Source organism: Triturus cristatus, chromosome 10 (assembly GCF_964204655.1).
Source record: "Triturus cristatus chromosome 10, aTriCri1.1, whole genome shotgun sequence".
NCBI lineage: Eukaryota > Metazoa > Chordata > Amphibia > Caudata > Salamandridae > Triturus > Triturus cristatus.
The window spans coordinates 564,943,880-565,015,968 of NC_140593.1; positions in this window are offsets into that span (position 1 = coordinate 564,943,880).

Below are 72,089 nucleotides of genomic sequence, written 5' to 3' on the forward strand. Positions count from 1 at the left end.
CATAACCTAAAAGAACTCAAGTGAGAAGGGTACGCTGTCACTTGGCTGCTAAAGAGATCGTTCTATCTACGTCCTCATATAGGTGCTAGAGTTGTGTAGAGAGTGGTAGCAAATGAGGCATAGGATTTAGAGAAGTGTGCTAGGTTGAAATTAAAATGGAGAATAGAATTTTTAGGGAACGTTGAATTTTCAAAATATTACAGACACTATTGTACTAAGTATGAACGCTTTTTGAAAATAATTTTATTTCGTAGTGTTGTCTTTACTTTGGAAATATTCAAGTTCTAATAATGGACTAACGGTGCACTTTTCCATTTGCAGGTTATATTGAATGGCCAGCAGAGGCAGTGTTGCTGAGGAGAATCTCTGAGTTGCTGAGACAAAAAAAAAAGAAATCCAATTCTTCAGCCTTCTCCATGCCTCTATCAATTTATATGGTAAATCAAACTCGCGTTTAATCGTTTTGCTCTCATTAAAAGTAGTTCATAGCATCTGATGGCTCTCAGGACCTTTTAGTGGGGTCTTCTGCATAAATATATCTTTTTAAGATGGTAGCAATATTGATTAACTGATAGGGATGTGCTAAAATGAAGAGGTTAGAATCGGTTTCTCATAGTTTTTATTATTTCCACTAACTGTAGCATAAACCTTCCTCCCTTAACTTATCAGATCACTGAATTGCTATTGGTGTACCATAACCTAAAAGAACTCCAGTGAGAAGGGTACGCTGTCACTTGGCTGCTAAAGAGATCTTTCTATCTACGTCCTCATATAGGTGCTAGAGTTGTGTAGAGAGTGTTAGCAAATGAGGCATAGGATTTAGAGAAGTGTGCTAGGTTGAAATTAAAATGGAGAATAGAATTTTTAGTGAACGTTGAATTTTCACAATATTACAGACACTATTGTACTAAGTATGAACGCTTTATGAAAATAATTTTATTTCGTAGTGTTGTCTTTACTTTGGAAATATTCAAGTTCTAATAATGGACTAACTGTGGACTTTTCCATTTGCAGGTTATATTGAATGGCCAGCAGAGGCAGTGTTGCAGAGGAGAATCTCTCTGAGTTGCTGAGACAAAAAAAAAAGAAATCCAATTCTTCAGCCTTCTCCATGCCTCTATCAATTTATATGGTAAATCAAACTCGCGTTTAATCGTTTTGCTCTCATTAAAAGTAGTTCATAGCATCTGATGGCTCTCAGGACCTTTTAGTGGGGTCTTCTGCATAAATAGAACTTTTTAAGATGGTAGCAATATTGATTAACTGATAGGGATGTGCTAAAATGAAGAGGTTAGAATCGGTTTCTCATAGTTTTTATTATTTCCACTAACTGTAGCATAAACCTTTCTCCCTTAACTTATCAGATCACTGAATTGCTATTGGTGTACCATAACCTAAAAGAACTCAAGTGAGAAGGGTACGCTGTCACTTGGCTGCTAAAGAGATCTTTCTATCTACGTCCTCATATAGGTGCTAGAGTTGTGTAGAGAGTGTTAGCAAATGAGGCATAGGATTTAGAGAAGTGTGCTAGGTTGAAATTAAAATGGAGAATAGAATTTTTAGTGAACGTTGAATTTTCACAATATTACAGACACTATTGTACTAAGTATGAACGCTTTATGAAAATAATTTTATTTCGTAGTGTTGTCTTTTCTTTGGAAATATTCAAGTTCTAATAATGGACTAACTGTGGACTTTTCCATCTGCAGGTTATATTGAATGGCCAGCAGAGTCAGTGTTGCAGAGGAGAATCTCTCTGCGTTGCTGAGACAAAAAAAAAGAAATCCAATTCTTCAGCCTTCTCCATGCCTCTATCAATTTATATGGTAAATCAAACTCGCGTTTAATCGTTTTGCTCACATTAAAAGTAGTTCATAGCATCTGATGGCTCTCAGGACCTTTTAGTGGGGTCTTCTGCATAAATATAACTTTTTAAGATGGTAGCAATATTGATTAACTGATAGGGATGTGCTAAAATGAAGAGGTTAGAATCTGTTTCTCATAGTTTTTATTATTTTCACTAACTGTAGCATAAACCTTCCTCCCTTAACTTATCAGATCACTGAATTGCTATTGGTGTACCATAACCTAAAAGAACTCCAGTGAGAAGTGTACGCTGTCACTTGGCTGCTAAAGAGATCTTTCTATCTACGTTTTCATATAGGTGCTAGAGTTGTGTAGAGAGTGGTAGCAAATGAGGCATAGGATTTAGAGAAGTGTGCTAGGTTGAAATTCAAATGGAGAATAGAATTTAGTGAACGTTGAATTTTCAAAATATTACAGACACTATTGTACTAAGTATGAACGCTTTATGAAAATAATTTTATTTCGTAGTGTTGTCTTTACTTTGGAAATATTCAAGTTCTAATAATGGACTAACGGTGGACTTTTCCATTTGCAGGTTATATTGAATGGCCAGCAGAGGCAGTGTTGCAGAGGAGAATCTCTCTGCGTTGCTGAGACAAAAAAGAAATCCAATTCTTCAGCCTTCTCCATGCCTCTATCAATTTATATGGTAAATCAAACTCGCGTTTAATCGTTTTGCTCTCATTAAAAGTAGTTCATAGCATCTGATGGCTCTCAGGACCTTTTAGTGGGGTCTTCTGCATAAATAGAACTTTTTAAGATGGTAGCAATATTGATTAACTGATAGGGATGTGCTAAAATGAAGAGGTTAGAATCGGTTTCTCATAGTTTTTATTATTTCCACTAACTGTAGCATAAACCTTCCTCCCTTAACTTATCAGATCACTGAATTGCTATTGGTGTACCATAACCTAAAAGAACTCCAGTGAGAAGTGTACGCTGTCACTTGGCTGCTAAAGAGATCTTTCTATCTACGTTTTCATATAGGTGCTAGAGTTGTGTAGAGAGTGGTAGCAAATGAGGCATAGGATTTAGAGAAGTGTGCTAGGTTGAAATTCAAATGGAGAATAGAATTTAGTGAACGTTGAATTTTCAAAATATTACAGACACTATTGTACTAAGTATGAACGCTTTATGAAAATAATTTTATTTCGTAGTGTTGTCTTTACTTTGGAAATATTCAAGTTCTAATAATGGACTAACGGTGGACTTTTCCATTTGCAGGTTATATTGAATGGCCAGCAGAGGCAGTGTTGCAGAGGAGAATCTCTCTGAGTTGCTGAGACAAAAAAAAAAGAAATCCAATTCTTCAGCCTTCTCCATGCCTCTATCAATTTATATGGTAAATCAAACTCGCGTTTAATCGTTTTGCTCTCATTAAAAGTAGTTCATAGCATCTGATGGCTCTCAGGACCTTTTAGTGGGGTCTTCTGCATAAATAGAACTTTTTAAGATGGTAGCAATATTGATTAACTGATAGGGATGTGCTAAAATGAAGAGGTTAGAATCGGTTTCTCATAGTTTTTATTATTTCCACTAACTGTAGCATAAACCTTCCTCCCTTAACTTATCAGATCACTGAATTGCTATTGGTGTACCATAACCTAAAAGAACTCAAGTGAGAAGGGTACGCTGTCACTTGGCTGCTAAAGAGATCTTTCTATCTACGTCCTCATATAGGTGCTAGAGTTGTGTAGAGAGTGTTAGCAAATGAGGCATAGGATTTAGAGAAGTGTGCTAGGTTGAAATTAAAATGGAGAATAGAATTTTTAGTGAACGTTGAATTTTCACAATATTACAGACACTATTGTACTAAGTATGAACGCTTTATGAAAATAATTTTATTTCGTAGTGTTGTCTTTACTTTGGAAATATTCAAGTTCTAATAATGGACTAACGGTGGACTTTTCCATTTGCAGGTTATATTGAATGGCCAGCAGAGGCAGTGTTGCAGAGGAGAATCTCTCTGCGTTGCTGAGACAAAAGAAAAAAGAAATCCAATTCTTCAGCCTTCTCCATGCCTCTATCAATTTATCTGGTAAGTCAAACTCGCGTTTAATCGTTTTGCTCTCATTAAAAGTAGTTCATAGCATCTGATGGCTCTCAGGACCTTTTAGTGGGGTCTTCTGCATAAATATATCTTTTTAAGATGGTAGCAATATTGATTAACTGATAGGGATGTGCTAAAATGAAGAGGTTAGAATCTGTTTCTCATAGTTTTTATTATTTTCACTAACTGTAGCATAAACCTTCCTCCCTTAACTTATCAGATCACTGAATTGCTATTGGTGTACCATAACCTAAAAGAACTCCAGTGAGAAGTGTACGCTGTCACTTGGCTGCTAAAGAGATCTTTCTATCTACGTTTTCATATAGGTGCTAGAGTTGTGTAGAGAGTGGTAGCAAATGAGGCATAGGATTTAGAGAAGTGTGCTAGGTTGAAATTCAAATGGAGAATAGAATTTTTAGTGAACGTTGAATTTTCACAATATTACAGACACTATTGTACTAAGTATGAACGCTTTATGAAAATAATTTTATTTCGTAGTTTTGTCTTTTCTTTGGAAATATTCAAGTTCTAATAATGGACTAAGGGTGGACTTTTCCATCTGCAGGTTATATTGATTGGCCAGCAGAGGCAGTGTTGCAGAGGAGAATCTCTCTGCGTTGCTGAGACAAAAAAAAAAGAAATCCAATTCTTCAGCCTTCTCCATGCCTCTATCAATTTATATGGTAAGTCAAACTCGCGTTTAATCGTTTTGCTCATTAAAAGTAGTTCATAGCATCTGATGGCTCTCAGGACCTTTTAGTGGGGTCTTCTGCATAAATATAACTTTTTAAGATGGTAGCAATATTGATCAACTGATAGGGATGTGCTAAAATGAAGAGGTTAGAATCTGTTTCTCATAGTTTTCATTATTTCCACTAACTGTAGCATAAACCTTCCTCCCTTAACTTATCAGATCACTGAATTGCTATTGGTGTACCATAACCTAAAAGAACTCCAGTGAGAAGGGTACGCTGTCACTTGGCTGCTAAAGAGATCTTTCTATCTACGTCCTCATATAGGTGCTAGAGTTGTGTAGAGAGTGGTAGCAAATGAGGCATAGGATTTAGAGAAGTGTGCTAGGTTGAAATTAAAATGGAGAATAGAAATTTTAGTGAACGTTGAATTTTCACAATATTACAGACACTATTGTACTAAGTATGAACGCTTTATGAAAATAATTTCATTTGGTAGTGTTGTCTTTACTTTGGAAATATTCAAGTTCTAATAATGGACTAACTGTGGACTTTTCCATCTGCAGGTTATATTGAATGGCCAGCAGAGGCAGTGTTGCAGAGGAGAATCTCTCTGCGTTGCTGAGACAAAAGAAAAAAGAAATCCAATTCTTCAGCCTTCTCCATGCCTCTATCAATTTATCTGGTAAGTCAAACTCGCGTTTAATCGTTTTGCTCTCATTAAAAGTAGTTCATAGCATCTGATGGCTCTCAGGACCTTTTAGTGGGGTCTTCTGCATAAATATAACTTTTTAAGATGGTAGCAATATTGATTAACTGATAGGGATGTGCTAAAATGAAGAGGTTAGAATCTGTTTCTCATAGTTTTTATTATTTTCACTAACTGTAGCATAAACCTTCCTCCCTTAACTTATCAGATCACTGAATTGCTATTGGTGTACCATAACCTAAAAGAACTCCAGTGAGAAGTGTACGCTGTCACTTGGCTGCTAAAGAGATCTTTCTATCTACGTTTTCATATAGGTGCTAGAGTTGTGTAGAGAGTGGTAGCAAATGAGGCATAGGATTTAGAGAAGTGTGCTAGGTTGAAATTCAAATGGAGAATAGAATTTAGTGAACGTTGAATTTTCAAAATATTACAGACACTATTGTACTAAGTATGAACGCTTTATGAAAATAATTTTATTTCGTAGTGTTGTCTTTACTTTGGAAATATTCAAGTTCTAATAATGGACTAACGGTGGACTTTTCCATTTGCAGGTTATATTGAATGGCCAGCAGAGGCAGTGTTGCAGAGGAGAATCTCTCTGAGTTGCTGAGACAAAAAAAAAAGAAATCCAATTCTTCAGCCTTCTCCATGCCTCTATCAATTTATATGGTAAATCAAACTCGCGTTTAATCGTTTTGCTCTCATTAAAAGTAGTTCATAGCATCTGATGGCTCTCAGGACCTTTTAGTGGGGTCTTCTGCATAAATAGAACTTTTTAAGATGGTAGCAATATTGATTAACTGATAGGGATGTGCTAAAATGAAGAGGTTAGAATCGGTTTCTCATAGTTTTTATTATTTCCACTAACTGTAGCATAAACCTTCCTCCCTTAACTTATCAGATCACTGAATTGCTATTGGTGTACCATAACCTAAAAGAACTCAAGTGAGAAGGGTACGCTGTCACTTGGCTGCTAAAGAGATCTTTCTATCTACGTCCTCATATAGGTGCTAGAGTTGTGTAGAGAGTGTTAGCAAATGAGGCATAGGATTTAGAGAAGTGTGCTAGGTTGAAATTAAAATGGAGAATAGAATTTTTAGTGAACGTTGAATTTTCACAATATTACAGACACTATTGTACTAAGTATGAACGCTTTATGAAAATAATTTTATTTCGTAGTGTTGTCTTTACTTTGGAAATATTCAAGTTCTAATAATGGACTAACGGTGGACTTTTCCATTTGCAGGTTATATTGAATGGCCAGCAGAGGCAGTGTTGCAGAGGAGAATCTCTCTGCGTTGCTGAGACAAAAGAAAAAAGAAATCCAATTCTTCAGCCTTCTCCATGCCTCTATCAATTTATCTGGTAAGTCAAACTCGCGTTTAATCGTTTTGCTCTCATTAAAAGTAGTTCATAGCATCTGATGGCTCTCAGGACCTTTTAGTGGGGTCTTCTGCATAAATATATCTTTTTAAGATGGTAGCAATATTGATTAACTGATAGGGATGTGCTAAAATGAAGAGGTTAGAATCTGTTTCTCATAGTTTTTATTATTTTCACTAACTGTAGCATAAACCTTCCTCCCTTAACTTATCAGATCACTGAATTGCTATTGGTGTACCATAACCTAAAAGAACTCCAGTGAGAAGTGTACGCTGTCACTTGGCTGCTAAAGAGATCTTTCTATCTACGTTTTCATATAGGTGCTAGAGTTGTGTAGAGAGTGGTAGCAAATGAGGCATAGGATTTAGAGAAGTGTGCTAGGTTGAAATTCAAATGGAGAATAGAATTTTTAGTGAACGTTGAATTTTCAAAATATTACAGACACTATTGTACTAAGTATGAACGCTTTATGAAAATAATTTTATTTCGTAGTGTTGTCTTTACTTTGGAAATATTCAAGTTCTAATAATGGACTAACGGTGCACTTTTCCATTTGCAGGTTATATTGAATGGCCAGCAGAGGCAGTGTTGCAGAGGAGAATCTCTCTGAGTTGCTGAGACAAAAAAAAAAGAAATCCAATTCTTCAGCCTTCTCCATGCCTCTATCAATTTATATGGTAAATCAAACTCGCGTTTAATCGTTTTGCTCTCATTAAAAGTAGTTCATAGCATCTGATGGCTCTCAGGACCTTTTAGTGGGGTCTTCTGCATAAATAGAACTTTTTAAGATGGTAGCAATATTGATTAACTGATAGGGATGTGCTAAAATGAAGAGGTTAGAATCGGTTTCTCATAGTTTTTATTATTTCCACTAACTGTAGCATAAACCTTCCTCCCTTAACTTATCAGATCACTGAATTGCTATTGGTGTACCATAACCTAAAAGAACTCAAGTGAGAAGGGTACGCTGTCACTTGGCTGCTAAAGAGATCTTTCTATCTACGTCCTCATATAGGTGCTAGAGTTGTGTAGAGAGTGTTAGCAAATGAGGCATAGGATTTAGAGAAGTGTGCTAGGTTGAAATTAAAATGGAGAATAGAATTTTTAGTGAACGTTGAATTTTCACAATATTACAGACACTATTGTACTAAGTATGAACGCTTTATGAAAATAATTTTATTTCGTAGTGTTGTCTTTTCTTTGGAAATATTCAAGTTCTAATAATGGACTAAATGTGGACTTTTCCATCTGCAGGTTATATTGAATGGCCAGCAGAGTCAGTGTTGCAGAGGAGAATCTCTCTGCGTTGCTGAGACAAAAAAAAAGAAATCCAATTCTTCAGCCTTCTCCATGCCTCTATCAATTTATATGGTAAATCAAACTCGCGTTTAATCGTTTTGCTCACATTAAAAGTAGTTCATAGCATCTGATGGCTCTCAGGACCTTTTAGTGGGGTCTTCTGCATAAATATAACTTTTTAAGATGGTAGCAATATTGATTAACTGATAGGGATGTGCTAAAATGAAGAGGTTAGAATCTGTTTCTCATAGTTTTTATTATTTCCACTAACTGTAGCATAAACCTTCCTCCCTTAACTTATCAGATCACTGAATTGCTATTGGTGTACCATAACCTAAAAGAACTCAAGTGAGAAGGGTACGCTGTCACTTGGCTGCTAAAGAGATCGTTCTATCTACGTCCTCATATAGGTGCTAGAGTTGTGTAGAGAGTGGTAGCAAATGAGGCATAGGATTTAGAGAAGTGTGCTAGGTTGAAATTAAAATGGAGAATAGAATTTTTAGGGAACGTTGAATTTTCAAAATATTACAGACACTATTGTACTAAGTATGAACGCTTTATGAAAATAATTTTATTTCGTAGTGTTGTCTTTTCTTTGGAAATATTCAAGTTCTAATAATGGACTAACTGTGGACTTTTCCATCTGCAGGTTATATTGAATGGCCAGCAGAGTCAGTGTTGCAGAGGAGAATCTCTCTGCGTTGCTGAGACAAAAGAAAAAAGAAATCCAATTCTTCAGCCTTCTCCATGCCTCTATCAATTTATCTGGTAAGTCAAACTCGCGTTTAATCGTTTTGCTCTCATTAAAAGTAGTTCATAGCATCTGATGGCTCTCAGGACCTTTTAGTGGGGTCTTCTGCATAAATATATCTTTTTAAGATGGTAGCAATATTGATTAACTGATAGGGATGTGCTAAAATGAAGAGGTTAGAATCTGTTTCTCATAGTTTTTATTATTTTCACTAACTGTAGCATAAACCTTCCTCCCTTAACTTATCAGATCACTGAATTGCTATTGGTGTACCATAACCTAAAAGAACTCCAGTGAGAAGTGTACGCTGTCACTTGGCTGCTAAAGAGATCTTTCTATCTACGTTTTCATATAGGTGCTAGAGTTGTGTAGAGAGTGGTAGCAAATGAGGCATAGGATTTAGAGAAGTGTGCTAGGTTGAAATTCAAATGGAGAATAGAATTTTTAGTGAACGTTGAATTTTCAAAATATTACAGACACTATTGTACTAAGTATGAACGCTTTATGAAAATAATTTTATTTCGTAGTGTTGTCTTTACTTTGGAAATATTCAAGTTCTAATAATGGACTAACGGTGCACTTTTCCATTTGCAGGTTATATTGAATGGCCAGCAGAGGCAGTGTTGCAGAGGAGAATCTCTCTGAGTTGCTGAGACAAAAAAAAAAGAAATCCAATTCTTCAGCCTTCTCCATGCCTCTATCAATTTATATGGTAAATCAAACTCGCGTTTAATCGTTTTGCTCTCATTAAAAGTAGTTCATAGCATCTGATGGCTCTCAGGACCTTTTAGTGGGGTCTTCTGCATAAATAGAACTTTTTAAGATGGTAGCAATATTGATTAACTGATAGGGATGTGCTAAAATGAAGAGGTTAGAATCGGTTTCTCATAGTTTTTATTATTTCCACTAACTGTAGCATAAACCTTCCTCCCTTAACTTATCAGATCACTGAATTGCTATTGGTGTACCATAACCTAAAAGAACTCAAGTGAGAAGGGTACGCTGTCACTTGGCTGCTAAAGAGATCTTTCTATCTACGTCCTCATATAGGTGCTAGAGTTGTGTAGAGAGTGTTAGCAAATGAGGCATAGGATTTAGAGAAGTGTGCTAGGTTGAAATTAAAATGGAGAATAGAATTTTTAGTGAACGTTGAATTTTCACAATATTACAGACACTATTGTACTAAGTATGAACGCTTTATGAAAATAATTTTATTTCGTAGTGTTGTCTTTTCTTTGGAAATATTCAAGTTCTAATAATGGACTAACTGTGGACTTTTCCATCTGCAGGTTATATTGAATGGCCAGCAGAGTCAGTGTTGCAGAGGAGAATCTCTCTGCGTTGCTGAGACAAAAAAAAAGAAATCCAATTCTTCAGCCTTCTCCATGCCTCTATCAATTTATATGGGAATTCAAACTCGCGTTTAATCGTTTTGCTCACATTAAAAGTAGTTCATAGCATCTGATGGCTCTCAGGACCTTTTAGTGGGGTCTTCTGCATAAATATAACTTTTTAAGATGGTAGCAATATTGATTAACTGATAGGGATGTGCTAAAATGAAGAGGTTAGAATCTGTTTCTCATAGTTTTTATTATTTCCACTAACTGTAGCATAAACCTTCCTCCCTTAACTTATCAGATCACTGAATTGCTATTGGTGTACCATAACCTAAAAGAACTCAAGTGAGAAGGGTACGCTGTCACTTGGCTGCTAAAGAGATCGTTCTATCTACGTCCTCATATAGGTGCTAGAGTTGTGTAGAGAGTGGTAGCAAATGAGGCATAGGATTTAGAGAAGTGTGCTAGGTTGAAATTAAAATGGAGAATAGAATTTTTAGGGAACGTTGAATTTTCAAAATATTACAGACACTATTGTACTAAGTATGAACGCTTTATGAAAATAATTTTATTTCGTAGTGTTGTCTTTTCTTTGGAAATATTCAAGTTCTAATAATGGACTAACTGTGGACTTTTCCATCTGCAGGTTATATTGAATGGCCAGCAGAGTCAGTGTTGCAGAGGAGAATCTCTCTGCGTTGCTGAGACAAAAAAAAAGAAATCCAATTCTTCAGCCTTCTCCATGCCTCTATCAATTTATATGGTAAATCAAACTCGCGTTTAATCGTTTTGCTCTCATTAAAAGTAGTTCATAGCATCTGATGGCTCTCAGGACCTTTTAGTGGGGTCTTCTGCATAAATAGAACTTTTTAAGATGGTAGCAATATTGATTAACTGATAGGGATGTGCTAAAATGAAGAGGTTAGAATCGGTTTCTCATAGTTTTTATTATTTCCACTAACTGTAGCATAAACCTTCCTCCCTTAACTTATCAGATCACTGAATTGCTATTGGTGTACCATAACCTAAAAGAACTCAAGTGAGAAGGGTACGCTGTCACTTGGCTGCTAAAGAGATCTTTCTATCTACATCCTCATATAGGTGCTAGAGTTGTGTAGAGAGTGTTAGCAAATGAGGCATAGGATTTAGAGAAGTGTGCTAGGTTGAAATTAAAATGGAGAATAGAATTTTTAGTGAACGTTGAATTTTCACAATATTACAGACACTATTGTACTAAGTATGAACGCTTTATGAAAATAATTTTATTTCGTAGTGTTGTCTTTTCTTTGGAAATATTCAAGTTCTAATAATGGACTAACTGTGGACTTTTCCATCTGCAGGTTATATTGAATGGCCAGCAGAGTCAGTGTTGCAGAGGAGAATCTCTCTGCGTTGCTGAGACAAAAAAAAAGAAATCCAATTCTTCAGCCTTCTCCATGCCTCTATCAATTTATATGGTAAATCAAACTCGCGTTTAATCGTTTTGCTCACATTAAAAGTAGTTCATAGCATCTGATGGCTCTCAGGACCTTTTAGTGGGGTCTTCTGCATAAATATAACTTTTTAAGATGGTAGCAATATTGATTAACTGATAGGGATGTGCTAAAATGAAGAGGTTAGAATCTGTTTCTCATAGTTTTTATTATTTCCACTAACTGTAGCATAAACCTTCCTCCCTTAACTTATCAGATCACTGAATTGCTATTGGTGTACCATAACCTAAAAGAACTCAAGTGAGAAGGGTACGCTGTCACTTGGCTGCTAAAGAGATCGTTCTATCTACGTCCTCATATAGGTGCTAGAGTTGTGTAGAGAGTGGTAGCAAATGAGGCATAGGATTTAGAGAAGTGTGATAGGTTGAAATTAAAATGGAGAATAGAATTTTTAGGGAACGTTGAATTTTCAAAATATTACAGACACTATTGTACTAAGTATGAACGCTTTTTGAAAATAATTTTATTTCGTAGTGTTGTCTTTACTTTGGAAATATTCAAGTTCTAATAATGGACTAACGGTGCACTTTTCCATTTGCAGGTTATATTGAATGGCCAGCAGAGGCAGTGTTGCTGAGGAGAATCTCTGAGTTGCTGAGACAAAAAAAAAAGAAATCCAATTCTTCAGCCTTCTCCATGCCTCTATCAATTTATATGGTAAATCAAACTCGCGTTTAATCGTTTTGCTCTCATTAAAAGTAGTTCATAGCATCTGATGGCTCTCAGGACCTTTTAGTGGGGTCTTCTGCATAAATAGAACTTTTTAAGATGGTAGCAATATTGATTAACTGATAGGGATGTGCTAAAATGAAGAGGTTAGAATCGGTTTCTCATAGTTTTTATTATTTCCACTAACTGTAGCATAAACCTTCCTCCCTTAACTTATCAGATCACTGAATTGCTATTGGTGTACCATAACCTAAAAGAACTCAAGTGAGAAGGGTACGCTGTCACTTGGCTGCTAAAGAGATCTTTCTATCTACGTCCTCATATAGGTGCTAGAGTTGTGTAGAGAGTGTTAGCAAATGAGGCATAGGATTTAGAGAAGTGTGCTAGGTTGAAATTAAAATGGAGAATAGAATTTTTAGTGAACGTTGAATTTTCACAATATTACAGACACTATTGTACTAAGTATGAACGCTTTATGAAAATAATTTTATTTCGTAGTGTTGTCTTTTCTTTGGAAATATTCAAGTTCTAATAATGGACTAACTGTGGACTTTTCCATCTGCAGGTTATATTGAATGGCCAGCAGAGTCAGTGTTGCAGAGGAGAATCTCTCTGCGTTGCTGAGACAAAAAAAAAGAAATCCAATTCTTCAGCCTTCTCCATGCCTCTATCAATTTATATGGTAAATCAAACTCGCGTTTAATCGTTTTGCTCACATTAAAAGTAGTTCATAGCATCTGATGGCTCTCAGGACCTTTTAGTGGGGTCTTCTGCATAAATATAACTTTTTAAGATGGTAGCAATATTGATTAACTGATAGGGATGTGCTAAAATGAAGAGGTTAGAATCTGTTTCTCATAGTTTTTATTATTTCCACTAACTGTAGCATAAACCTTCCTCCCTTAACTTATCAGATCACTGAATTGCTATTGGTGTACCATAACCTAAAAGAACTCAAGTGAGAAGGGTACGCTGTCACTTGGCTGCTAAAGAGATCGTTCTATCTACGTCCTCATATAGGTGCTAGAGTTGTGTAGAGAGTGGTAGCAAATGAGGCATAGGATTTAGAGAAGTGTGCTAGGTTGAAATTAAAATGGAGAATAGAATTTTTAGGGAACGTTGAATTTTCAAAATATTACAGACACTATTGTACTAAGTATGAACGCTTTATGAAAATAATTTTATTTCGTAGTGTTGTCTTTACTTTGGAAATATTCAAGTTCTAATAATGGACTAACGGTGGACTTTTCCATTTGCAGGTTATATTGAATGGCCAGCAGAGGCAGTGTTGCAGAGGAGAATCTCTCTGCGTTGCTGAGACAAAAGAAAAAAGAAATCCAATTCTTCAGCCTTCTCCATGCCTCTATCAATTTATCTGGTAAGTCAAACTCGCGTTTAATCGTTTTGCTCTCATTAAAAGTAGTTCATAGCATCTGATGGCTCTCAGGACCTTTTAGTGGGGTCTTCTGCATAAATATAACTTTTTAAGATGGTAGCAATATTGATTAACTGATAGGGATGTGCTAAAATGAAGAGGTTAGAATCTGTTTCTCATAGTTTTTATTATTTTCACTAACTGTAGCATAAACCTTCCTCCCTTAACTTATCAGATCACTGAATTGCTATTGGTGTACCATAACCTAAAAGAACTCCAGTGAGAAGTGTACGCTGTCACTTGGCTGCTAAAGAGATCTTTCTATCTACGTTTTCATATAGGTGCTAGAGTTGTGTAGAGAGTGGTAGCAAATGAGGCATAGGATTTAGAGAAGTGTGCTAGGTTGAAATTCAAATGGAGAATAGAATTTAGTGAACGTTGAATTTTCAAAATATTACAGACACTATTGTACTAAGTATGAACGCTTTATGAAAATAATTTTATTTCGTAGTGTTGTCTTTACTTTGGAAATATTCAAGTTCTAATAATGGACTAACTGTGGACTTTTCCATCTGCAGGTTATATTGAATGGCCAGCAGAGTCAGTGTTGCAGAGGAGAATCTCTCTGCGTTGCTGAGACAAAAAAAAAGAAATCCAATTCTTCAGCCTTCTCCATGCCTCTATCAATTTATATGGTAAATCAAACTCGCGTTTAATCGTTTTGCTCACATTAAAAGTAGTTCATAGCATCTGATGGCTCTCAGGACCTTTTAGTGGGGTCTTCTGCATAAATATAACTTTTTAAGATGGTAGCAATATTGATTAACTGATAGGGATGTGCTAAAATGAAGAGGTTAGAATCTGTTTCTCATAGTTTTTATTATTTCCACTAACTGTAGCATAAACCTTCCTCCCTTAACTTATCAGATCACTGAATTGCTATTGGTGTACCATAACCTAAAAGAACTCAAGTGAGAAGGGTACGCTGTCACTTGGCTGCTAAAGAGATCGTTCTATCTACGTCCTCATATAGGTGCTGGAGTTGTGTAGAGAGTGGTAGCAAATGAGGCATAGGATTTAGAGAAGTGTGCTAGGTTGAAATTAAAATGGAGAATAGAATTTTTAGTGAACGTTGAATTTTCACAATATTACAGACACTATTGTACTAAGTATGAACGCTTTATGAAAATAATTTTATTTCGTAGTGTTGTCTTTACTTTGGAAATATTCAAGTTCTAATAATGGACTAACGGTGCACTTTTCCATTTGCAGGTTATATTGAATGGCCAGCAGAGGCAGTGTTGCAGAGGAGAATCTCTCTGAGTTGCTGAGACAAAAAAAAAAGAAATCCAATTCTTCAGCCTTCTCCATGCCTCTATCAATTTATATGGTAAATCAAACTCGCGTTTAATCGTTTTGCTCTCATTAAAAGTAGTTCATAGCATCTGATGGCTCTCAGGACCTTTTAGTGGGGTCTTCTGCATAAATAGAACTTTTTAAGATGGTAGCAATATTGATTAACTGATAGGGATGTGCTAAAATGAAGAGGTTAGAATCGGTTTCTCATAGTTTTTATTATTTCCACTAACTGTAGCATAAACCTTCCTCCCTTAACTTATCAGATCACTGAATTGCTATTGGTGTACCATAACCTAAAAGAACTCAAGTGAGAAGGGTACGCTGTCACTTGGCTGCTAAAGAGATCTTTCTATCTACGTCCTCATATAGGTGCTAGAGTTGTGTAGAGAGTGTTAGCAAATGAGGCATAGGATTTAGAGAAGTGTGCTAGGTTGAAATTAAAATGGAGAATAGAATTTTTAGTGAACGTTGAATTTTCACAATATTACAGACACTATTGTACTAAGTATGAACGCTTTATGAAAATAATTTTATTTCGTAGTGTTGTCTTTTCTTTGGAAATATTCAAGTTCTAATAATGGACTAACTGTGGACTTTTCCATCTGCAGGTTATATTGAATGGCCAGCAGAGGCAGTGTTGCAGAGGAGAATCTCTCTGCGTTGCTGAGACAAAAGAAAAAAGAAATCCAATTCTTCAGCCTTCTCCATGCCTCTATCAATTTATCTGGTAAGTCAAACTCGCGTTTAATCGTTTTGCTCTCATTAAAAGTAGTTCATAGCATCTGATGGCTCTCAGGACCTTTTAGTGGGGTCTTCTGCATAAATATAACTTTTTAAGATGGTAGCAATATTGATTAACTGATAGGGATGTGCTAAAATGAAGAGGTTAGAATCTGTTTCTCATAGTTTTTATTATTTTCACTAACTGTAGCATAAACCTTCCTCCCTTAACTTATCAGATCACTGAATTGCTATTGGTGTACCATAACCTAAAAGAACTCCAGTGAGAAGTGTACGCTGTCACTTGGCTGCTAAAGAGATCTTTCTATCTACGTTTTCATATAGGTGCTAGAGTTGTGTAGAGAGTGGTAGCAAATGAGGCATAGGATTTAGAGAAGTGTGCTAGGTTGAAATTCAAATGGAGAATAGAATTTAGTGAACGTTGAATTTTCAAAATATTACAGACACTATTGTACTAAGTATGAACGCTTTATGAAAATAATTTTATTTCGTAGTGTTGTCTTTACTTTGGAAATATTCAAGTTCTAATAATGGACTAACTGTGGACTTTTCCATCTGCAGGTTATATTGAATGGCCAGCAGAGTCAGTGTTGCAGAGGAGAATCTCTCTGCGTTGCTGAGACAAAAAAAAAGAAATCCAATTCTTCAGCCTTCTCCATGCCTCTATCAATTTATATGGTAAATCAAACTCGCGTTTAATCGTTTTGCTCACATTAAAAGTAGTTCATAGCATCTGATGGCTCTCAGGACCTTTTAGTGGGGTCTTCTGCATAAATATAACTTTTTAAGATGGTAGCAATATTGATTAACTGATAGGGATGTGCTAAAATGAAGAGGTTAGAATCTGTTTCTCATAGTTTTTATTATTTCCACTAACTGTAGCATAAACCTTCCTCCCTTAACTTATCAGATCACTGAATTGCTATTGGTGTACCATAACCTAAAAGAACTCAAGTGAGAAGGGTACGCTGTCACTTGGCTGCTAAAGAGATCGTTCTATCTACGTCCTCATATAGGTGCTAGAGTTGTGTAGAGAGTGGTAGCAAATGAGGCATAGGATTTAGAGAAGTGTGCTAGGTTGAAATTAAAATGGAGAATAGAAATTTTAGTGAACGTTGAATTTTCACAATATTACAGACACTATTGTACTAAGTATGAACGCTTTATGAAAATAATTTTATTTCGTAGTGTTGTCTTTACTTTGGAAATATTCAAGTTCTAATAATGGACTAAGGGTGGACTTTTCCATCTGCAGGTTATATTGAATGGCCAGCAGAGGCAGTGTTGCAGAGGAGAATCTCTCTGAGTTGCTGAGACAAAAAAAAAAGAAATCCAATTCTTCAGCCTTCTCCATGCCTCTATCAATTTATATGGTAAGTCAAACTCGCGTTTAATCGTTTTGCTCTCATTAAAAGTAGTTCATAGCATCTGATGGCTCTCAGGACCTTTTAGTGGGGTCTTCTGCATAAATATAACTTTTTAAGATGGTAGCAATATTGATTAACTGATAGGGATGTGCTAAAATGAAGGTTAGAATCTGTTTCTCATAGTTTTTATTATTTCCACTAACTGTAGCATAAACCTTCCTCCCTTAACTTATCAGATCACTGAATTGCTATTGGTGTACCATAACCTAAAAGAACTCCAGTGAGAAGGGTACGCTGTCACTTGGCTGCTAAAGAGATCTTTCTATCTACGTCCTCCTATAGGTGCTAGAGTTGTGTAGAGAGTGGTAGCAAATGAGGCATAGGATTTAGAGAAGTGTGCTAGGTTGAAATTAAAATGGAGAATAGAATTTTTAGTGAACGTTGAATTTTCACAATATTACAGACACTATTGTACTAAGTATGAACGCTTTATGAAAATAATTTTATTTCGTAGTGTTGTCTTTACTTTGGAAATATTCAAGTTCTAATAATGGACTAACGGTGGACTTTTCCATTTGCAGGTTATATTGAATGGCCAGCAGAGGCAGTGTTGCAGAGGAGAATCTCTCTGCGTTGCTGAGACAAAAAAAAAAGAAATCCAATTCTTCAGCCTTCTCCATGCCTCTATCAATTTATATGGTAAATCAAACTCGCGTTTAATCGTTTTGCTCTCATTAAAAGTAGTTCATAGCTTCTGATGGCTCTCAGGACCTTTTAGTGGTGTCTTCTGCATAAATAGAACTTTTTAAGATGGTAGCAATATTGATTAACTGATAGGGATGTGCTAAAATGAAGAGGTTAGAATCGGTTTCTCATAGTTTTTATTATTTCCACTAACTGTAGCATAAACCTTCCTCCCTTAACTTATCAGATCACTGAATTGCTATTGGTGTACCATAACCTAAAAGAACTCAAGTGAGAAGGGTACGCTGTCACTTGGCTGCTAAAGAGATCTTTCTATCTACGTCCTCGTATAGGTGCTAGAGTTGTGTAGAGAGTGTTAGCAAATGAGGCATAGGATTTAGAGAAGTGTGCTAGGTTGAAATTAAAATGGAGAATAGAATTTTTAGTGAACGTTGAATTTTCACAATATTACAGACACTATTGTACTAAGTATGAACGCTTTATGAAAATAATTTTATTTCGTAGTGTTGTCTTTTCTTTGGAAATATTCAAGTTCTAATAATGGACTAACTGTGGACTTTTCCATCTGCAGGTTATATTGAATGGCCAGCAGAGGCAGTGTTGCAGAGGAGAATCTCTCTGCGTTGCTGAGACAAAAGAAAAAAGAAATCCAATTCTTCAGCCTTCTCCATGCCTCTATCAATTTATATGGTAAATCAAACTCGCGTTTAATCGTTTTGCTCACATTAAAAGTAGTTCATAACTTCTGATGGCTCTCAGGACCTTTTAGTGGGGTCTTCTGCATAAATATAACTTTTTAAGATGGTAGAAATATTGATTAACTGATAGGGATGTGCTAAAATGAAGAGGTTAGAATCTGTTTCTCATAGTTTTTATTTCCACTAACTGTAGCATAAACCTTCCTCCCTTAACTTATCAGATCACTGAATTGCTATTGGTGTACCATAACCTAAAAGAACTACAGTGAGAAGGGTATGCTGTCACTTGGCTGCTAAAGAGATCGTTCTATCTACGTCCTCATATAGGTGCTAGAGTTGTGTAGAGAGTGGTAGCAAATGAGGCATAGGATTTAGAGAAGTGTGCTAGGTTGAAATTAAAATGGAGAATAGAAATTTTAGTGAACGTTGAATTTTCACAATATTACAGACACTATTGTACTAAGTATGAACGCTTTATGAAAATAATTTTATTTCGTAGTGTTGTCTTTACTTTGGAAATATTCAAGTTCTAATAATGGACTAAGGGTGGACTTTTCCATCTGCAGGTTATATTGATTGGCCAGCAGAGGCAGTGTTGCAGAGGAGAATCTCTCTGCGTTGCTGAGACAAAAAAAAAAGAAATCCAATTCTTCAGCCTTCTCCATGCCTCTATCAATTTATATGGTAAGTCAAACTCGCGTTTAATCGTTTTGCTCTCATTAAAAGTAGTTCATAGCATCTGATGGCTCTCAGGACCTTTTAGTGGGGTCTTCTGCATAAATATAACTTTTTAAGATGGTAGCAATATTGATTAACTGATAGGGATGTGCTAAAATGAAGGTTAGAATCTGTTTCTCATAGTTTTTATTATTTCCACTAACTGTAGCATAAACCTTCCTCCCTTAACTTATCAGATCACTGAATTGCTATTGGTGTACCATAACCTAAAAGAACTCCAGTGAGAAGGGTACGCTGTCACTTGGCTGCTAAAGAGATCTTTCTATCTACGTCCTCGTATAGGTGCTAGAGTTGTGTAGAGAGTGTTAGCAAATGAGGCATAGGATTTAGAGAAGTGTGCTAGGTTGAAATTAAAATGGAGAATAGAATTTTTAGTGAACGTTGAATTTTCACAATATTACAGACACTATTGTACTAAGTATGAACGCTTTATGAAAATAATTTTATTTCGTAGTGTTGTCTTTTCTTTGGAAATATTCAAGTTCTAATAATGGACTAACTGTGGACTTTTCCATCTGCAGGTTATATTGAATGGCCAGCAGAGGCAGTGTTGCAGAGGAGAATCTCTCTGCGTTGCTGAGACAAAAGAAAAAAGAAATCCAATTCTTCAGCCTTCTCCTTGCCTCTATCAATTTATATGGTAAATCAAACTCGCGTTTAATCGTTTTGCTCACATTAAAAGTAGTTCATAACTTCTGATGGCTCTCAGGACCTTTTAGTGGGGTCTTCTGCATAAATATAACTTTTTAAGATGGTAGCAATATTGATTAACTGATAGGGATGTGCTAAAATGAAGAGGTTAGAATCTGTTTCTCATAGTTTTTATTTCCACTAACTGTAGCATAAACCTTCCTCCCTTAACTTATCAGATCACTGAATTGCTATTGGTGTACCATAACCTAAAAGAACTACAGTGAGAAGGGTATGCTGTCACTTGGCTGCTAAAGAGATCGTTCTATCTACGTCCTCATATAGGTGCTAGAGTTGTGTAGAGAGTGGTAGCAAATGAGGCATAGGATTTAGAGAAGTGTGCTAGGTTGAAATTAAAATGGAGAATAGAATTTTTAGTGAACGTTGAATTTTCACAATATTACAGACACTATTGTACTAAGTATGAACGCTTTATGAAAATAATTTTATTTCGTAGTGTTGTCTTTACTTTGGAAATATTCAAGTTCTAATAATGGACTAACGGTGGACTTTTCCATTTGCAGGTTATATTGAATGGCCAGCAGAGGCAGTGTTGCAGAGGAGAATCTCTCTGCGTTGCTGAGACAAAAAAAAAAGAAATCCAATTCTTCAGCCTTCTCCATGCCTCTATCAATTTATATGGTAAATCAAACTTGCGTTTAATCGTTTTGCTCTCATTAAAAGTAGTTCATAGCATCTGATGGCTCTCAGGACCTTTTAGTGGTGTCTTCTGCATAAATAGAACTTTTTAAGATGGTAGCAATATTGATTAACTGATAGGGATGTGCTAAAATGAAGAGGTTAGAATCGGTTTCTCATAGTTTTTATTATTTCCACTAACTGTAGCATAAACCTTCCTCCCTTAACTTATCAGATCACTGAATTGCTATTGGTGTACCATAACCTAAAAGAACTCAAGTGAGAAGGGTACGCTGTCACTTGGCTGCTAAAGAGATCTTTCTATCTACGTCCTCGTATAGGTGCTAGAGTTGTGTAGAGAGTGTTAGCAAATGAGGCATAGGATTTAGAGAAGTGTGCTAGGTTGAAATTAAAATGGAGAATAGAATTTTTAGTGAACGTTGAATTTTCACAATATTACAGACACTATTGTACTAAGTATGAACGCTTTATGAAAATAATTTTATTTCGTAGTGTTGTCTTTTCTTTGGAAATATTCAAGTTCTAATAATAGACTAACTGTGGACTTTTCCATCTGCAGGTTATATTGAATGGCCAGCAGAGGCAGTGTTGCAGAGGAGAATCTCTCTGCGTTGCTGAGACAAAAGAAAAAAGAAATCCAATTCTTCAGCCTTCTCCATGCCTCTATCGATTTATATGGTAAATCAAACTCGCGTTTAATCGTTTTGCTCACATTAAAAGTAGTTCATAACTTCTGATGGCTCTCAGGACCTTTTAGTGGGGTCTTCTGCATAAATAGAACTTTTTAAGATGGTAGAAATATTGATTAACTGATAGGGATGTGCTAAAATGAAGGTTAGAATCATCTGTTTCTCATAGTTTTTATTATTTCCACTAACTGTAGCATAAACCTTCCTCCCTTAACTTATCAGATCACTGAATTGCTATTGGTGTACCATAACCTAAAAGAAATCCAGTGAGAAGGGTACGCTGTCACTTGGCTGCTAAAGAGATCGTTCTATCTACGTCCTCATATAGGTGCTAGAGTTGTGTAGAGAGTGGTAGCAAATGAGGCATAGGATTTAGAGAAGTGTGCTAGGTTGAAATTAAAATGGAGAATAGAAATTTTAGTGAGCGTTGAATTTTCACAATATTACAGACACTATTGTACTAAGTATGAACGCTTTATGAAAATAATTTTATTTCGTAGTGTTGTCTTTACTTTGGAAATATTCAAGTTCTAATAATGGACTAACGGTGGACTTTTCCATTTGCAGGTTATATTGAATGGCCAGCAGAGGCAGTGTTGCAGAGGAGAATCTCTCTGCGTTGCTGAGACAAAAGAAAAAAGAAATCCAATTCTTCAGCCTTCTCCATGCCTCTATCAATTTATCTGGTAAGTCAAACTCGCGTTTAATCGTTTTGCTCTCATTAAAAGTAGTTCATAGCATCTGATGGCTCTCAGGACCTTTTAGTGGGGTCTTCTGCATGAATAGAACTTTTTAAGATGGTAGCAATATTGCTTAACTGATAGGGATGTGCTAAAATGAAGAGGTTAGAATCTGTTTCTCATAGTTTTTATTATTTCCACTAACTGTAGCATAAACCTTCCTCCCTTAACTTATCAGATCACTGAATTGCTATTGGTGTACCATAACCTAAAAGAACTCCAGTGAGAAGGGTACGCTGTCACTTGGCTGCTAAAGAGATCGTTCTATCTACGTCCTCATATAGGTGCTAGAGTTGTGTAGAGAGTGGTAGCAAATGAGGCATAGGATTTAGAGAAGTGTGCTAGGTTGAAATTCAAATGGAGAATAGAATTTTTAGGGAACGTTGAATTTTCAAAATATTACAGACACTATTGTACTAAATATGAACGCTTTATGAAAATAATTTCATTTGGTAGTGTTGTCTTTACTTTGGAAATATTCAAGTTCTAATAATGGACTAACTGTGGACTTTTCCATCTGCAGGTTATATTGAATGGCCAGCAGAGTCAGTGTTGCAGAGGAGAATCTCTCTGCGTTGCTGAGACAAAAAAAAAAAATCCAATTCTTCAGCCTTCTCCATGCCTCTATCAATTTATATGGTAAATCAAACTCGCGTTTAATCGTTTTGCTCACATTAAAAGTAGTTCATAACTTCTGATGGCTCTCAGGACCTTTTAGTAGGGGTCTTCTGCATAAATAGAACTTTTTAAGATGGTAGCAATATTGATTAACTGATAGGGATGTGCTAAAATGAAGAGGTTAGAATCTGTTTCTCATAGTTTTTATTATTTCCACTAACTGTAGCATAAACCTTCCTCAACCTATCAGATCACTGAATTGCTATTGGTGTACCATAATCTAAAAGAACTCCAGTGAGAAGGGTACGCTGGCACTTGGCTGCTAAAGAGATCTTTCTATCTACGTCCTCATATAGGTGCTAGAGTTGTGTAGAGAGTGGTAGCAAATGAGGCATAGGATTTAGAGAAGTGTGCTAGGTTGAAATTAAAATGGAGAATAGAATTTTTAGTGAACGTTGAATTTTCACAATATTACAGACAATATTGTACTAAGTATGAACGCTTTATGAAAATAATTTTATTTTGTAGTGTTGTCTTTACTTTGGAAATATTCAAGTTCTAATAATGGACTAAGGGTGGACTTTTCCATCTGCAGGTTATATTTATTGGCCACCAGAGGCAGTGTTGCAGAGGAGAATCTCTCTGCGTTGCTGAGACAAAAAAAAAAGAAATCCAATTCTTCAGCCTTCTCCATGCCTCTATCAATTTATATGGTAAGTCAAACTCGCGTTTAATCGTTTTGCTCTCATTAAAAGTAGTTCATAGCATCTGATGGCTCTCAGGACCTTTTAGTGGGGTCTTCTGCATAAATATAACTTTTTAAGATGGTAGCAATATTGATTAACTGATAGGGATGTGCTAAAATGAAGAGGTTAGAATCTGTTTCTCATAGTTTTTATTATTTCCACTAACTGTAGCATAAACCTTCCTCAACCTATCAGATCACTGAATTGTTATTGGTGTACCATAATCTAAAAGAACTCCAGTGAGAAGGGTACGCTGGCACTTGGCTGCTAAAGAGATCTTTCTATCTACGTCCTCATATAGGTGCTAGAGTTGTGTAGAGAGTGGTAGCAAATGAGGCATAGGATTTAGAGAAGTGTGCTAGGTTGAAATTAAAATGGAGAATAGAATTTTTAGGGAACGTTGAATTTTCAAAATATTACAGACACTATTGTACTAAGTATGAACGCTTTATGAAAATAATTTTATTTCGTAGTGTTGTCTTTACTTTGGAAATATTCAAGTTCTAATAATGGACTAACGGTGGACTTTTCCATTTGCAGGTTATATTGAATGGCCAGCAGAGGCAGTGTTGCAGAGGAGAATCTCTCTGCGTTGCTGAGACAAAAGAAAAAAGAAATCCAATTCTTCAGCCTTCTCCATGCCTCTATCAATTTATATGGTAAGTCAAACTCGCGTTTTATCGTTTTGCTCATTAAAAGTAGTTCATAGCATCTGATGGCTCTCAGGACCTTTTAGTGGGGTCTTCTGCATAAATAGAACTTTTTAAGATGGTAGCAATATTGCTTAACTGATAGGGATGTGCTAAAATGAAGAGGTTAGAATCTGTTTCTCATAGTTTTTATTATTTCCACTAACTGTAGCATAAACCTTCCTCCCTTAACTTATCAGATCACTGAATTGCTATTGGTGTACCATAACCTAAAAGAACTCCAGTGAGAAGGGTACGCTGTCACTTGGCTGCTAAAGAGATCTTTCTATCTACGTCCTCATATAGGTGCTAGAGTTGTGTAGAGAGTGGTAGCAAATGAGGCATAGGATTTAGAGAAGTGTGCTAGGTTGAAATTAAAATGGAGAATAGAAATTTTAGTGAACGTTGAATTTTCACAATATTACAGACACTATTGTACTAAGTATGAACGCTTTATGAAAATAATTTCATTTGGTAGTGTTGTCTTTACTTTGGAAATATTCAAGTTCTAATAATGGACTAACTGTGGACTTTTCCATCTGCAGGTTATATTGAATGGCCAGCAGAGTCAGTGTTGCAGAGGAGAATCTCTCTGCGTTGCTGAGACAAAAAAAAAGAAATCCAATTCTTCAGCCTTCTCCATGCCTCTATCAATTTATATGGTAAATCAAACTCGCGTTTAATCGTTTTGCTCACATTAAAAGTAGTTCATAACTTCTGATGGCTCTCAGGACCTTTTAGTGGGGTCTTCTGCATAAATAGAACTTTTTAAGATGGTAGCAATATTGATTAACTGATAGGGATGTGCTAAAATGAAGAGGTTAGAATCTGTTTCTCATAGTTTTTATTATTTCCACTAACTGTAGCATAAACCTTCCTCCCTTAACTTATCAGATCACTGAATTGCTATTGGTGTACCATAACCTAAAAGAACTCCAGTGAGAAGGGTACGCTGTCACTTGGCTGCTAAAGAGATCGTTCTATCTACGTCCTCATATAGGTGCTAGAGTTGTGTAGAGAGTGGTAGCAAATGAGGCATAGGATTTAGAGAAGTGTGCTAGGTTGAAATTAAAATGGAGAATAGAATTTTTAGTGAACGTTGAATTTTCACAATATTACAGACACTATTGTACTAAGTATGAACGCTTTATGAAAATAATTTCATTTGGTAGTGTTGTCTTTACTTTGGAAATATTCAAGTTCTAATAATGGACTAACTGTGGACTTTTCCATCTGCAGGTTATATTGAATGGCCAGCAGAGTCAGTGTTGCAGAGGAGAATCTCTCTGCGTTGCTGAGACAAAAGAAAAAAGAAATCCTATTCTTCAGCCTTCTCCATGCCTCTATCAATTTATATGGTAAGTCAAACTCGCGTTTAATCGTTTTGCTCTCATTAAAAGTAGTTCATAGCATCTGATGGCTCTCAGGACCTTTTAGTGGGGTCTTCTGCATAAATATAACTTTTTAAGATGGTAGCAATATTGATTAACTGAAAGGGATGTGCTAAAATGAAGAGGTTAGAATCTGTTTCTCATAGTTTTTATTATTTCCACTAACTGTAGCATAAACCTTCCTCCCTTAACTTATCAGATCACTGAATTGTTATTGGTGTACCATAATCTAAAAGAACTCCAGTGAGAAGGGTACGCTGGCACTTGGCTGCTAAAGAGATCTTTCTATCTACGTCCTCATATAGGTGCTAGAGTTGTGTAGAGAGTGGTAGCAAATGAGGCATAGGATTTAGAGAAGTGTGCTAGGTTGAAACTAAAATGGAGAATAGAATTTTTAGTGAACGTTGAATTTTCACAATATTACAGACAATATTGTACTAAGTATGAACGCTTTATGAAAATAATTTTATTTCGTAGTGTTGTCTTTACTTTGGAAATATTCAAGTTCTAATAATGGACTAAGGGTGGACTTTTCCATCTGCAGGTTATATTGATTGGCCAGCAGAGGCAGTGTTGCAGAGGAGAATCTCTCTGCGTTGCTGAGACAAAAAAAAAAGAAATCCAATTCTTCAGCCTTCTCCATGCCTCTATCAATTTATATGGTAAGTCAAACTCGCGTTTAATCGTTTTGCTCTCATTAAAAGTAGTTCATAGCATCTGATGGCTCTCAGGACCTTTTAGTGGGGTCTTCTGCATAAATATAACTTTTTAAGATGGTAGCAATATTGATTAACTGATAGGGATGTGCTAAAATGAAGAGGTTAGAATCATCTGTTTCTCATAGTTTTTATTATTTCCACTAACTGTAGCATAAACCTTCCTCAACCTATCAGATCACTGAATTGTTATTGGTGTACCATAATCTAAAAGAACTCCAGTGAGAAGGGTACGCTGGCACTTGGCTGCTAAAGAGATCTTTCTATCTACGTCCTCATATAGGTGCTAGAGTTGTGTAGAGAGTGGTAGCAAATGAGGCATAGGATTTAGAGAAGTGTGCTAGGTTGAAATTAAAATGGAGAATAGAGTTTTTAGTGTGCGTTGAATTTTCACAATATTACAGACACTATTGTACTAAGTATGAACGCTTTATGAAAATAATTTCATTTGGTAGTGTTGTCTTTACTTTGGAAATATTCAAGTTCTAATAATGGACTAACGGTGGACTTTTCCATCTGCAGGTTATATTGAATGGCCAGCAGAGGCAGTGTTGCAGAGGAGAATCTCTCTGCGTTGCTGAGACAAAAGAAAAAAGATATACAATTATTCAGCCTTCTCCATGCCTCTATCAATTTATATGGTAAGTCAAACTCGCGTTTAATCGTTTTGCTCTCATTAAAAGTAGTTCATAGCATCTGATGGCTCTCAGTACCTTTTAGTGGTGTCTTCTGCATAAATATAACTTTTTAAGATGGTAGCAATATTGATTAACTGATAGGGATGTGCTAAAATGAAGAGGTTAGAATCTGTTTCTCATAGTTTTTATTATTTCCACTAACTGTAGCATAAACCTTCCTCAACCTATCAGATCACTGAATTGTTATTGGTGTACCATAATCTAAAAGAACTCCAGTGAGAAGGGTACGCTGGCACTTGGCTGCTAAAGAGATCTTTCTATCTACGTCCTCATATAGGTGCTAGAGTTGTGTAGAGAGTGGTAGCAAATGAGGCATAGGATTTAGAGAAGTGTGCTAGGTTGAAATTCAAATGGAGAATAGAATTTTTAGGGAACGTTGAATTTTCAAAATATTACAGACACTATTGTACTAAATATGAACGCTTTATGAAAATAATTTCATTTGGTAGTGTTGTCTTTACTTTGGAAATATTCAAGTTCTAATAATGGACTAACTGTGGACTTTTCCATCTGCAGGTTATATTGAATGGCCAGCAGAGTCAGTGTTGCAGAGGAGAATCTCTCTGCGTTGCTGAGACAAAAAAAAAAAATCCAATTCTTCAGCCTTCTCCATGCCTCTATCAATTTATATGGTAAATCAAACTCGCGTTTAATCGTTTTGCTCACATTAAAAGTAGTTCATAACTTCTGATGGCTCTCAGGACCTTTTAGTAGGGGTCTTCTGCATAAATAGAACTTTTTAAGATGGTAGCAATATTGATTAACTGATAGGGATGTGCTAAAATGAAGAGGTTAGAATCTGTTTCTCATAGTTTTTATTATTTCCACTAACTGTAGCATAAACCTTCCTCCCTTAACTTATCAGATTACTGAATTGCTATTGGTGTACCATAACCTAAAAGAACTACAGTGAGAAGGGTACGCTGTCACTTGGCTGCTAAAGAGATCTTTCTATCTACTTCCTCATATAGGTGCTAGAGTTGTATAGAGAGTGGTAGCAAATGAGGCATAGGATTTAGAGAAGTGTGCTAGGTTGAAATTAAAATGGAGAATAGAGTTTTTAGTGTGCGTTGAATTTTCACAATATTACAGACACTATTGTACTAAGTATGAACGCTTTATGAAAATAATTTCATTTGGTAGTGTTGTCTTTACTTTGGAAATATTCAAGTTCTAATAATGGACTAACGGTGGACTTTTCCATCTGCAGGTTATATTGAATGGCCAGCAGAGGCAGTGTTGCAGAGGAGAATCTCTCTGCGTTGCTGAGACAAAAGAAAAAAGATATACAATTATTCAGCCTTCTCCATGCCTCTATCAATTTATATGGTAAGTCAAACTCGCGTTTTATCGTTTTGCTCATTAAAAGTAGTTCATAGCATCTGATGGCTCTCAGTACCTTTTAGTGGTGTCTTCTGCATAAATATAACTTTTTAAGATGGTAGCAATATTGATTAACTGATAGGGATGTGCTAAAATGAAGAGGTTAGAATCTGTTTCTCATAGTTTTTATTATTTCCACTAACTGTAGCATAAACCTTCCTCAACCTATCAGATCACTGAATTGCTATTGGTGTACCATAATCTAAAAGAACTCCAGTGAGAAGGGTACGCTGGCACTTGGCTGCTAAAGAGATCTTTCTATCTACGTCCTCATATAGGTGCTAGAGTTGTGTAGAGAGTGGTAGCAAATGAGGCATAGGATTTAGAGAAGTGTGCTAGGTTGAAATTAAAATGGAGAATAGAATTTTTAGTGAACGTTGAATTTTCACAATATTACAGACAATATTGTACTAAGTATGAACGCTTTATGAAAATAATTTTATTTTGTAGTGTTGTCTTTACTTTGGAAATATTCAAGTTCTAATAATGGACTAAGGGTGGACTTTTCCATCTGCAGGTTATATTTATTGGCCACCAGAGGCAGTGTTGCAGAGGAGAATCTCTCTGCGTTGCTGAGACAAAAAAAAAAGAAATCCAATTCTTCAGCCTTCTCCATGCCTCTATCAATTTATATGGTAAGTCAAACTCGCGTTTAATCGTTTTGCTCTCATTAAAAGTAGTTCATAGCATCTGATGGCTCTCAGGACCTTTTAGTGGGGTCTTCTGCATAAATATAACTTTTTAAGATGGTAGCAATATTGATTAACTGATAGGGATGTGCTAAAATGAAGAGGTTAGAATCTGTTTCTCATAGTTTTTATTATTTCCACTAACTGTAGAATAAACCTTCCTCAACCTATCAGATCACTGAATTGCTATTGGTGTACCATAACCTAAAAGAACTCCAGTGAGAAGGGTACGCTGTCACTTGGCTGCTAAAGAGATCTTTCTATCTACGTCCTCATATAGGTGCTAGAGTTGTGTAGAGAGTGGTAGCAAATGAGGCATAGGATTTAGAGAAGTGTGCTAGGTTGAAATTAAAATGGAGAATAGAAATTTTAGTGAACGTTGAATTTTCACAATATTACAGACACTATTGTACTAAGTATGAACGCTTTATGAAAATAATTTCATTTGGTAGTGTTGTCTTTACTTTGGAAATATTCAAGTTCTAATAATGGACTAACTGTGGACTTTTCCATCTGCAGGTTATATTGAATGGCCAGCAGAGTCAGTGTTGCAGAGGAGAATCTCTCTGCGTTGCTGAGACAAAAAAAAAGAAATCCAATTCTTCAGCCTTCTCCATGCCTCTATCAATTTATATGGTAAATCAAACTCGCGTTTAATCGTTTTGCTCACATTAAAAGTAGTTCATAACTTCTGATGGCTCTCAGGACCTTTTAGTGGGGTCTTCTGCATAAATAGAACTTTTTAAGATGGTAGCAATATTGATTAACTGATAGGGATGTGCTAAAATGAAGAGGTTAGAATCTGTTTCTCATAGTTTTTATTATTTCCACTAACTGTAGCATAAACCTTCCTCCCTTAACTTATCAGATCACTGAATTGCTATTGGTGTACCATAACCTAAAAGAACTCCAGTGAGAAGGGTACGCTGTCACTTGGCTGCTAAAGAGATCGTTCTATCTACGTCCTCATATAGGTGCTAGAGTTGTGTAGAGAGTGGTAGCAAATGAGGCATAGGATTTAGAGAAGTGTGCTAGGTTGAAATTAAAATGGAGAATAGAATTTTTAGTGAACGTTGAATTTTCACAATATTACAGACACTATTGTACTAAGTATGAACGCTTTATGAAAATAATTTCATTTGGTAGTGTTGTCTTTACTTTGGAAATATTCAAGTTCTAATAATGGACTAACTGTGGACTTTTCCATCTGCAGGTTATATTGAATGGCCAGCAGAGTCAGTGTTGCAGAGGAGAATCTCTCTGCGTTGCTGAGACAAAAGAAAAAAGAAATCCTATTCTTCAGCCTTCTCCATGCCTCTATCAATTTATATGGTAAGTCAAACTCGCGTTTAATCGTTTTGCTCTCATTAAAAGTAGTTCATAGCATCTGATGGCTCTCAGGACCTTTTAGTGGGGTCTTCTGCATAAATATAACTTTTTAAGATGGTAGCAATATTGATTAACTGAAAGGGATGTGCTAAAATGAAGAGGTTAGAATCTGTTTCTCATAGTTTTTATTATTTCCACTAACTGTAGCATAAACCTTCCTCCCTTAACTTATCAGATCACTGAATTGCTATTGGTGTACCATAATCTAAAAGAACTCCAGTGAGAAGGGTACGCTGGCACTTGGCTGCTAAAGAGATCTTTCTATCTACGTCCTCATATAGGTGCTAGAGTTGTGTAGAGAGTGGTAGCAAATGAGGCATAGGATTTAGAGAAGTGTGCTAGGTTGAAACTAAAATGGAGAATAGAATTTTTAGTGAACGTTGAATTTTCACAATATTACAGACAATATTGTACTAAGTATGAACGCTTTATGAAAATAATTTTATTTCGTAGTGTTGTCTTTACTTTGGAAATATTCAAGTTCTAATAATGGACTAAGGGTGGACTTTTCCATCTGCAGGTTATATTGATTGGCCAGCAGAGGCAGTGTTGCAGAGGAGAATCTCTCTGCGTTGCTGAGACAAAAAAAAAAGAAATCCAATTCTTCAGCCTTCTCCATGCCTCTATCAATTTATATGGTAAGTCAAACTCGCGTTTAATCGTTTTGCTCTCATTAAAAGTAGTTCATAGCATCTGATGGCTCTCAGGACCTTTTAGTGGGGTCTTCTGCATAAATATAACTTTTTAAGATGGTAGCAATATTGATTAACTGATAGGGATGTGCTAAAATGAAGAGGTTAGAATCATCTGTTTCTCATAGTTTTTATTATTTCCACTAACTGTAGCATAAACCTTCCTCAACCTATCAGATCACTGAATTGTTATTGGTGTACCATAATCTAAAAGAACTCCAGTGAGAAGGGTACGCTGGCACTTGGCTGCTAAAGAGATCTTTCTATCTACGTCCTCATATAGGTGCTAGAGTTGTGTAGAGAGTGGTAGCAAATGAGGCATAGGATTTAGAGAAGTGTGCTAGGTTGAAATTAAAATGGAGAATAGAGTTTTTAGTGTGCGTTGAATTTTCACAATATTACAGACACTATTGTACTAAGTATGAACGCTTTATGAAAATAATTTCATTTGGTAGTGTTGTCTTTACTTTGGAAATATTCAAGTTCTAATAATGGACTAACGGTGGACTTTTCCATCTGCAGGTTATATTGAATGGCCAGCAGAGGCAGTGTTGCAGAGGAGAATCTCTCTGCGTTGCTGAGACAAAAGAAAAAAGATATACAATTATTCAGCCTTCTCCATGCCTCTATCAATTTATATGGTAAGTCAAACTCGCGTTTAATCGTTTTGCTCTCATTAAAAGTAGTTCATAGCATCTGATGGCTCTCAGTACCTTTTAGTGGTGTCTTCTGCATAAATATAACTTTTTAAGATGGTAGCAATATTGATTAACTGATAGGGATGTGCTAAAATGAAGAGGTTAGAATCTGTTTCTCATAGTTTTTATTATTTCCACTAACTGTAGCATAAACCTTCCTCAACCTATCAGATCACTGAATTGTTATTGGTGTACCATAATCTAAAAGAACTCCAGTGAGAAGGGTACGCTGGCACTTGGCTGCTAAAGAGATCTTTCTATCTACGTCCTCATATAGGTGCTAGAGTTGTGTAGAGAGTGGTAGCAAATGAGGCATAGGATTTAGAGAAGTGTGCTAGGTTGAAATTAAAATGGAGAATAGAATTTTTAGTGAACGTTGAATTTTCACAATATTACAGACAATATTGTACTAAGTATGAACGCTTTATGAAAATAATTTTATTTCGTAGTGTTGTCTTTACTTTGGAAATATTCAAGTTCTAATAATGGACTAACGGTGGACTTTTCCATTTGCAGGTTATATTGAATGGCCAGCAGAGGCAGTGTTGCAGAGGAGAATCTCTCTGCGTTGCTGAGACAAAAGAAAAAAGAAATCCAATTCTTCAGCCTTCTCCATGCCTCTATCAATTTATATGGTAAGTCAAACTCGCGTTTTATCGTTTTGCTCATTAAAAGTAGTTCATAGCATCTGATGGCTCTCAGGACCTTTTAGTGGGGTCTTCTGCATAAATAGAACTTTTTAAGATGGTAGCAATATTGCTTAACTGATAGGGATGTGCTAAAATGAAGAGGTTAGAATCTGTTTCTCATAGTTTTTATTATTTCCACTAACTGTAGCATAAACCTTCCTCCCTTAACTTATCAGATCACTGAATTGCTATTGGTGTACCATAACCTAAAAGAACTCCAGTGAGAAGGGTACGCTGTCACTTGGCTGCTAAAGAGATCTTTCTATCTACGTCCTCATATAGGTGCTAGAGTTGTGTAGAGAGTGGTAGCAAATGAGGCATAGGATTTAGAGAAGTGTGCTAGGTTGAAATTAAAATGGAGAATAGAATTTTTAGGGAACGTTGAATTTTCAAAATATTACAGACACTATTGTACTAAGTATGAACGCTTTATGAAAATAATTTTATTTCGTAGTGTTGTCTTTACTTTGGAAATATTCATGTTCTAATAATGGACTAACGGTGGACTTTTCCATTTGCAGGTTATATTGAATGGCCAGCAGAGGCAGTGTTGCAGAGGAGAATCTCTCTGCGTTGCTGAGACAAAAGAAAAAAGAAATCCAATTCTTCAGCCTTCTCCATGCCTCTATCAATTTATATGGTAAGTCAAACTCGCGTTTAATCATTTTGCTCTCATTAAAAGTAGTTCATAGCATCTGATGGCTCTCAGGACCTTTTAGTGGGGTCTTCTGCATAAATATAACTTTTTAAGATGGTAGCAATATTGATTAACTGAAAGGGATGTGCTAAAATGAAGAGGTTAGAATCTGTTTCTCATAGTTTTTATTATTTCCACTAACTGTAGCATAAACCTTCCTCTCTTAACTTATCAGATCACTGAATTGCTATTGGTGTACCATAACCTAAAAGAACTCCAGTGAGAAGGGTACGCTGTCACTTGGCTGCTAAAGAGATCTTTCTATCTACGTCCTCATATAGGTGCTAGAGTTGTGTAGAGAGTGGTAGCAAATGAGGCATAGGATTTAGAGAAGTGTGCTAGGTTGAAATTAAAATGGAGAATAGAAATTTTAGTGAACGTTGAATTTTCACAATATTACAGACACTATTGTACTAAGTATGAACGCTTTATGAAAATAATTTCATTTGGTAGTGTTGTCTTTACTTTGGAAATATTCAAGTTCTAATAATGGACTAACTGTGGACTTTTCCATCTGCAGGTTATATTGAATGGCCAGCAGAGTCAGTGTTGCAGAGGAGAATCTCTCTGCGTTGCTGAGACAAAAAAAAAGAAATCCAATTCTTCAGCCTTCTCCATGCCTCTATCAATTTATATGGTAAATCAAACTCGCGTTTAATCGTTTTGCTCACATTAAAAGTAGTTCATAACTCCTGATGGCTCTCAGGACCTTTTAGTGGGGTCTTCTGCATAAATAGAACTTTTTAAGATGGTAGCAATATTGATTAACTGATAGGGATGTGCTAAAATGAAGAGGTTAGAATCTGTTTCTCATAGTTTTTATTATTTCCACTAACTGTAGCATAAACCTTCCTCCCTTAACTTATCAGATCACTGAATTGCTATTGGTGTACCATAACCTAAAAGAACTCCAGTGAGAAGGGTACGCTGTCACTTGGCTGCTAAAGAGATCGTTCTATCTACGTCCTCATATAGGTGCTAGAGTTGTGTAGAGAGTGGTAGCAAATGAGGCATAGGATTTAGAGAAGTGTGCTAGGTTGAAATTAAAATGGAGAATAGAATTTTTAGTGAACGTTGAATTTTCACAATATTACAGACACTATTGTACTAAGTATGAACGCTTTATGAAAATAATTTTATTTCGTAGTGTTGTCTTTACTTTGGAAATATTCAAGTTCTAATATTGGACTAAGGGTGGACTTTTCCATCTGCAGGTTACATTGATTGGCCAGCAGAGGCAGTGTTGCAGAGGAGAATCTCTCTGCGTTGCTGAGACAAAAAAAAAAGAAATCCAATTCTTCAGCCTTCTCCATGCCTCTATCAATTTATATGGTAAGTCAAACTCGCGTTTTATCGTTTTGCTCATTAAAAGTAGTTCATAGCATCTGATGGCTCTCAGGACCTTTTAGTGGGGTCTTCTGCATAAATAGAACTTTTTAAGATGGTAGCAATATTGCTTAACTGATAGGGATGTGCTAAAATGAAGAGGTTAGAATCTGTTTCTCATAGTTTTTATTATTTCCACTAACTGTAGCATAAACCTTCCTCCCTTAACTTATCAGATCACTGAATTGCTATTGGTGTACCATAACCTAAAAGAACTCCAGTGAGAAGGGTACGCTGTCACTTGGCTGCTAAAGAGATCTTTCTATCTACGTCCTCATATAGGTGCTAGAGTTGTGTAGAGAGTGGTAGCAAATGAGGCATAGGATTTAGAGAAGTGTGCTAGGTTGAAATTAAAATGGAGAATAGAATTTTTAGGGAACGTTGAATTTTCAAAATATTACAGACACTATTGTACTAAGTATGAACGCTTTATGAAAATAATTTTATTTCGTAGTGTTGTCTTTACTTTGGAAATATTCAAGTTCTAATAATGGACTAACGGTGGACTTTTCCATTTGCAGGTTATATTGAATGGCCAGCAGAGGCAGTGTTGCAGAGGAGAATCTCTCTGCGTTGCTGAGACAAAAGAAAAAAGAAATCCAATTCTTCAGCCTTCTCCATGCCTCTATCAATTTATATGGTAAGTCAAACTCGCGTTTAATCATTTTGCTCTCATTAAAAGTAGTTCATAGCATCTGATGGCTCTCAGGACCTTTTAGTGGGGTCTTCTGCATAAATATAACTTTTTAAGATGGTAGCAATATTGATTAACTGAAAGGGATGTGCTAAAATGAAGAGGTTAGAATCTGTTTCTCATAGTTTTTATTATTTCCACTAACTGTAGCATAAACCTTCCTCCCTTAACTTATCAGATCACTGAATTGCTATTGGTGTACCATAACCTAAAAGAACTCCAGTGAGAAGGGTACGCTGTCACTTGGCTGCTAAAGAGATCTTTCTATCTACGTCCTCATATAGGTGCTAGAGTTGTGTAGAGAGTGGTAGCAAATGAGGCATAGGATTTAGAGAAGTGTGCTAGGTTGAAATTAAAATGGAGAATAGAATTTTTAGTGAACGTTGAATTTTCACAATATTACAGACACTATTGTACTAAGTATGAACGCTTTATGAAAATAATTTCATTTGGTAGTGTTGTCTTTACTTTGGAAATATTCAAGTTCTAATAATGGACTAACTGTGGACTTTTCCATCTGCAGGTTATATTGAATGGCCAGCAGAGTCAGTGTTGCAGAGGAGAATCTCTCTGCGTTGCTGAGACAAAAAAAAAGAAATCCAATTCTTCAGCCTTCTCCATGCCTCTATCAATTTATATGGTAAATCAAACTCGCGTTTAATCGTTTTGCTCACATTAAAAGTAGTTCATAACTTCTGATGGCTCTCAGGACCTTTTAGTGGGGTCTTCTGCATAAATAGAACTTTTTAAGATGGTAGCAATATTGATTAACTGATAGGGATGTGCTAAAATGAAGAGGTTAGAATCTGTTTCTCATAGTTTTTATTATTTCCACTAACTGTAGCATAAACCTTCCTCCCTTAACTTATCAGATCACTGAATTGCTATTGGTGTACCATAACCTAAAAGAACTCCAGTGAGAAGGGTACGCTGTCACTTGGCTGCTAAAGAGATCGTTCTATCTACGTCCTCATATAGGTGCTAGAGTTGTGTAGAGAGTGGTAGCAAATGAGGCATAGGATTTAGAGAAGTGTGCTAGGTTGAAATTAAAATGGAGAATAGAATTTTTAGTGAACGTTGAATTTTCACAATATTACAGACACTATTGTACTAAGTATGAACGCTTTATGAAAATAATTTTATTTCGTAGTGTTGTCTTTACTTTGGAAATATTGAAGTTCTAATATTGGACTAACGGTGGACTTTTCCATTTGCAGGTTATATTGAATGGACAGCAGAGGAAGTGTTGCAGAGGAGAATCTCTCTGCGTTGCTGAGACAAAAGAAAAAAGAAATCCTATTCTTCAGCCTTCTCCATGCCTCTATCAATTTATATGGTAAGTCAAACTCGCGTTTAATCGTTTTGCTCTCATTAAAAGTAGTTCATAGCATCTGATGGCTCTCAGGACCTTTTAGTGGGGTCTTCTGCATAAATATAACTTTTTAAGATGGTAGCAATATTGATTAACTGAAAGGGATGTGCTAAAATGAAGAGGTTAGAATCTGTTTCTCATAGTTTTTATTATTTCCACTAACTGTAGCATAAACCTTCCTCCCTTAACTTATCAGATCACTGAATTGCTATTGGTGTACCATAACCTAAAAGAACTCCAGTGAGAAGGGTACGCTGTCACTTGGCTGCTAAAGAGATCGTTCTATCTACGTCCTCATATAGGTGCTAGAGTTGTGTAGAGAGTGGTAGCAAATGAGGCATAGGATTTAGAGAAGTGTGCTAGGTTGAAATTCAAATGGAGAATAGAATTTTTAGGGAACGTTGAATTTTCAAAATATTACAGACACTATTGTACTAAGTATGAACGCTTTATGAAAATAATTTTATTTCGTAGTGTTGTCTTTACTTTGGAAATATTCAAGTTCTAATAATGGACTAAGGGTGGACTTTTCCATCTGCAGGTTATATTGATTGGCCAGCAGAGGCAGTGTTGCAGAGGAGAATCTCTCTGCGTTGCTGAGACAAAAGAAAAAAGATATACAATTATTCAGCCTTCTCCATGCCTCTATCAATTTATATGGTAAGTCAAACTCGCGTTTAATCGTTTTGCTCTCATTAAAAGTAGTTCATAGCATCTGATGGCTCTCAGTACCTTTTAGTGGTGTCTTCTGCATAAATATAACTTTTTAAGATGGTAGCAATATTGATTAACTGATAGGGATGTGCTAAAATGAAGAGGTTAGAATCTGTTTCTCATAGTTTTTATTATTTCCACTAACTGTAGCATAAACCTTCCTCAACCTATCAGATCACTGAATTGTTATTGGTGTACCATAATCTAAAAGAACTCCAGTGAGAAGGGTACGCTGGCACTTGGCTGCTAAAGAGATCTTTCTATCTACGTCCTCATATAGGTGCTAGAGTTGTGTAGAGAGTGGTAGCAAATGAGGCATAGGATTTAGAGAAGTGTGCTAGGTTGAAATTAAAATGGAGAATAGAATTTTTAGTGAACGTTGAATTTTCACAATATTACAGACAATATTGTACTAAGTATGAACGCTTTATGAAAATAATTTTATTTCGTAGTGTTGTCTTTACTTTGGAAATATTCAAGTTCTAATAATGGACTAACGGTGGACTTTTCCATTTGCAGGTTATATTGAATGGCCAGCAGAGGCAGTGTTGCAGAGGAGAATCTCTCTGCGTTGCTGAGACAAAAGAAAAAAGAAATCCAATTCTTCAGCCTTCTCCATGCCTCTATCAATTTATATGGTAAGTCAAACTCGCGTTTTATCGTTTTGCTCATTAAAAGTAGTTCATAGCATCTGATGGCTCTCAGGACCTTTTAGTGGGGTCTTCTGCATAAATAGAACTTTTTAAGATGGTAGCAATATTGCTTAACTGATAGGGATGTGCTAAAATGAAGAGGTTAGAATCTGTTTCTCATAGTTTTTATTATTTCCACTAACTGTAGCATAAACCTTCCTCCCTTAACTTATCAGATCACTGAATTGCTATTGGTGTACCATAACCTAAAAGAACTCCAGTGAGAAGGGTACGCTGTCACTTGGCTGCTAAAGAGATCTTTCTATCTACGTCCTCATATAGGTGCTAGAGTTGTGTAGAGAGTGGTAGCAAATGAGGCATAGGATTTAGAGAAGTGTGCTAGGTTGAAATTAAAATGGAGAATAGAATTTTTAGGGAACGTTGAATTTTCAAAATATTACAGACACTATTGTACTAAGTATGAACGCTTTATGAAAATAATTTTATTTCGTAGTGTTGTCTTTACTTTGGAAATATTCAAGTTCTAATAATGGACTAACGGTGGACTTTTCCATTTGCAGGTTATATTGAATGGCCAGCAGAGGCAGTGTTGCAGAGGAGAATCTCTCTGCGTTGCTGAGACAAAAGAAAAAAGAAATCCAATTCTTCAGCCTTCTCCATGCCTCTATCAATTTATATGGTAAGTCAAACTCGCGTTTAATCATTTTGCTCTCATTAAAAGTAGTTCATAGCATCTGATGGCTCTCAGGACCTTTTAGTGGGGTCTTCTGCATAAATATAACTTTTTAAGATGGTAGCAATATTGATTAACTGAAAGGGATGTGCTAAAATGAAGAGGTTAGAATCTGTTTCTCATAGTTTTTATTATTTCCACTAACTGTAGCATAAACCTTCCTCTCTTAACTTATCAGATCACTGAATTGCTATTGGTGTACCATAACCTAAAAGAACTCCAGTGAGAAGGGTACGCTGTCACTTGGCTGCTAAAGAGATCTTTCTATCTACGTCCTCATATAGGTGCTAGAGTTGTGTAGAGAGTGGTAGCAAATGAGGCATAGGATTTAGAGAAGTGTGCTAGGTTGAAATTAAAATGGAGAATAGAAATTTTAGTGAACGTTGAATTTTCACAATATTACAGACACTATTGTACTAAGTATGAACGCTTTATGAAAATAATTTCATTTGGTAGTGTTGTCTTTACTTTGGAAATATTCAAGTTCTAATAATGGACTAACTGTGGACTTTTCCATCTGCAGGTTATATTGAATGGCCAGCAGAGTCAGTGTTGCAGAGGAGAATCTCTCTGCGTTGCTGAGACAAAAAAAAAGAAATCCAATTCTTCAGCCTTCTCCATGCCTCTATCAATTTATATGGTAAATCAAACTCGCGTTTAATCGTTTTGCTCACATTAAAAGTAGTTCATAACTCCTGATGGCTCTCAGGACCTTTTAGTGGGGTCTTCTGCATAAATAGAACTTTTTAAGATGGTAGCAATATTGATTAACTGATAGGGATGTGCTAAAATGAAGAGGTTAGAATCTGTTTCTCATAGTTTTTATTATTTCCACTAACTGTAGCATAAACCTTCCTCCCTTAACTTATCAGATCACTGAATTGCTATTGGTGTACCATAACCTAAAAGAACTCCAGTGAGAAGGGTACGCTGTCACTTGGCTGCTAAAGAGATCGTTCTATCTACGTCCTCATATAGGTGCTAGAGTTGTGTAGAGAGTGGTAGCAAATGAGGCATAGGATTTAGAGAAGTGAGCTAGGTTGAAATTAAAATGGAGAATAGAATTTTTAGTGAACGTTGAATTTTCACAATATTACAGACACTATTGTACTAAGTATGAACGCTTTATGAAAATAATTTTATTTCGTAGTGTTGTCTTTACTTTGGAAATATTCAAGTTCTAATATTGGACTAAGGGTGGACTTTTCCATCTGCAGGTTACATTGATTGGCCAGCAGAGGCAGTGTTGCAGAGGAGAATCTCTCTGCGTTGCTGAGACAAAAAAAAAAGAAATCCAATTCTTCAGCCTTCTCCATGCCTCTATCAATTTATATGGTAAGTCAAACTCGCTTTTAATCGTTTTGCTCTCAATAAAAGTACTTCATAGCATCTGATGGCTCTCAGGACCTTTTAGTGGGGTCTTCTGCATAAATAGAACTTTTTTACGATGGTAGCAATATTGATTAACTGATAGGGATGTGCTAAAATGAAGAGGTTAGAATCGGTTTCTCATCGTTTTTATTATTTCCACTAACTGTAGCATAAACCTTCCTCCCTTAACTTATCAGATCACTGAATTGCTATTGGTGTACCATAACCTAAAAGAACTCAAGTGAGAAGGGTACGCTGTCACTTGGCTGCTAAAGAGATCTTTCTATCTACGTCCTCATATAGGTGCTAGATTTGTGTAGAACGTGGTAGCAAATGAGGCATAGGATTTAGAGAAGTGTGCTAGGTTGAAATTAAAATGGAGAATAGAATTTTTAGTGAACGTTGAATTTTCACAATATTACAGACACTATTGTACTAAGTATGAACGCTTTATGAAAATAATTTCATTTGGAAGTGTTGTCTTTACTTTGGAAATATTCAAGTTCTAATAATGGACTAAGGGTGGACTTTTCCATCTGCAGGTTATATTGAATGGCCAGCAGAGGCAGTGTTGCAGAGGAGAATCTCTCTGCGTTGCTGAGACAAAAAAAAAGAAATCCAATTCTTTAGCCTTCTCCATGCCTCTATCAATTTATATGGTAAGTCAAACTCTCGTTTAATCGTTTTGCTCTCATTAAAAGTAGTTCATAGCATCTGATGGCTCTCAGGACCTTTTAGTGGGGTCTTCTGCATAAATATAACTTTTTAAGATGGTAGCAATATTGATTAACTGATAGGGATGTGCTAAAATGAAGAGGTTAGAATCTGTTTCTCATAGTTTTTATTATTTCCACTAACTGTAGCATAAACCTTCCTCAACCTATCAGATCACTGAATTGCTATTGGTGTACCATAACCTAAAAGAACTCCAGTGAGAAGGGTACGCTGGCACTTGGCTGCTAAAGAGATCTTTCTATCTACGTCCTCATATAGGTGCTAGAGTTGTGTAGAGAGTGGTAGCAAATGAGGCATAGGATTTAGAGAAGTGTGCTAGGTTGAAATTAAAATGGAGAATAGAATTTTTAGTGAACGTTGAATTTTCACAATATTACAGACACTATTGTACTAAGTATGAACGCTTTATGAAAATAATTTTATTTCGTAGTGTTGTCTTTACTTTGGAAATATTCAAGTTCTAATATTGGACTAAGGGTGGACTTTTCCATCTGCAGGTTACATTGATTGGCCAGCAGAGGCAGTGTTGCAGAGGAGAATCTCTCTGCGTTGCTGAGACAAAAAAAAAAGAAATCCAATTCTTCAGCCTTCTCCATGCCTCTATCAATTTATATGGTAAGTCAAACTCGCTTTTAATCGTTTTGCTCTCATTAAAAGTACTTCATAGCATCTGATGGCTCTCAGGACCTTTTAGTGGGGTCTTCTGCATAAATAGAACTTTTTTACGATGGTAGCAATATTGATTAACTGATAGGGATGTGCTAAAATGAAGAGGTTAGAATCGGTTTCTCATCGTTTTTATTATTTCCACTAACTGTAACATAAACCTTCCTCCCTTAACTTATCAGATCACTGAATTGCTATTGGTGTACCATAACCTAAAAGAACTCAAGTGAGAAGGGTACGCTGTCACTTGGCTGCTAAAGAGATCTTTCTATCTACGTCCTCATATAGGTGCTAGATTTGTGTAGAACGTGGTAGCAAATGAGGCATAGGATTTAGAGAAGTGTGCTAGGTTGAAATTAAAATGGAGAATAGAATTTTTAGTGAACGTTGAATTTTCACAATATTACAGACACTATTGTACTAAGTATGAACGCTTTATGAAAATAATTTCATTTGGAAGTGTTGTCTTTACTTTGGAAATATTCAAGTTCTAATAATGGACTAAGGGTGGACTTTTCCATCTGCAGGTTATATTGAATGGCCAGCAGAGGCAGTGTTGCAGAGGAGAATCTCTCTGCGTTGCTGAGACAAAAAAAAAGAAATCCAATTCTTTAGCCTTCTCCATGCCTCTATCAATTTATATGGTAAGTCAAACTCTCGTTTAATCGTTTTGCTCTCATTAAAAGTAGTTCATAGCATCTGATGGCTCTCAGGACCTTTTAGTGGGGTCTTCTGCATAAATATAACTTTTTAAGATGGTAGCAATATTGATTAACTGATAGGGATGTGCTAAAATGAAGAGGTTAGAATCTGTTTCTCATAGTTTTTATTATTTCCACTAACTGTAGCATAAACCTTCCTCAACCTATCAGATCACTGAATTGCTATTGGTGTACCATAACCTAAAAGAACTCCAGGGAGAAGGGTACGCTGGCACTTGGCTGCTAAAGAGATCTTTCTATCTACGTCCTCATAAGTGCTAGAGTTGTGTAGAGAGTGGTAGCAAATGAGGCATAGGATTTAGAGAAGTGTGCTAGGTTGAAATTAAAATGGAGAATAGAATTTTTAGTGAACGTTGAATTTTCACAATATTACAGACACTATTGTACTAAGTATGAACGCTTTATGAAAATAATATTATTTCGTAGTGTTGTCTTTACTTTGGAAATATTCAAGTTCTAATATTGGACTAAGGGTGGACTTTTCCATCTGCAGGTTACATTGATTGGCCAGCAGAGGCAGTGTTGCAGAGGAGAATCTCTCTGCGTTGCTGAGACAAAAAAAAAAGAAATCCAATTCTTCAGCCTTCTCCATGCCTCTATCAATTTAAATGGTAAGTCAAACTCGCTTTTAATCGTTTTGCTCTCATTAAAAGTACTTCATAGCATCTGATGGCTCTCAGGACCTTTTAGTGGGGTCTTCTGCATAAATAGAACTTTTTTACGATGGTAGCAATATTGATTAACTGATAGGGATGTGCTAAAATGAAGAGGTTAGAATCGGTTTCTCATCGTTTTTATTATTTCCACTAACTGTAACATAAACCTTCCTCCCTTAACTTATCAGATCACTGAATTGCTATTGGTGTACCATAACCTAAAAGAACTCAAGTGAGAAGGGTACGCTGTCACTTGGCTGCTAAAGAGATCTTTCTATCTACGTCCTCATATAGGTGCTAGATTTGTGTAGAACGTGGTAGCAAATGAGGCATAGGATTTAGAGAAGTGTGCTAGGTTGAAATTAAAATGGAGAATAGAATTTTTAGTGAACGTTGAATTTTCACAATATTACAGACACTATTGTACTAAGTATGAACGCTTTATGAAAATAATTTCATTTGGAAGTGTTGTCTTTACTTTGGAAATATTCAAGTTCTAATAATGGACTAAGGGTGGACTTTTCCATCTGCAGGTTATATTGAATGGCCAGCAGAGGCAGTGTTGCAGAGGAGAATCTCTCTGCGTTGCTGAGACAAAAAAAAAGAAATCCAATTCTTTAGCCTTCTCCATGCCTCTATCAATTTATATGGTAAGTCAAACTCTCGTTTAATCGTTTTGCTCTCATTAAAAGTAGTTCATAGCATCTGATGGCTCTCAGGACCTTTTAGTGGGGTCTTCTGCATAAATATAACTTTTTAAGATGGTAGCAATATTGATTAACTGATAGGGATGTGCTAAAATGAAGAGGTTAGAATCTGTTTCTCATAGTTTTTATTATTTCCACTAACTGTAGCATAAACCTTCCTCAACCTATCAGATCACTGAATTGCTATTGGTGTACCATAACCTAAAAGAACTCCAGGGAGAAGGGTACGCTGGCACTTGGCTGCTAAAGAGATCTTTCTATCTACGTCCTCATAAGTGCTAGAGTTGTGTAGAGAGTGGTAGCAAATGAGGCATAGGATTTAGAGAAGTGTGCTAGGTTGAAATTAAAATGGAGAATAGAATTTTTAGTGAACGTTGAATTTTCACAATATTACAGACACTATTGTACTAAGTATGAACGCTTTATGAAAATAATTTTATTTCGTAGTGTTGTCTTTACTTTGGAAATATTCAAGTTCTAATATTGGACTAAGGGTGGACTTTTCCATCTGCAGGTTACATTGATTGGCCAGCAGAGGCAGTGTTGCAGAGGAGAATCTCTCTGCGTTGCTGAGACAAAAAAAAAAGAAATCCAATTCTTCAGCCTTCTCCATGCCTCTATCAATTTATATGGTAAGTCAAACTCGCTTTTAATCGTTTTGCTCTCATTAAAAGTACTTCATAGCATCTGATGGCTCTCAGGACCTTTTAGTGGGGTCTTCTGCATAAATAGAACTTTTTTACGATGGTAGCAATATTGATTAACTGATAGGGATGTGCTAAAATGAAGAGGTTAGAATCGGTTTCTCATCGTTTTTATTATTTCCACTAACTGTAACATAAACCTTCCTCCCTTAACTTATCAGATCACTGAATTGCTATTGGTGTACCATAACCTAAAAGAACTCAAGTGAGAAGGGTACGCTGTCACTTGGCTGCTAAAGAGATCTTTCTATCTACGTCCTCATATAGGTGCTAGATTTGTGTAGAACGTGGTAGCAAATGAGGCATAGGATTTAGAGAAGTGTGCTAGGTTGAAATTAAAATGGAGAATAGAATTTTTAGTGAACGTTGAATTTTCACAATATTACAGACACTATTGTACTAAGTATGAACGCTTTATGAAAATAATTTTATTTCGTAGTGTTGTCTTTACTTTTTGAAATATTCAAGTTCTAATAATGGACTAACGGTGGACTTTTCCATCTGCAGGTTATATTGAATGGCCAGCAGAGGCAGTGTTGCAGAGGAGAATCTCTCTGCGTTGCTGAGACAAAAGAAAAAAGATATACAATTATTCAGCCTTCTCCATGCCTCTATCAATTTATATGGTAAGTCAAACTCGCGTTTAATCGTTTTGCTCTCATTAAAAGTAGTTCATAGCATCTGATGGCTCTCAGTACCTTTTAGTGGGGTCTTCTGCATAAATAGAACTTTTTAAGATGGTAGCAATATTGATTAACTGATAGGGATGTGCTAAAATGAAGAGGTTAGAATCTGTTTCTCATAGTTTTTATTATTTCCACTAACTGTAGCATAAACCTTCCTCAACCTATCAGATCACTGAATTGTTATTGGTGTACCATAATCTAAAAGCACTCCAGTGAGAAGGGTACGCTGGCACTTGGCTGCTAAAGAGATCTTTCTATCTACGTCCTCATATAGGTGCTAGAGTTGTGTAGAGAGTGGTAGCAAATGAGGCATAGGATTTAGAGAAGTGTGCTAGGTTGAAATTAAAATGGAGAATAGAATTTTTAGTGAACGTTGAATTTTCACAATATTACAGACAATATTGTACTAAGTATGAACGCTTTATGAAAATAATTTTATTTCGTAGTGTTGTCTTTACTTTGGAAATATTCAAGTTCTAATAATGGACTAAGGGTGGACTTTTCCATCTGCAGGTTATATTGAATGGCCAGCAGAGGCAGTGTTGCAGAGGAGAATCTCTCTGCGTTGCTGAGACAAAAAAAAAGAAATCCAATTCTTTAGCCTTCTCCATGCCTCTATCAATTTATATGGTAAGTCAAACTCTCGTTTAATCGTTTTGCTCTCATTAAAAGTAGTTCATAGCATCTGATGGCTCTCAGGACCTTTTAGTGGGGTCTTCTGCATAAATATAACTTTTTAAGATGGTAGCAATATTGATTAACTGATAGGGATGTGCTAAAATGAAGAGGTTAGAATCTGTTTCTCATAGTTTTTATTATTTCCACTAACTGTAGCATAAACCTTCCTCAACCTATCAGATCACTGAATTGCTATTGGTGTACCATAACCTAAAAGAACTCCAGGGAGAAGGGTACGCTGGCACTTGGCTGCTAAAGAGATCTTTCTATCTACGTCCTCATATAGGTGCTAGAGTTGTGTAGAGAGTGGTAGCAAATGAGGCATAGGATTTAGAGAAGTGTGCTAGGTTGAAATTAAAATGGAGAATAGAATTTTTAGTGAACGTTGAATTTTCACAATATTACAGACACTATTGTACTAAGTATGAACGCTTTATGAAAATAATTTCATTTGGTAGTGTTGTCTTTACTTTGGAAATATTCAAGTTCTAATAATGGACTAACTGTGGACTTTTCCATCTGCAGGTTATATTGAATGGCCAGCAGAGTCAGTGTTGCAGAGGAGAATCTCTCTGCGTTGCTGAGACAAAAAAAAAGAAATCCAATTCTTCAGCCTTCTCCATGCCTCTATCAATTTATATGGTAAATCAAACTCGCGTTTAATCGTTTTGCTCACATTAAAAGTAGTTCATAACTCCTGATGGCTCTCAGGACCTTTTAGTGGGGTCTTCTGCATAAATAGAACTTTTTAAGATGGTAGCAATATTGATTAACTGATAGGGATGTGCTAAAATGAAGAGGTTAGAATCTGTTACTCATAGTTTTTATTATTTCCACTAACTGTAACATAAACCTTCCTCCCTTAACTTATCAGATCACTGAATTGCTATTGGTGTACCATAACCTAAAAGAACTCAAGTGAGAAGGGTACGCTGTCACTTGGCTGCTAAAGAGATCTTTCTATCTACGTCCTCATATAGGTGCTAGATTTGTGTAGAACGTGGTAGCAAATGAGGCATAGGATTTAGAGAAGTGTGCTAGGTTGAAATTAAAATGGAGAATAGAATTTTTAGTGAACGTTGAATTTTCACAATATTACAGACACTATTGTACTAAGTATGAACGCTTTATGAAAATAATTTCATTTGGAAGTGTTGTCTTTACTTTGGAAATATTCAAGTTCTAATAATGGACTAAGGGTGGACTTTTCCATCTGCAGGTTATATTGAATGGCCAGCAGAGGCAGTGTTGCAGAGGAGAATCTCTCTGCGTTGCTGAGACAAAAAAAAAGAAATCCAATTCTTTAGCCTTCTCCATGCCTCTATCAATTTATATGGTAAGTCAAACTCTCGTTTAATCGTTTTGCTCTCATTAAAAGTAGTTCATAGCATCTGATGGCTCTCAGGACCTTTTAGTGGGGTCTTCTGCATAAATATAACTTTTTAAGATGGTAGCAATATTGATTAACTGATAGGGATGTGCTAAAATGAAGAGGTTAGAATCTGTTTCTCATAGTTTTTATTATTTCCACTAACTGTAGCATAAACCTTCCTCAACCTATCAGATCACTGAATTGCTATTGGTGTACCATAACCTAAAAGAACTCCAGGGAGAAGGGTACGCTGGCACTTGGCTGCTAAAGAGATCTTTCTATCTACGTCCTCATATAGGTGCTAGAGTTGTGTAGAGAGTGGTAGCAAATGAGGCATAGGATTTAGAGAAGTGTGCTAGGTTGAAATTAAAATGGAGAATAGAATTTTTAGTGAACGTTGAATTTTCACAATATTACAGACACTATTGTACTAAGTATGAACGCTTTATGAAAATAATTTTATTTCGTAGTGTTGTCTTTACTTTGGAAATATTCAAGTTCTAATATTGGACTAAGTTGGACTTTTCCATCTGCAGGTTACATTGATTGGCCAGCAGAGGCAGTGTTGCAGAGGAGAATCTCTCTGCGTTGCTGAGACAAAAAAAAAAGAAATCCAATTCTTCAGCCTTCTCCATGCCTCTATCAATTTATATGGTAAGTCAAACTCGCTTTTAATCGTTTTGCTCTCATTAAAAGTACTTCATAGCATCTGATGGCTCTCAGGACCTTTTAGTGGGGTCTTCTGCATAAATAGAACTTTTTTACGATGGTAGCAATATTGATTAACTGATAGGGATGTGCTAAAATGAAGAGGTTAGAATCGGTTTCTCATCGTTTTTATTATTTCCACTAACTGTAACATAAACCTTCCTCCCTTAACTTATCAGATCACTGAATTGCTATTGGTGTACCATAACCTAAAAGAACTCAAGTGAGAAGGGTACGCTGTCACTTGGCTGCTAAAGAGATCTTTCTATCTACGTCCTCATATAGGTGCTAGATTTGTGTAGAACGTGGTAGCAAATGAGGCATAGGATTTAGAGAAGTGTGCTAGGTTGAAATTAAAATGGAGAATAGAATTTTTAGTGAACGTTGAATTTTCACAATATTACAGACACTATTGTACTAAGTATGAACGCTTTATGAAAATAATTTCATTTGGAAGTGTTGTCTTTACTTTGGAAATATTCAAGTTCTAATAATGGACTAAGGGTGGACTTTTCCATCTGCAGGTTATATTGAATGGCCAGCAGAGGCAGTGTTGCAGAGGAGAATCTCTCTGCGTTGCTGAGACAAAAAAAAAGAAATCCAATTCTTTAGCCTTCTCCATGCCTCTATCAATTTATATGGTAAGTCAAACTCTCGTTTAATCGTTTTGCTCTCATTAAAAGTAGTTCATAGCATCTGATGGCTCTCAGGACCTTTTAGTGGGGTCTTCTGCATAAATATAACTTTTTAAGATGGTAGCAATATTGATTAACTGATAGGGATGTGCTAAAATGAAGAGGTTAGAATCTTTCTCATAGTTTTTATTATTTCCACTAACTGTAGCATAAACCTTCCTCAACCTATCAGATCACTGAATTGCTATTGGTGTACCATAACCTAAAAGAACTCCAGTGAGAAGGGTACGCTGGCACTTGGCTGCTAAAGAGATCTTTCTATCTACGTCCTCATATAGGTGCTAGAGTTGTGTAGAGAGTGGTAGCAAATGAGGCATAGGATTTAGAGAAGTGTGCTAGGTTGAAATTAAAATGGAGAATAGAATTTTTAGTGAACGTTGAATTTTCACAATATTACAGACACTATTGTACTAAGTATGAACGCTTTATGAAAATAATTTTATTTCGTAGTGTTGTCTTTACTTTTTGAAATATTCAAGTTCTAATAATGGACTAACGGTGGACTTTTCCATCTGCAGGTTATATTGAATGGCCAGCAGAGGCAGTGTTGCAGAGGAGAATCTCTCTGCGTTGCTGAGACAAAAGAAAAAAGATATACAATTATTCAGCCTTCTCCATGCCTCTATCAATTTATATGGTAAGTCAAACTCGCGTTTAATCGTTTTGCTCTCATTAAAAGTAGTTCATAGCATCTGATGGCTCTCAGTACCTTTTAGTGGTGTCTTCTGCATAAATATAACTTTTTAAGATGGTAGCAATATTGATTAACTGATAGGGATGTGCTAAAATGAAGAGGTTAGAATCTGTTTCTCATAGTTTTTATTATTTCCACTAACTGTAGCATAAACCTTCCTCAACCTATCAGATCACTGAATTGTTATTGGTGTACCATAATCTAAAAGAACTCCAGTGAGAAGGGTACGCTGGCACTTGGCTGCTAAAGAGATCTTTCTATCTACGTCCTCATATAGGTGCTAGAGTTGTGTAGAGAGTGGTAGCAAATGAGGCATAGGATTTAGAGAAGTGTGCTAGGTTGAAATTAAAATGGAGAATAGAATTTTTAGTGAACGTTGAATTTTCACAATATTACAGACACTATTGTACTAAGTATGAACGCTTTATGAAAATAATTTCATTTGGAAGTGTTGTCTTTACTTTGGAAATATTCAAGTTCTAATAATGGACTAAGGGTGGACTTTTCCATCTGCAGGTTATATTGAATGGCCAGCAGAGGCAGTGTTGCAGAGGAGAATCTCTCTGCGTTGCTGAGACAAAAAAAAAGAAATCCAATTCTTTAGCCTTCTCCATGCCTCTATCAATTTATATGGTAAGTCAAACTCTCGTTTAATCGTTTTGCTCTCATTAAAAGTAGTTCATAGCATCTGATGGCTCTCAGGACCTTTTAGTGGGGTCTTCTGCATAAATATAACTTTTTAAGATGGTAGCAATATTGATTAACTGATAGGGATGTGCTAAAATGAAGAGGTTAGAATCTGTTTCTCATAGTTTTTATTATTTCCACTAACTGTAGCATAAACCTTCCTCAACCTATCAGATCACTGAATTGCTATTGGTGTACCATAACCTAAAAGAACTCCAGTGAGAAGGGTACGCTGGCACTTGGCTGCTAAAGAGATCTTTCTATCTACGTCCTCATATAGGTGCTAGAGTTGTGTAGAGAGTGGTAGCAAATGAGGCATAGGATTTAGAGAAGTGTGCTAGGTTGAAATTAAAATGGAGAATAGAATTTTTAGTGAACGTTGAATTTTCACAATATTACAGACACTATTGTACTAAGTATTGTACTAAGTATGAACGCTTTATGAAAATAATTTTATTTCGTAGTGTTGTCTTTACTTTGGAAATATTCAAGTTCTAATATTGGACTAAGGGTGGACTTTTCCATCTGCAGGTTACATTGATTGGCCAGCAGAGGCAGTGTTGCAGAGGAGAATCTCTCTGCGTTGCTGAGACAAAAAAAAAAGAAATCCAATTCTTCAGCCTTCTCCATGCCTCTATCAATTTATATGGTAAGTCAAACTCGCTTTTAATCGTTTTGCTCTCATTAAAAGTACTTCATAGCATCTGATGGCTCTCAGGACCTTTTAGTGGGGTCTTCTGCATAAATAGAACTTTTTTACGATGGTAGCAATATTGATTAACTGATAGGGATGTGCTAAAATGAAGAGGTTAGAATCGGTTTCTCATCGTTTTTATTATTTCCACTAACTGTAACATAAACCTTCCTCCCTTAACTTATCAGATCACTGAATTGCTATTGGTGTACCATAACCTAAAAGAACTCAAGTGAGAAGGGTACGCTGTCACTTGGCTGCTAAAGAGATCTTTCTATCTACGTCCTCATATAGGTGCTAGATTTGTGTAGAACGTGGTAGCAAATGAGGCATAGGATTTAGAGAAGTGTGCTAGGTTGAAATTAAAATGGAGAATAGAATTTTTAGTGAACGTTGAATTTTCACAATATTACAGACACTATTGTACTAAGTATGAACGCTTTATGAAAATAATTTCATTTGGAAGTGTTGTCTTTACTTTGGAAATATTCAAGTTCTAATAATGGACTAAGGGTGGACTTTTCCATCTGCAGGTTATATTGAATGGCCAGCAGAGGCAGTGTTGCAGAGGAGAATCTCTCTGCGTTGCTGAGACAAAAAAAAAGAAATCCAATTCTTTAGCCTTCTCCATGCCTCTATCAATTTATATGGTAAGTCAAACTCTCGTTTAATCGTTTTGCTCTCATTAAAAGTAGTTCATAGCATCTGATGGCTCTCAGGACCTTTTAGTGGGGTCTTCTGCATAAATATAACTTTTTAAGATGGTAGCAATATTGATTAACTGATAGGGATGTGCTAAAATGAAGAGGTTAGAATCTGTTTCTCATAGTTTTTATTATTTCCACTAACTGTAGCATAAACCTTCCTCAACCTATCAGATCACTGAATTGCTATTGGTGTACCATAACCTAAAAGAACTCCAGTGAGAAGGGTACGCTGGCACTTGGCTGCTAAAGAGATCTTTCTATCTACGTCCTCATATAGGTGCTAGAGTTGTGTAGAGAGTGGTAGCAAATGAGGCATAGGATTTAGAGAAGTGTGCTAGGTTGAAATTAAAATGGAGAATAGAATTTTTAGTGAACGTTGAATTTTCACAATATTACAGACACTATTGTACTAAGTATGAACGCTTTATGAAAATAATTTTATTTCGTAGTGTTGTCTTTACTTTGGAAATATTCAAGTTCTAATATTGGACTAAGGGTGGACTTTTCCATCTGCAGGTTACATTGATTGGCCAGCAGAGGCAGTGTTGCAGAGGAGAATCTCTCTGCGTTGCTGAGACAAAAAAAAAAGAAATCCAATTCTTCAGCCTTCTCCATGCCTCTATCAATTTATATGGTAAGTCAAACTCGCTTTTAATCGTTTTGCTCTCATTAAAAGTACTTCATAGCATCTGATGGCTCTCAGGACCTTTTAGTGGGGTCTTCTGCATAAATAGAACTTTTTTACGATGGTAGCAATATTGATTAACTGATAGGGATGTGCTAAAATGAAGAGGTTAGAATCGGTTTCTCATCGTTTTTATTATTTCCACTAACTGTAGCATAAACCTTCCTCCCTTAACTTATCAGATCACTGAATTGCTATTGGTGTACCATAACCTAAAAGAACTCCAGTGAGAAGGGTACGCTGTCACTTGGCTGCTAAAGAGATCTTTCTATCTACGTCCTCATATAGGTGCTAGAGTTGTGTAGAGAGTGGTAGCAAATGAGGCATAGGATTTAGAGAAGTGTGCTAGGTTGAAATTAAAATGGAGAATAGAATTTTTAGTGAACGTTGAATTTTCACAATATTACAGACACTATTGTACTAAGTATGAACGCTTTATGAAAATAATTTCATTTGGTAGTGTTGTCATTACTTTGGAAATATTCAAGTTCTAATAATGGACTAAGGGTGGACTTTTCCATCTGCAGGTTATATTGAATGGCCAGCAGAGGCAGTGTTGCAGAGGAGAATCTCTCTGCGTTGCTGAGACAAAAAAAAAGAAATCCAATTCTTTAGCCTTCTCCATGCCTCTATCAATTTATATGGTAAGTCAAACTCTCGTTTAATCGTTTTGCTCTCATTAAAAGTAGTTCATAGCATCTGATGGCTCTCAGGACCTTTTAGTGGGGTCTTCTGCATAAATATAACTTTTTAAGATGGTAGCAATATTGATTAACTGATAGGGATGTGCTAAAATGAAGAGGTTAGAATCTGTTTCTCATAGTTTTTATTATTTCCACTAACTGTAGCATAAACCTTCCTCAACCTATCAGATCACTGAATTGCTATTGGTGTACCATAACCTAAAAGAACTCCAGTGAGAAGGGTACGCTGGCACTTGGCTGCTAAAGAGATCTTTCTATCTACGTCCTCATATAGGTGCTAGAGTTGTGTAGAGAGTGGTAGCAAATGAGGCATAGGATTTAGAGAAGTGTGCTAGGTTGAAATTAAAATGGAGAATAGAATTTTTAGTGAACGTTGAATTTTCACAATATTACAGACACTATTGTACTAAGTATGAACGCTTTATGAAAATAATTTTATTTCGTAGTGTTGTCTTTACTTTTTGAAATATTCAAGTTCTAATAATGGACTAACGGTGGACTTTTCCATTTGCAGGTTATATTGAATGGCCAGCAGAGGCAGTGTTGCAGAGGAGAATCTCTCTGCGGTGCTGAGACAAAAAAAAAAGAAATCCAATTCTTCAGCCTTCTCCATGCCTCTATCAATTTATATGGTAAGTCAAACTCGCGTTTAATCGTTTTGCTCTCATTAAAAGTAGTTCATAGCATCTGATGGCTCTCAGGACCTTTTAGTGGGGTCTTCTGCATAAATATAACTTTTTAAGATGGTAGCAATATTGATTAACTGATAGGGATGTGCTAAAATGAAGAGGTTAGAATCTGTTTCTCATAGTTTTTATTATTTCCACTAACTGTAGCATAAACCTTCCTCAACCTATCAGATCACTGAATTGCTATTGGTGTACCATAATCTAAAAGAACTCCAGTGAGAAGGGTACGCTGGCACTTGGCTGCTAAAGAGATCTTTCTATCTACGTCCTCATATAGGTGCTAGAGTTGTGTAGAGAGTGGTAGCAAATGAGGCATAGGATTTAGAGAAGTGTGCTAGGTTGAAATTAAAATGGAGAATAGAATTTTTAGTGAACGTTGAATTTTCACAATATTACAGACAATATTGTACTAAGTATGAACGCTTTATGAAAATAATTTTATTTCGTAGTGTTGTCTTTACTTTGGAAATATTCAAGTTCTAATAATGGACTAAGGGTGGACTTTTCCATCTGCAGGTTATATTGATTGGCCAGCAGAGACAGTGTTGCAGAGGAGAATCTCTCTGCGTTGCTGAGACAAAAAAAAAAGAAATCCAATTCTTCAGCCTTCTCCATGCCTCTATCAATTTATATGGTAAGTCAAACTCGCGTTTTATCGTTTTGCTCATTAAAAGTAGTTCATAGCATCTGATGGCTCTCAGGACCTTTTAGTGGGGTCTTCTGCATGAATAGAACTTTTTAAGATGGTAGCAATATTGCTTAACTGATAGGGATGTGCTAAAATGAAGAGGTTAGAATCTGTTTCTCATAGTTTTTATTATTTCCACTAACTGTAGCATAAACCTTCCTCCCTTAACTTATCAGATCACTGAATTGCTATTGGTGTACCATAACCTAAAAGAACTCCAGTGAGAAGGGTACGCTGTCACTTGGCTGCTAAAGAGATCGTTCTATCTACGTCCTCATATAGGTGCTAGAGTTGTGTAGAGAGTGGTAGCAAATGAGGCATAGGATTTAGAGAAGTGTGCTAGGTTGAAATTAAAATGGAGAATAGAATTTTTAGGGAACGTTGAATTTTCAAAATATTACAGACACTATTGTACTAAGTATGAACGCTTTATGAAAATAATTTTATTTCGTAGTGTTGTCTTTACTTTGGAAATATTCAAGTTCTAATAATGGACTAACTGTGGACTTTTCCATCTGCAGGTTATATTGAATGGCCAGCAGAGTCAGTGTTGCAGAGGAGAATCTCTCTGCGTTGCTGAGACAAAAAAAAAGAAATCCAATTCTTCAGCCTTCTCCATGCCTCTATCAATTTATATGGTAAATCAAACTCGCGTTTAATCGTTTTGCTCACATTAAAAGTAGTTCATAACTTCTGATGGCTCTCAGGACCTTTTAGTAGGGGTCTTCTGCATAAATAGAACTTTTTAAGATGGTAGCAATATTGATTAACTGATAGGGATGTGCTAAAATGAAGAGGTTAGAATCTGTTTCTCATAGTTTTTATTATTTCCACTAACTGTAGCATAAACCTTCCTCCCTTAACTTATCAGATCACTGAATTGCTATTGGTGTACCATAACCTAAAAGAACTACAGTGAGAAGGGTACGCTGTCACTTGGCTGCTAAAGAGATCTTTCTATCTACTTCCTCATATAGGTGCTAGAGTTGTATAGAGAGTGGTAGCAAATGAGGCATAGGATTTAGAGAACTGTGCTAGGTTGAAATTAAAATGGAGAATAGAGTTTTTAGTGTGCGTTGAATTTTCACAATATTACAGACACTATTGTACTAAGTATGAACGCTTTATGAAAATAATTTCATTTGGTAGTGTTGTCTTTATTTTGGAAATATTCAAGTTCTAATAATGGACTAAGGGTGGACTTTTCCATCTGCAGGTTATATTGAATGGCCAGCAGAGGCAGTGTTGCAGAGGAGAATCTCTCTGCGTTGCTGAGACAAAAAAAAAGAAATCCAATTCTTTAGCCTTCTCCATGCCTCTATCAATTTATATGGTAAGTCAAACTCTCATTTAATCGTTTTGCTCTCATTAAAAGTAGTTCATAGCATCTGATGGCTCTCAGGACCTTTTAGTGGGGTCTTCTGCATAAATATAACTTTTTAAGATGGTAGCAATATTGATTAACTGATAGGGATGTGCTAAAATGAAGAGGTTAGAATCTGTTTCTCATAGTTTTTATTATTTCCACTAACTGTAGCATAAACCTTCCTCAACCTATCAGATCACTGAATTGCTATTGGTGTACCATAACCTAAAAGAACTCCAGTGAGAAGGGTACGCTGGCACTTGGCTGCTAAAGAGATCTTTCTATCTAAGTCCTCATATAGGTGCTAGAGTTGTGTAGAGAGTGGTAGCAAATGAGGCATAGGATTTAGAGAAGTGTGCTAGGTTGAAATTAAAATGGAGAATAGAATTTTTAGTGAACGTTGAATTTTCACAATATTACAGACACTATTGTACTAAGTATGAACGCTTTATGAAAATAATTTTATTTCGTAGTGTTGTCTTTACTTTGGAAATATTCAAGTTCTAATAATGGACTAACGGTGGACTTTTCCATTTGCAGGTTATATTGAATGGCCAGCAGAGGCAGTGTTGCAGAGGAGAATCTCTCTGCGGTGCTGAGACAAAAAAAAAAGAAATCCAATTCTTCAGCCTTCTCCATGCCTCTATCAATTTATATGGTAAGTCAAACTCGCGTTTAATCGTTTTGCTCTCATTAAAAGTAGTTCATAGCATCTGATGGCTCTCAGGACCTTTTAGTGGGGTCTTCTGCATAAATATAACTTTTTAAGATGGTAGCAATATTGATTAACTGATAGGGATGTGCTAAAATGAAGAGGTTAGAATCTGTTTCTCATAGTTTTTATTATTTCCACTAACTGTAGCATAAACCTTCCTCAACCTATCAGATCACTGAATTGCTATTGGTGTACCATAATCTAAAAGAACTCCAGTGAGAAGGGTACGCTGGCACTTGGCTTCTAAAGAGATCTTTCTATCTACGTCCTCATATAGGTGCTAGAGTTGTGTAGAGAGTGGTAGCAAATGAGGCATAGGATTTAGAGAAGTGTGCTAGGTTGAAATTAAAATGGAGAATAGAATTTTTAGTGAACGTTGAATTTTCACAATATTACAGACAATATTGTACTAAGTATAAACGCTTTATGAAAATAATTTTATTTCGTAGTGTTGTCTTTACTTTGGAAATATTCAAGTTCTAATAATGGACTAAGGGTGGACTTTTCCATCTGCAGGTTATATTGAATGGCCAGCAGAGGCAGTGTTGCAGAGGAGAATCTCTCTGCGTTGCTGAGACAAAAAAAAAGAAATCCAATTCTTCAGCCTTCTCCATGCCTCTATCAATTTATATGGTAAATCAAACTCGCGTTTAATCGTTTTGCTCACATTAAAAGTAGTTCATAACTCCTGATGGCTCTCAGGACCTTTTAGTGGGGTCTTCTGCATAAATAGAACTTTTTAAGATGGTAGCAATATTGATTAACTGATAGGGATGTGCTAAAATGAAGAGGTTAGAATCTGTTTCTCATAGTTTTTATTATTTCCACTAACTGTAGCATAAACCTTCCTCAACCTATCAGATCACTGAATTGCTATTGGTGTACCATAACCTAAAAGAACTCCAGTGAGAAGGGTACGCTGTCACTTGGCTGCTAAAGAGATCTTTCGATCTACGTCCTCATATAGGTGCTAGAGTTGTGTAGAGAGTGGTAGCAAATGAGGCATAGGATTTAGAGAAGTGTGCTAGGTTGAAATTAAAATGGAGAATAGAAATTTTAGTGAACGTTGAATTTTCACAATATTACAGACACTATTGTACTAAGTATGAACGCTTTATGAAAATAATTTCATTTGGTAGTGTTGTCTTTACTTTGGAAATATTCAAGTTCTAATAATGGACTAACTGTGGACTTTTCCATCTGCAGGTTATATTGAATGGCCAGCAGAGTCAGTGTTGCAGAGGAGAATCTCTCTGCGTTGCTGAGACAAAAAAAAAGAAATCCAATTCTTCAGCCTTCTCCATGCCTCTATCAATTTATATGGTAAATCAAACTCGCGTTTAATCGTTTTGCTCACATTAAAAGTAGTTCATAACTTCTGATGGCTCTCAGGACCTTTTAGTAGGGGTCTTCTGCATAAATAGAACTTTTTAAGATGGTAGCAATATTGATTAACTGATAGGGATGTGCTAAAATGAAGAGGTTAGAATCTGTTTCTCATAGTTTTTATTATTTCCACTAACTGTAGCATAAACCTTCCTCCCTTAACTTATCAGATCACTGAATTGCTATTGGTGTACCATAACCTAAAAGAACTCCAGTGAGAAGGGTATGCTGTCACTTGGCTGCTAAAGAGATCGTTCTATCTACGTCCTCATATAGGTGCTAGAGTTGTGTAGAGAGTGGTAGCAAATGAGGCATAGGATTTAGAGAAGTGTGCTAGGTTGAAATTAAAATGGAGAATAGAGTTTTTAGTGTGCGTTGAATTTTCACAATATTACAGACACTATTGTACTAAGTATGAACGCTTTATGAAAATAATTTCATTTGGTAGTGTTGTCTTTACTTTGGAAATATTCAAGTTCTAATAATGGACTAACGGTGGACTTTTCCATCTGCAGGTTATATTGAATGGCCAGCAGAGGCAGTGTTGCAGAGGAGAATCTCTCTGCGTTGCTGAGACAAAAGAAAAAAGATATACAATTATTCAGCCTTCTCCATGCCTCTATCAATTTATATGGTAAGTCAAACTCGCGTTTAATCGTTTTGCTCTCATTAAAAGTAGTTCATAGCATCTGATGGCTCTCAGTACCTTTTAGTGGGGTCTTCTGCATAAATATAACTTTTTAAGATGGTAGCAATATTGATTAACTGATAGGGATGTGCTAAAATGAAGAGGTTAGAATCTGTTTCTCATAGTTTTTATTATTTCCACTAACTGTAGCATAAACCTTCCTCAACCTATCAGATCACTGAATTGCTATTGGTGTACCATAATCTAAAAGAACTCCAGTGAGAAGGGTACGCTGGCACTTGGCTGCTAAAGAGATCTTTCTATCTACGTCCTCATATAGGTGCTAGAGTTGTGTAGAGAGTGGTAGCAAATGAGGCATAGGATTTAGAGAAGTGTGCTAGGTTGAAATTAAAATGGAGAATAGAATTTTTAGGGAACGTTGAATTTTCAAAATATTACAGACACTATTGTACTAAGTATGAACGCTTTATGAAAATAATTTTATTTCGTAGTGTTGTCTTTACTTTGGAAATATTCAAGTTCTAATAATGGACTAACGGTGGACTTTTCCATTTGCAGGTTATATTGAATGGCCAGCAGAGGCAGTGTTGCAGAGGAGAATCTCTCTGCGTTGCTGAGACAAAAGAAAAAAGAAATCCAATTCTTCAGCCTTCTCCATGCCTCTATCAATTTATATGGTAAGTCAAACTCGCGTTTTATCGTTTTGCTCATTAAAAGTACTTCATAGCATCTGATGGCTCTCAGGACCTTTTAGTGGGGTCTTCTGCATAAATAGAACTTTTTTACGATGGTAGCAATATTGATTAACTGATAGGGATGTGCTAAAATGAAGAGGTTAGAATCGGTTTCTCATCGTTTTTATTATTTCCACTAACTGTAGCATAAACCTTCCTCCCTTAACTTATCAGATCACTGAATTGCTATTGGTGTACCATAACCTAAAAGAACTCAAGTGAGAAGGGTACGCTGTCACTTGGCTGCTAAAGAGATCTTTCTATCTACGTCCTCATATAGGTGCTAGATTTGTGTAGAACGTGGTAGCAAATGAGGCATAGGATTTAGAGAAGTGTGCTAGGTTGAAATTAAAATGGAGAATAGAATTTTTAGTGAACGTTGAATTTTCACAATATTACAGACACTATTGTACTAAGTATGAACGCTTTATGAAAATAATTTCATTTGGTAGTGTTGTCTTTACTTTGGAAATATTCAAGTTCTAATAATGGACTAACTGTGGACTTTTCCATCTGCAGGTTATATTGAATGGCCAGCAGAGTCAGTGTTGCAGAGGAGAATCTCTCTGCGTTGCTGAGACAAAAAAAAAGAAATCCAATTCTTCAGCCTTCTCCATGCCTCTATCAATTTATATGGTAAATCAAACTCGCGTTTAATCGTTTTGCTCACATTAAAAGTAGTTCATAACTTCTGATGGCTCTCAGGACCTTTTAGTAGGGGTCTTCTGCATAAATAGAACTTTTTAAGATGGTAGCAATATTGATTAACTGATAGGGATGTGCTAAAATGAAGAGGTTAGAATCTGTTTCTCATAGTTTTTATTATTTCCACTAACTGTAGCATAAACCTTCCTCCCTTAACTTATCAGATCACTGAATTGCTATTGGTGTACCATAACCTAAAAGAACTCCAGTGAGAAGGGTACGCTGTCATTTGGCTGCTAAAGAGATCTTTCTATCTACGTCCTCATATAGGTGCTAGAGTTGTGTAGAGAGTGGTAGCAAATGAGGCATAGGATTTAGAGAAGTGTGCTAGGTTGAAATTCAAATGGAGAATAGAATTTTTAGTGAACGTTGAATTTTCACAATATTACAGACACTATTGTACTAAGTATGAACGCTTTATGAAAATAATTTCATTTGGTAGTGTTGTCTTTACTTTGGAAATATTCAAGTTCTAATAATGGACTAACTGTGGACTTTTCCATCTGCAGGTTATATTGAATGGCCAGCAGAGTCAGTGTTGCAGAGGAGAATCTCTCTGCGTTGCTGAGACAAAAAAAAAGAAATCCAATTCTTCAGCCTTCTCCATGCCTCTCTCAATTTATATGGTAAATCAAACTCGCGTTTAATCGTTTTGCTCACATTAAAAGTAGTTCATAACTTCTGATGGCTCTCAGGACCTTTTAGTAGGGGTCTTCTGCATAAATAGAACTTTTTAAGATGGTAGCAATATTGATTAACTGATAGGGATGTGCTAAAATGAAGAGGTTAGAATCTGTTTCTCATAGTTTTTATTATTTCCACTAACTGTAGCATAAACCTACCTCCCTTAACTTATCAGATCACTGAATTGCTATTGGTGTACCATAACCTAAAAGAACTACAGTGAGAAGGGTACGCTGTCACTTGGCTGCTAAAGAGATCTTTCTATCTACTTCCTCATATAGGTGCTAGAGTTGTATAGAGAGTGGTAGCAAATGAGGCATAGGATTTAGAGAAGTGTGCTAGGTTGAAATTAAAATGGAGAATAGAGTTTTTAGTGTGCGTTGAATTTTCACAATATTACAGACACTATTGTACTAAGTATGAACGCTTTATGAAAATAATTTCATTTGGTAGTGTTGTCTTTACTTTGGAAATATTCAAGTTCTAATAATGGACTAACGGTGGACTTTTCCATCTGCAGGTTATATTGAATGGCCAGCAGAGGCAGTGTTGCAGAGGAGAATCTCTCTGCGTTGCTGAGACAAAAGAAAAAAGATATACAATTATTCAGCCTTCTCCATGCCTCTATCAATTTATATGGTAAGTCAAACTCGCGTTTAATCGTTTTGCTCTCATTAAAAGTAGTTCATAGCATCTGATGGCTCTCAGGACCTTTTAGTGGGGTCTTCTGCATAAATATAACTTTTTAAGATGGTAGCAATATTGATTAACTGATAGGGATGTGCTAAAATGAAGAGGTTAGAATCTGTTTCTCATAGTTTTTATTATTTCCACTAACTGTAGCATAAACCTTCCTCCCTTAACTTATCAGATCACTGAATTGCTATTGGTGTACCATAACCTTAAAGAACTCCAGTGAGAAGGGTACGCTGTCACTTGGCTGCTAAAGAGATCGTTCTATCTACGTCCTCATATAGGTGCTAGAGTTGTGTAGAGAGTGGTAGCAAATGAGGCATAGGATTTAGAGAAGTGTGCTAGGTTGAAATTAAAATGGAGAATAGAATTTTTAGTGAACGTTGAATTTTCACAATATTACAGACACTATTGTACTAAGTATGAACGCTTTATGAAAATAATTTTATTTCGTAGTGTTCTCTTTACTTTGGAAATATTCAAGTTCTAATATTGGACTAAGGGTGGACTTTTCCATCTGCAGGTTACATTGATTGGCCAGCAGAGGCAGTGTTGCAGAGGAGAATCTCTCTGCGTTGCTGAGACAAAAAAAATAAGAAATCCAATTCTTTAGCCTTCTCCATGCCTCTATCAATTTATATGGTAAGTCAAACTCTCGTTTAATCGTTTTGCTCTCATTAAAAGTAGTTCATAGCATCTGATGGCTCTCAGGACCTTTTAGTGGGGTCTTCTGCATAAATATAACTTTTTAAGATGGTAGCAATATTGATTAACTGAAAGGGATGTGCTAAAATGAAGAGGTTAGAATCTGTTTCTCATAGTTTTTATTATTTCCACTAACTGTAGCATAAACCTTCCTCCCTTAACTTATCAGATCACTGAATTGCTATTGGTGTACCATAACCTAAAAGAACTCAAGTGAGAAGGGTACGCTGTCACTTGGCTGCTAAAGAGATCTTTCTATCTACGTCCTCATATAGGTGCTAGATTTGTGTAGAACGTGGTAGCAAATGAGGCATAGGATTTAGAGAAGTGTGCTAGGTTGAAATTAAAATGGAGAATAGAATTTTTAGTGAACGTTGAATTTTCACAATATTACAGACACTATTGTACTAAGTATGAACGCTTTATGAAAATAATTTCATTTGGTAGTGTTGTCTTTACTTTGGAAATATTCAAGTTCTAATAATGGACTAACTGTGGACTTTTCCATCTGCAGGTTATATTGAATGGCCAGCAGAGTCAGTGTTGCAGAGGAGAATCTCTCTGCGTTGCTGAGACAAAAAAAAAGAAATCCAATTCTTCAGCCTTCTCCATGCCTCTATCAATTTATATGGTAAATCAAACTCGCGTTTAATCGTTTTGCTCACATTAAAAGTAGTTCATAACTTCTGATGGCTCTCAGGACCTTTTAGTAGGGGTCTTCTGCATAAATAGAACTTTTTAAGATGGTAGCAATATTGATTAACTGATAGGGATGTGCTAAAATGAAGAGGTTAGAATCTGTTTCTCATAGTTTTTATTATTTCCACTAACTGTAGCATAAACCTTCCTCCCTTAACTTATCAGATCACTGAATTGCTATTGGTGTACCATAACCTAAAAGAACTCCAGTGAGAAGGGTACGCTGTCATTTGGCTGCTAAAGAGATCTTTCTATCTACGTCCTCATATAGGTGCTAGAGTTGTGTAGAGAGTGGTAGCAAATGAGGCATAGGATTTAGAGAAGTGTGCTAGGTTGAAATTCAAATGGAGAATAGAATTTTTAGTGAACGTTGAATTTTCACAATATTACAGACACTATTGTACTAAGTATGAACGCTTTATGAAAATAATTTCATTTGGTAGTGTTGTCTTTACTTTGGAAATATTCAAGTTCTAATAATGGACTAACTGTGGACTTTTCCATCTGCAGGTTATATTGAATGGCCAGCAGAGTCAGTGTTGCAGAGGAGAATCTCTCTGCGTTGCTGAGACAAAAAAAAAGAAATCCAATTCTTCAGCCTTCTCCATGCCTCTCTCAATTTATATGGTAAATCAAACTCGCGTTTAATCGTTTTGCTCACATTAAAAGTAGTTCATAACTTCTGATGGCTCTCAGGACCTTTTAGTAGGGGTCTTCTGCATAAATAGAACTTTTTAAGATGGTAGCAATATTGATTAACTGATAGGGATGTGCTAAAATGAAGAGGTTAGAATCTGTTTCTCATAGTTTTTATTATTTCCACTAACTGTAGCATAAACCTACCACCCTTAACTTATCAGATCACTGAATTGCTATTGGTGTACCATAACCTAAAAGAACTACAGTGAGAAGGGTACGCTGTCACTTGGCTGCTAAAGAGATCTTTCTATCTACTTCCTCATATAGGTGCTAGAGTTGTATAGAGAGTGGTAGCAAATGAGGCATAGGATTTAGAGAAGTGTGCTAGGTTGAAATTAAAATGGAGAATAGAGTTTTTAGTGTGCGTTGAATTTTCACAATATTACAGACACTATTGTACTAAGTATGAACGCTTTATGAAAATAATTTCATTTGGTAGTGTTGTCTTTACTTTGGAAATATTCAAGTTCTAATAATGGACTAACGGTGGACTTTTCCATCTGCAGGTTATATTGAATGGCCAGCAGAGGCAGTGTTGCAGAGGAGAATCTCTCTGCGTTGCTGAGACAAAAGAAAAAAGATATACAATTATTCAGCCTTCTCCATGCCTCTATCAATTTATATGGTAAGTCAAACTCGCGTTTAATCGTTTTGCTCTCATTAAAAGTAGTTCATAGCATCTGATGGCTCTCAGGACCTTTTAGTGGGGTCTTATGCATAAATATAACTTTTTAAGATGGTAGCAATATTGATTAACTGATAGGGATGTGCTAAAATGAAGAGGTTAGAATCTGTTTCTCATAGTTTTTATTATTTCCACTAACTGTAGCATAAACCTTCCTCCCTTAACTTATCAGATCACTGAATTGCTATTGGTGTACCATAACCTTAAAGAACTCCAGTGAGAAGGGTACGCTGTCACTTGGCTGCTAAAGAGATCGTTCTATCTACGTCCTCATATAGGTGCTAGAGTTGTGTAGAGAGTGGTAGCAAATGAGGCATAGGATTTAGAGAAGTGTGCTAGGTTGAAATTAAAATGGAGAATAGAATTTTTAGTGAACGTTGAATTTTCACAATATTACAGACACTATTGTACTAAGTATGAACGCTTTATGAAAATAATTTTATTTCGTAGTGTTCTCTTTACTTTGGAAATATTCAAGTTCTAATATTGGACTAAGGGTGGACTTTTCCATCTGCAGGTTACATTGATTGGCCAGCAGAGGCAGTGTTGCAGAGGAGAATCTCTCTGCGTTGCTGAGACAAAAAAAATAAGAAATCCAATTCTTCAGCCTTCTCCATGCCTCTATCAATTTATATGGTAAGTCAAACTCGCTTTTAATCGTTTTGCTCTCATTAAAAGTACTTCATAGCATCTGATGGCTCTCAGGACCTTTTAGTGGGGTCTTCTGCATAAATAGAACTTTTTTACGATGGTAGCAATATTGATTAACTGATAGGGATGTGCTAAAATGAAGAGGTTAGAATCGGTTTCTCATCGTTTTTATTATTTCCACTAACTGTAGCATAAACCTTCCTCCCTTAACTTATCAGATCACTGAATTGCTATTGGTGTACCATAACCTAAAAGAACTCAAGTGAGAAGGGTACGCTGTCACTTGGCTGCTAAAGAGATCTTTCTATCTACGTCCTCATATAGGTGCTAGATTTGTGTTGAACGTGGTAGCAAATGAGGCATAGGATTTAGAGAAGTGTGCTAGGTTGAAATTAAAATGGAGAATAGAATTTTTGTGAACGTTGAATTTTCACAATATTACAGACACTATTGTACTAAGTATGAACGCTTTATGAAAATAATTTCATTTGGAAGTGTTGTCTTTACTTTGGAAATATTCAAGTTCTAATAATGGACTAAGGGTGGACTTTTCCATCTGCAGGTTATATTGAATGGCCAGCAGAGGCAGTGTTGCAGAGGAGAATCTCTCTGCGTTGCTGAGACAAAAAAAAAGAAATCCAATTCTTTAGCCTTCTCCATGCCTCTATCAATTTATATGGTAAGTCAAACTCTCGTTTAATCGTTTTGCTCTCATTAAAAGTAGTTCATAGCATCTGATGGCTCTCAGGACCTTTTAGTGGGGTCTTCTGCATAAATATAACTTTTTAAGATGGTAGCAATATTGATTAACTGAAAGGGATGTGCTAAAATGAAGAGGTTAGAATCTGTTTCTCATAGTTTTTATTATTTCCACTAACTGTAGCATAAACCTTCCTCCCTTAACTTATCAGATCACTGAATTGCTATTGGTGTACCATAACCTAAAAGAACTCCAGTGAGAAGGGTACGCTGTCACTTGGCTGCTAAAGAGATCTTTCTATCTACGTCCTCATATAGGTGCTAGAGTTGTGTAGAGAGTGGTAGCAAATGAGGCATAGGATTTAGAGAAGTGTGCTAGGTTGAAATTAAAATGGAGAATAGAAATTTTAGTGAACGTTGAATTTTCACAATATTACAGACACTATTGTACTAAGTATGAACGCTTTATGAAAATAATTTCACTTGGTAGTGTTGTCTTTACTTTGGAAATATTCAAGTTCTAATAATGGACTAACTGTGGACTTTTCCATCTGCAGGTTATATTGAATGGCCAGCAGAGTCAGTGTTGCAGAGGAGAATCTCTCTGCGTTGCTGAGACAAAAAAAAAGAAATCCAATTCTTCAGCCTTCTCCATGCCTCTATCAATTTATATGGTAAATCAAACTCGCGTTTAATCGTTTTGCTCACATTAAAAGTAGTTCATAACTTCTGATGGCTCTCAGGACCTTTTAGTGGGGTCTTCTGCATAAATAGAACTTTTTAAGATGGTAGCAATATTGATTAACTGATAGGGATGTGCTAAAATGAAGAGGTTAGAATCTGTTTCTCATAGTTTTTAATATTTCCACTAACTGTAGCATAAACCTTCCTCCCTTAACTTATCAGATCACTGAATTGCTATTGGTGTACCATAACCTAAAAGAACTACAGTGAGAAGGGTACGCTGTCACTTGGCTGCTAAAGAGATCTTTCTATCTACTTCCTCATATAGGTGCTAGAGTTGTATAGAGAGTGGTAGCAAATGAGGCATAGGATTTAGAGAAGTGTGCTAGGTTGAAATTAAAATGGAGAATAGAGTTTTTAGTGTGCGTTGAATTTTCACAATATTACAGACACTATTGTACTAAGTATGAACGCTTTATGAAAATAATTTCATTTGGTAGTGTTGTCTTTACTTTGGAAATATTCAAGTTCTAATAATGGACTAACGGTGGACTTTTCCATCTGCAGGTTATATTGAATGGCCAGCAGAGGCAGTGTTGCAGAGGAGAATCTCTCTGCGTTGCTGAGACAAAAGAAAAAAGATATACAATTATTCAGCCTTCTCCATGCCTCTATCAATTTATATGGTAAGTCAAACTCGCGTTTAATCGTTTTGCTCTCATTAAAAGTAGTTCATAGCATCTGATGGCTCTCAGGACCTTTTAGTGGGGTCTTCTGCATGAATAGAACTTTTTAAGATGGTAGCAATATTGCTTAACTGATAGGGATGTGCTAAAATGAAGAGGTTAGAATCTGTTTCTCATAGTTTTTATTATTTCCACTAACTGTAGCATAAACCTTCCTCCCTTAACTTATCAGATCACTGAATTGCTATTGGTGTACCATAACCTAAAAGAACTCCAGTGAGAAGGGTACGCTGTCACTTGGCTGCTAAAGAGATCTTTCTATCTACGTCCTCATATAGGTGCTAGAGTTGTGTAGAGAGTGGTAGCAAATGAGGCATAGGATTTAGAGAAGTGTGCTAGGTTGAAATTAAAATGGAGAATAGAAATTTTAGTGAACGTTGAATTTTCACAATATTACAGACACTATTGTACTAAGTATGAACGCTTTATGAAAATAATTTCATTTGGTAGTGTTGTCTTTACTTTGGAAATATTCAAGTTCTAATAATGGACTAACTGTGGACTTTTCCATCTGCAGGTTATATTGAATGGCCAGCAGAGTCAGTGTTGCAGAGGAGAATCTCTCTGCGTTGCTGAGACAAAAAAAAAAGAAATCCAATTCTTCAGCCTTCTCCATGCCTCTATCAATTTATATGGTAAATCAAACTCGCGTTTAATCGTTTTGCTCACATTAAAAGTAGTTCATAACTTCTGATGGCTCTCAGGACCTTTTAGTGGGGTCTTCTGCATAAATAGAACTTTTTAAGATGGTAGCAATATTGATTAACTGATAGGGATGTGCTAAAATGAAGAGGTTAGAATCTGTTTCTCATAGTTTTTATTATTTCCACTAACTGTAGCATAAACCTTCCTCCCTTAACTTATCAGATCACTGAATTGCTATTGGTGTACCATAACCTAAAAGAACTCCAGTGAGAAGGGTACGCTGTCACTTGGCTGCTAAAGAGATCGTTCTATCTACGTCCTCATATAGGTGCTAGAGTTGTGTAGAGAGTGGTAGCAAATGAGGCATAGGATTTAGAGAAGTGTGCTAGGTTGAAATTAAAATGGAGAATAGAATTTTTAGTGAACGTTGAATTTTCACAATATTACAGACACTATTGTACTAAGTATGAACGCTTTATGAAAATAATTTTATTTCGTAGTGTTGTCTTTACTTTGGAAATATTCAAGTTCTAATATTGGACTAAGGGTGGACTTTTCCATCTGCAGGTTACATTGATTGGCCAGCAGAGGCAGTGTTGCAGAGGAGAATCTCTCTGCGTTGCTGAGACAGAAAAAAAAAGAAATCCAATTCTTCAGCCTTTTCCATGCCTCTATCAATTTATATGGTAAGTCAAACTCGCTTTTAATCGTTTTGCTCTCATTAAAAGTACTTCATAGCATCTGATGGTTCTCAGGACCTTTTAGTGGGGTCTTCTGCATAAATAGAACTTTTTTACGATGGTAGCAGTATTGATTAACTGATAGGGATGTGCTAAAATGAAGAGGTTAGAATCGGTTTCTCATCGTTTTTATTATTTCCACTAACTGTAGCATAAACCTTCCTCCCTTAACTTATCAGATCACTGAATTGCTATTGGTGTACCATAACCTAAAAGAACTCAAGTGAGAAGGGTACGCTGTCACTTGGCTGCTAAAGAGATCTTTCTATCTACGTCCTCATATAGGTGCTAGATTTGTGTAGAACGTGGTAGCAAATGAGGCATAGGATTTAGAGAAGTGTGCTAGGTTGAAATTAAAATGGAGAATAGAATTTTTAGTGAACGTTGAATTTTCACAATATTACAGACACTATTGTACTAAGTATGAACGCTTTATGAAAATAATTTCATTTGGAAGTGTTGTCTTTACTTTGGAAATATTCAAGTTCTAATAATGGACTAAGGGTGGACTTTTCCATCTGCAGGTTATATTGAATGGCCAGCAGAGGCAGTGTTGCAGAGGAGAATCTCTCTGCGTTGCTGAGACAAAAAAAAAGAAATCCAATTCTTTAGCCTTCTCCATGCCTCTATCAATTTATATGGTAAGTCAAACTCTCGCTTAATCGTTTTGCTCTCATTAAAAGTAGTTCATAGCATCTGATGGCTCTCAGGACCTTTTAGTGGGGTCTTCTGCATAAATATAACTTTTTAAGATGGTAGCAATATTGATTAACTGATAGGGATGTGCTAAAATGAAGAGGTTAGAATCTGTTTCTCATAGTTTTTATTATTTCCACTAACTGTAGCATAAACCTTCCTCAACCTATCAGATCACTGAATTGCTATTGGTGTACCATAACCTAAAAGAACTCCAGTGAGAAGGGTACGCTGTCACTTGGCTGCTAAAGAGATCGTTCTATCTACGTCCTCATATAGGTGCTAGAGTTGTGTAGAGAGTGGTAGCAAATGAGGCATAGGATTTAGAGAAGTGTGCTAGGTTGAAATTAAAATGGAGAATAGAATTTTTAGTGAACGTTGAATTTTCCCAATATTACAGACACTATTGTACTAAGTATGAACGCTTTATGAAAATAATTTTATTTCGTAGTGTTGTCTTTACTTTGGAAATATTCAAGTTCTAATATTGGACTAAGGGTGGACTTTTCCATCTGCAGGTTACATTGATTGGCCAGCAGAGGCAGTGTTGCAGAGGAGAATCTCTCTGCGTTGCTGAGACAAAAAAAAAAGAAATCCAATTCTTCAGCCTTCTCCATGCCTCTATCAATTTATATGGTAAGTCAAACTCGCTTTTAATCGTTTTGCTCTCATTAAAAGTACTTCATAGCATCTGATGGCTCTCAGGACCTTTTAGTGGGGTCTTCTGCATAAATAGAACTTTTTTACGATGGTAGCAATATTGATTAACTGATAGGGATGTGCTAAAATGAAGAGGTTAGAATCTGTTTCTCATAGTTTTTATTATTTCCACTAACTGTAGCATAAACCTTCCTCAACCTATCAGATCACTGAATTGCTATTGGTGTAACATAACCTAAAAGAACTCCAGTGAGAAGGGTACGCTGGCACTTGGCTGCTAAAGAGATCTTTCTATCTACGTCCTCATATATGTGCTAGAGTTGTGTAGAGAGTGGTAGCAAATGAGGCATAGGATTTAGAGAAGTGTGCTAGGTTGAAATTAAAATGGAGAATAGAATTTTTAGTGAAGGTTGAATTTTCACAATATTACAGACACTATTGTACTAAGTATGAACGCTTTATGAAAATAATTTCATTTGGAAGTGTTGTCTTTACTTTGGAAATATTCAAGTTCTCATAATGGACTAAGGGTGGACTTTTCCATCTGCAGGTTATATTGAATGGCCAGCAGAGGCAGTGTTGCAGAGGAGAATCTCTCTGCGTTGCTGAGACAAAAAAAAAGAAATCCAATTCTTTAGCCTTCTCCATGCCTCTATCAATTTATATGGTAAGTCAAACTCTCGTTTAATCGTTTTGCTCTCATTAAAAGTAGTTCATAGCATCTGATGGCTCTCAGGACCTTTTAGTGGGGTCTTCTGCATAAATATAACTTTTTAAGATGGTAGCAATATTGATTAACTGATAGGGATGTGCTAAAATGAAGGTTAGAATCTGTTTCTCATAGTTTTTATTATTTCCACTAACTGTAGCATAAACCTTCCTCCCTTAACTTATCAGATCACTGAACTGCTATTGGTGTACCATAACCTAAAAGAACTCCAGTGAGAAGGGTACGCTGTCACTTGGCTGCTAAAGAGATCGTTCTATCTACGTCCTCATATAGGTGCTAGAGTTGTGTAGAGAGTGGTAGCAAATGAGGCATAGGATTTAGAGAAGTGTGCTAGGTTGAAATTAAAATGGAGAATAGAATTTTTAGTGAACGTTGAATTTTCACAATATTACAGACACTATTGTACTAAGTATCGACGCTTTATGAAAATAATTTCATTTCGTAGTGTTGTCTTTACTTTGGAAATATTCAAGTTCTAATATTGGACTAAGGGTGGACTTTTCCATTTGCAGGTTATATTGAATGGCCAGCAGAGGAAGTGTTGCAGAGGAGAATCTCTCTGCGTTGCTGAGACAAAAGAAAAAAGAAATCCTATTCTTCAGCCTTCTCCATGCCTCTATCAATTTATATGGTAAGTCAAACTCGCGTTTAATCGTTTTGCTCTCATTAAAAGTAGTTCATAGCATCTGATGGCTCTCAGGACCTTTTAGTGGGGTCTTCTGCATAAATATAACTTTTTAAGATGGTTGCAATATTGATTAACTGATAGGGATGTGCTAAAATGAAGAGGTTAGAATCTGTTTCTCATAGTTTTTATTATTTCCACTAACTGTAGCATAAACCTTCCTCAACCTATCAGATCACTGAATTGCTATTGGTGTACCATAACCTAAAAGAACTCCAGTGAGAAGGGTACGCTGGCACTTGGCTGCTAAAGAGATCTTTCTATCTACGTCCTCATATAGGTGCTAGAGTTGTGTAGAGAGTGGTAGCAAATGAGGCATAGGATTTAGAGAAGTGTGCTAGGTTGAAATTAAAATGGAGAATAGAATTTTTAGTGAACGTTGAATTTTCACAATATTACAGACACTATTGTACTAAGTATGAACGCTTTATGAAAATAATTTCATTTGGTAGTGTTGTCTTTACTTTGGAAATATTCAAGTTCTAATAATGGACTAACGGTGGACTTTTCCATCTGCAGGTTATATTAAATGGCCAGCAGAGGCAGTGTTGCAGAGGAGAATCTCTCTGCGTTGCTGAGACAAAAGAAAAAAGATATACAATTATTCAGCCTTCTCCATGCCTCTATCAATTTATATGGTAAGTCAAACTTGCGTTTAATCGTTTTGCTCTCATTAAAAGTAGTTCATAGCATCTGATGGCTCTCAGGACCTTTTAGTGGGGTCTTCTGCATGAATAGAACTTTTTAAGATGGTAGCAATATTGCTTAACTGATAGGGATGTGCTAAAATGAAGAGGTTAGAATCTGTTTCTCATAGTTTTTATTATTTCCACTAACTGTAGCATAAACCTTCCTCCCTTAACTTATCAGATCACTGAATTGCTATTGGTGTACCATAACCTAAAAGAACTCCAGTGAGAAGGGTACGCTGTCACTTGGCTGCTAAAGAGATCTTTCTATCTACGTCCTCATATAGGTGCTAGAGTTGTGTAGAGAGTGGTAGCAAATGAGGCATAGGATTTAGAGAAGTGTGCTAGGTTGAAATTAAAATGGAGAATAGAAATTTTAGTGAACGTTGAATTTTCACAATATTACAGACACTATTGTACTAAGTATGAACGCTTTATGAAAATAATTTCATTTGGTAGTGTTGTCTTTACTTTGGAAATATTCAAGTTCTAATAATGGACTAACTGTGGACTTTTCCATCTGCAGGTTATATTGAATGGCCAGCAGAGTCAGTGTTGCAGAGGAGAATCTCTCTGCGTTGCTGAGACAAAAAAAAAAGAAATCCAATTCTTCAGCCTTCTCCATGCCTCTATCAATTTATATGGTAAATCAAACTCGCGTTTAATCGTTTTGCTCACATTAAAAGTAGTTCATAACTTCTGATGGCTCTCAGGACCTTTTAGTGGGGTCTTCTGCATAAATAGAACTTTTTAAGATGGTAGCAATATTGATTAACTGATAGGGATGTGCTAAAATGAAGAGGTTAGAATCTGTTTCTCATAGTTTTTATTATTTCCA